Raw genomic sequence first — 70,166 nt, 5'->3', positions numbered from 1 at the left:
GCAGCAGCAGCAGCATCTGAGTGAGAGGCGGCCGTGAGGACCGGACCGAGCCCCGTCGGCGCTGGCCCGGACCCGGGAGGCGGCCCGGCCTCCCTCCTGTCGCCTCCCGGGCTCCGACCCGGCTCAGCCCGGGGACCCGAAAAGCGCCCCGTGGAGGAGGCGGGGGCGGAGCCCGGCGCGGGGTGGGGGGAGAGGAGGAGAGAGAGCCTGTCCCCACCCTCCTCCTGCCTCCCTCGGCCCCCCCACCCTCCCGGGACTCCACCTCTCACCACCTCCTCTCCCCCGGCCCCCGCGGCTCGCCGGAGCCCGGCTTCCCCACGCTCCCCGGATCGGCCGCCTCGCCGCTCCCGGTTCCTTCCCCGTCGCTCCTCTTCTCCCGCGGCCCCCCGACCCCCGGCTCGGCCCTCCCCGCGCGCCCCTCTCCAAGCACTGCCTCCCCCGGGCCCTGGCTCTTACCTCGGCGCGCCGGCCCAGCTCCCCGGCTCTCCCGGGCCTCAAGGCCCCAGGCCCCGCCGCTCTCGCTCCCCGCTCCCCCCTCTTCTCTCTTCCACCTTCCCCCTCCTCCCGACCCTCCTCCCCGCGAATCCGGGCTCCTCGCCGGCCAGGGTCTCTCCCTCCTCTTTCACCTCCCCCAAACCCCACCCCCGTCTCTCCTTCCCCGGGGCAGCGGCGGCCGCGGGAGCGGGGAGCCGGGAGGGAAGGAGGCGGCGCCGGGGACCGGGGAAAGCTCCCGGGCGGAGGGAAGAAGGAGGGTGCGGGAGGAGACAGGGCGGGGGGAAACCGGGGAGAGGGCACCTCCCACAACCCGAGCCCCGGGAGCCGCCCGGATCCCGGCCCCGCCCTGGACCGCCCACAGCGCCGGGGGGCGGGCGGCAGGGGAGCGGGGCTCCGAGGTAGGGGAGAGGGACGCCGGTGCACAAGCACAAACGCGCGGGGACCCGCGGGCTAGACCACTGGAAGCTGAGGTGGGGGCGAGGGTGCCCGAGCCAAAGGCCGAGGAGCTGGCGCTGAGACAGGGAATCTGGGATGCAGGTGGAGAAAGACGGCTGCACAAAGAGAAGGCAGCCCTGGTTCGGGGTGAGACGAGAGAGGCAGAGGCCGAGGGCCAGGAAGAGAACGAGACGGGTGGGAGAGAAAGGAGAAGCCAGGGTCAGACAGGGGATGGGCGGGGAGGGGAGGGGGTGAAGGCCGGGAGCCGCCTCATCGCGACAGGAGTTGGGTGGAGAAGACAGCTGGAGACCAGAGTGGCTCCGTGGGTCCAGCAGCAATGCTACTCGCCTGCTTCGGGGAGGGAACGCGGAGAGAGGATTGGAAGCAAAAGATGGGGAGGGTAGCATCAAGGAGAGAAATTGAAGTAGGAGGGGAAAAAAGAAAGAAAGAAAGAAAAAGACCAGGAAATAAAGAGCCTCCAAGTGGGCAGAAGCTAGCATTATCTCTACTCCAGCAGGGCCTAGCAATCAATATTTCTTGACTAAGGAAGAACTGGGAGCTCTAGAGACAGTGGGGGAAATGCAGGCCTTTTGACAGTTCCGGAGGCTCCAGGCTGTTGTCTGGTGGTGGAAGGTGTGTGCCTGTGTGTGTGTGTGTGTGTGTGCGTGCACGCGCGTGTGTGTATATTGTTCATGGGAATGAGTTTGGGCTGCCAGAGGAGAGAGAGGGCTCCTTCTGGAGGATGGGGTAAAACAAAAAGCTTCTTTCTGGCTTGTCCTGGGAAGGAGGTGGGGAAAAGCCAAATGCTGTGAGACTGATTAGAACTGAGGTTCTCAACCTTCAACCCTTGAAACATTTTGTCATGACTCCTTTACTGTGCTGAATTGAAGCTCATAGAGGAAATAACCTACCTACACACAGAACTTTAAAAAAAAATCAACATGCTTCCCTGTCTGTGACATAAGAAAAAAAGTAATTTGTAGTAAAAGAACATAAACAGTATTTTAACGAGTATTGAAGTCATGATGAAGTAGGCAGATGCTTGCACTTATCCATAGAATTACGGGGCTGAAACTGCTACAGATGCGGGATGATACAGGTGCTGAGTTGGTGACTCAACTACCTCCAGCACGTCGCCGTCAATGAGGTGACTTAATGAAATGTTGAACAACTCTTGGTAGCAAAGTCAGTCTTCCCTGAATTCACGCAGAACCGTAATTGCATTCCTAGAAAGTTCATTGTATATTAAAACCACTTTTAAAATTGTATTAAATTCTAGGCTCCGATAATTAAACACAAGTTTTCACCTACATGAATGTCCTAGGGGACATTTGAGAATCTGGAGGAGGGACCGTTCTTCATTGTTCAGGCTATGCTTTGAAGAGTATCTTATTCGCCTACCCTACCCATAGGGCCCACAGTTCCCCCCTCATCACTGTAATTACAAAAAGAAAGCCCACGAATCTTCAAACTGTTCCCTAGGGAGTGGCTGAGAACCACTGAGCTAGAAAATGGGCAGAAGAGAAGAAGAGAGTGGGGCAGGATTTCTAAACACTCAAAATGATAGCAACCCCTCCTCTGAGTGACCTGCTGTTCTTTCAGCAGGGCAGAATCAAAAATGTGGCTGTCAAGTTATTGGCAGCAGAAAAAACATCATATGGATGAGAATTTTCCCAGACTGCTTTAGAAAGAAGAGTTTCCTGTCTCTGTGCCCTGTCTATGGGCTAGGTCAGCTCTCTGGTCTCAGTGCTCTTTCATGGTCCTGGCAAGGTTGAGTGCCCAGAGGACACCCTTCCCCATCCCAGCAGGGCCTTTCTGTAGGGGAGTATCTGAGTAGGCATTCTCTCAGGATCCCACAATTTCCTCACCTAGTTTTTGTTTTTTTTGGTTTTGGTTTTGGTTTGTTTGTTTTGTTTTTTGCCACACGCAAGACTTGTGGGATCGTTGTTCCCTGACCAGGAATTGAACCCGGGGCCCTAGATGGTGAGAGTGCGAGGGAATTCCCTTGTCATTCATTCTGGAAACTTGTCTCTGGCTTCCCTGAAGTCCTGAGTCCTTTACTATGCTGAATTGAGGAGGATGGAAGGATGGAATCACCCCCTGGAAAAGAGGAGTCTATGATTCTATGAACTTGAAAATTATCTTGGTAATATTAATCACCACATTGCTGATGCTAACCCAGGAAAGGAAACAACTTTAATGTCCAAATCACAGAGTGTTTATTGATTCAATAAATTAGAATGTTGTCTGTTCAAGGGAATAGTTATAAAAACATGTTCAAAAGATTATCTAATGACATTTACATGGGAAAACATGAGAGTTTGGGAAAAAAAACAGAATACAAAATGTGTACAACTGTGATATAATATGTGTTTAAAAGCTGAAAGAAAATACATCAGAATGTTAGCAGTGATTACCTCTGGGGCCATGAATTATTAGATAACCTTTTTTGGTCATATTTGTTCAATTTTTGTTCAAATGTTTTACAAGGGTTACCTTTATAATACCTTCTCTTTTAAAAGTTGGGTTTTGTTTTCTTTTAACCTTCCAAAGCACATTGAAACAGTCTAGCCAATATCTGTTATTCAGTGGGCAGAGGCATTTGAGGGTGTGGAGAGAGGCTCCAATTATATTCACTACACAAACCACTCACCTTTTTCCACCAGTAGCTGCAACTTCCTCCTTTCACACTTTTTATCTTCCAATGTAGCTTCCCAGCTTCCCGGTCCATATTCCTCAGGGACATTTATTGAGGTCCTTCCCCAATCACGGCTTGAGTACCCCAACCCCACCCTCCCCACAGCGAATCCACTTCCTCCTTCCACACCAGGCACAGAAGCCCTCTCCTCCGGAAAAGTCCCTGGACGTGATTCCATCCTTCTGCCATCACTCCTGTATTCTTTGTGCCTTTGGAGAAACCACCTCTTTTCTCGGTTTTTGACTGTTTTTCATAGAGATGGTGGTGTTCCCACTTGAATTACCTGAGAATGACCAATCTCCTTGTTCATTTTATTTCCCATACTTCCACTTCCTTTCCTGTCTTCTGCCTTGTCTTCTGCCCAACCCTGAGAGCAAAGAGCCCAGAACTTAACACCTTGTAAGCTCTGGAAACATATTAACCAAAGTAGCTTAATTTATTGATGATCTGCTAGAAGCTAGGTGCTTTCGGGGTGAGGAGATGGTATCTAAGTTAATTCTCTCACAACCATGCAGAGTAGATGTTAGTGCTTTAATTTTGGAGCCAAGTAAACTGTGATTTAGAGAAATTAAGAAGCAAATCAAAGGACATCCAGCTACAAAATCAACAGAGCCAATATTTGAATTCAAGTCTTTTACTCCATTTCCAAATTCTTTCCAAGGCATTCAGAGACTTAGTCTCAAGGCACATCTCTCACCCAAGTCCCACCTCAGGGCATTCTTTATCAAAGGTCAAACTACATTTCAGTTCTGTTTTCCCATCTAAAGCAGCAGTGGTGACTGTGTGAAGGGAGGATATTCGTGCCCTCTTACATTAGGATGAAAGACTTACCTTCAGGGGGTGTTTTCTGTCGTACACAGCTCTTGCTGTTTAGAACATGTATGGGATGAAGACTGAAAATTCAAACATGAAGTTATTTACATGCTGGACTTCACTCAGGCATATACAGAGGAACCCAGTCTGGGATTCACAAAACTTCAATAAAATAAAAAAGCCACACTGTGAATGCCTGGTCGAGCACTTATCTCCCCTACCCACAAGGTGCTCTGGGGTCGTGGGGAGCACTCTCTCACAGGATCTCAGGGTCAATAACCAGATTACAAAGTTGACACCATGAGTTACCTCTGCAAATAATTTCTCCATAAATAAGCCCTTCTATAATAATGAATGAACACAACGTAATGAAATGCTCGGTCAACCTAAGCAACAAAAAAGGAAAATGGTAAGTTTGTCCCCCTTCTAAGGGGTATATGAGGTCAGGTTAACAGATTTAGAAAATATTCCATTCTCACAAACAGAGTTAGTGTGTATTTCTACTCCTGGAACTATGAGACAATTGGATTTTTAAGGATTTTAAAATAAACAAGTATTATGTTTAATTAAATATATATAATTAAGTATATACCAGGTATGAGTACCTGTACATAATTATTCATACCATTTCGAAAAGTACGTGCATCTTAATGCATGTATGAAATTGGTTGGTGGGGTTTTTGTTCATTTTGCTGCAACAGATTTGTCTCTTCTGATATGTCCAATTCATGCACCCTATAATGATTCTCACTTATGCTAAACACGCTAGCACACTAGCCAAATAATACTCAGAGGAAAAAGACACATCACCCAGATTTTTCTATTAGAAGCTACAAAATGTTGGAAACTCTGATTATTTGATATGTATATGCAGGTCTCAAGCCCATAATAAACACAATTATGTTTCTGCAGTAAAATTCATGACTATTAACATTAGGTCGAGTAAACAAAGACTATAAATAGCGTCACCTCTGGCTTTGCCACAAAATGGTTGCAAGTCAGGCCAGGTTTTGCCACCCAAATGAGTTAGAAACAAAATTTTTTGTTTTCAGAACGTTGCGGACTTTGGAATTACAGAAAAGCATGTGTGGAACCGACTGTATAAACATGAGAGACTTTTTACAAATAGATGTTTTTAGGAGTCAAATGAACACATCTGAGGCAACAGACTAGAAATGTCTTTTTATTATTTTTAAAATTTTTATTGAAGTATAGTTGATTTACAATGTATTAGTTTCCAGTGATTCAGTTATACGTGTGTGTGTATACATACAGGCTAGAAATTCTATTTATGGAAATACCATAAAAACACCATTGAGGGTCTCCATAAAGGCACTATATGGAAACCATGACCCTATTACAGTGGGGCAGGTGGGTCCTTCCCTGGTCCAGAGAAACATATGTACCATTCAAATCCTAGCAGAAGGCAATGCCTAGAACAGCTGTGAAGCAGGCTCTGCTTTTAGCAACCTAGGGTAAACAAACACCTGCTGAGTTTTAACTCTTCCCTATTCTTCCAAGCCATCACTCTGAAACTCTGAAAACCAACATGACTTATCCACACCTTCAGATGCTTTCAGTATTCATTGCACTTAGATCAGCACAGAAATATAATACCTTATTGGTGCATAATTTACAAAGAACTCACATCTCTCTTAATCCTTTCAACTGCTTCAGTGTGGTAATATCTCCATTTGTCACATGAGAAAACTGCTGCTCAGAAAGTTTAAATGACCTGCCCAAGGTCACACAGCCAATAAGTAGCAGAGCTGGGCCAAAAACCCAGGTCTCAGGTCCTCCCTCCTCACTCACAGCGCTCCAGCCATGCTGGCCTGATTACATTTTTTAAGCTGCTCAAATACAGTGCTTTCAACTCAGGAGACACCAGGCTCCTCTGCCTGGTGATGCCCTCCTCCTCCTCCACCTCCCCACCCCATACCATCTTCACTTCATTAACAGCTTAAATATCACCTCCTCAAGGAAGCCTTCCCTGAATTCCTCAGACTAACCTAAACCCCCACCCCACGCTGCTAGGTGCTCTCTTGGCACACTGTATTCATCATTCAAAGCACTTATCTCATTGGTAATTAACTTAATTGTGGAATCATTTACTTAACATCTGCCTTCCTGACCAGATCTTAAGCTCCATGAGGGCAGGGACACTGATTATGGTGCCCATTTTTTCCCTCCTACGAGAGCTGCACAGTGCCTGCTATTTGGTTAGAAGTTTGATAAAAGATCAATCCATAAAAACATCTTCTGGCTCAAAGATCAGTATTCACTCCACTGTACAGAATTATCACACCATTTTCCAAGCCTATTACCCTCTTGGTGGTCTTTGTTGTTTGTCAAAGACCTTCTAGTTATTGGTGAAATGGGTACTTTATTCCACAGGCCATAATGGTGATACACCCTCCACGCGTTTAGGTCTTTCCACTCTGTGAGTTACAGGGTCATAATAATAGCATTTATTATAAACAGTTTGGGGTTGTGTACTTTACTTGGATTGTCTCACTTGCTCCTCATAACATTCTCTGACATAGATATCTTTATTTCCATTTTGTAAATGGGGAAAATGAAATGCAAATAAATGTAATAATTTGCCCAACATATCACACATAATAAGCCAAGATGTGAACATTTATCTGACTTTAAAGACCCTGTTCATCCTGATGACCAGCTGTGGGAAGCATCCCCAAGGCACCTAGGGGTCTGTCTCCCTGAGAGTTATCTGCATATCAGCATTGCTATTGTGGATAAAACCAACGGGGCAATCATTATGTGGGTAAGATTTCTGTTAGGAGTAGATTCACCCTGCCACAGAGCAGGGAACTCGGCGGGGACACAGGCAGGGTCCCTCTCCAAGAAGACTTCTCCAGTGTTTTTCTGTATGTTCCCTTTTAGCAATATCTCTACTTACTTGCCTTATTTGCAGGTGCTGTTGTTTTGCTGTCCACAATGCTGAGATGCCCAGTACCCTTCCCTTACTTCCCAGTACCCTTCCCTTACTGCCCAGTAGCCCTTACGGTTAGCAGACTGAAGCTCCCTCACCGGCATTAGGCCTGGCAGGACCTCTGCTCATCTCCCACCACTCACAAGTCCTCTAATGGCATTACGGGTATAATTTCTGGTGCATGCACAAGTTTACACCCACATGGCAGCTCTAATAGTGGCCCAAGTCAGACCACCATACTAGTACAGCAAGATGCTACCAGGAAGATGGTCCTGCTGCGCTTCCTGCTGCTCTTAAGGAAGTGCCCTTCCAAAGATCAGCCTTCTTGGTCTTATTCCAAGATTCTGCTGTGAATTAGGGACAAAGGTGGAGAATTTCCAACTGTATCTGGAGCAAACTTTCATTCTGTCTTGATAATTACAAGTAGGACAGAAGAAGGGGACAAATAAAAAGAAGAGGGAGACCAAGACCCAGTAGACCTTAGGAGAAGAACAGGTGACCCTCTTGTCCTTGGTTGCTGTCAAACAGCCAGCAGGCAAGACGGGGTGTCTTGTTTCATCTTCCTTCTGTACTCACTGTCCTAAATCCTAGAACCAATGCCCTTTGAAGTCTCCCTCCCTAAATCCAACCCAACTGAAGCTATTGTGGGGAACTTTTTAAATAGCAGGAATGTACCAAGCAAGTATCCCTGAATTTGCTAGCTTCTTACCAACATGTTACTAAAGGGATTGAGGGTAACAATGTAGCTTCTAACTCAAGGGGCCCATGATGGAAGAGAACAAAGTACACTGGAGGTTAAAGTGGGAAGAGCAGGATGGTGGTCAGGAAGGAGGATGAAATGGCTCCAAATAGAAGAACGACTAGCATGGGCTGAGCACCTACAACCATTTTTCTCGATTCTAACTCCTGAGTAAATGTGAGTTCATTGATGCATTAATATTTCAGTAAGTATAAGCTCTGTACAACTTTGTCAAACGACTATGGTATGTCGTCCACTAAGTACTCTCACTGGGGCAGATCCCGACTGAACTCCACCCAGTGTCTTCCCAGCGCTTGCTTTGTGTCCAACTTCAGAGCAATAACTTAACCTGACCACTAGATGGCACTAGTTACAAAGCAACCTTAGATTCCCTCCAGAAACGGTATTTTTCCCAACTAAGGAGACTTTCCAGGTTTGTTTGTTTTGTAACTTTTAAAAAAATCATTATTATAAAGGCCATATGCTCACTGTGAAACTATATCAAACAGTGTATGAAATAAAAAGGAAATGCCTCAATTCTGGCAGTTTCCTAGCCTTGATTTGAATACAATAGTGTGTAGCGCTGATTAACCCCAGTTAGGCAGAAAGCTGTGCTGGGCTAATAGAAATCACCATAATATCTCAAGGCCACACCAGAAGTATAGCCATACCCAACACAAAACCACTGTACCCAGGACTATTCCCGCCCCCTCCAGACACACACGTCTCCACATTCAACTCCACTCTCACTAATTTTAAGGCCCCAGTCCCCTTTTATAGTTTACCATCTCCTTTCAAAATCCTTGTCCTTCTTTGAGGGAATAGCATCACCAGACTAACTGAGCTGGTTGAACTTCTGTGGTTTGTTAGTAAGTCAGTACCTGAATCAACGGTTTCAGGAAGCGTATTAAAAATCCTACAGTCAAATATATTAACATAATAGGTTTTTTTTCCTCCTCTATAACATTTTTTTCTGAGATAAAACTATACCTAACATGCCTCCTTTATCAGATGACTTGGCAACACCAACCATTTGGAATGCTGCTGAGAACCAAGGGTAAATGGGAATCAAATTGCTCCAGTTGGTCAAAATAGCTGTCTTAAAGCTCATTCAACAAGAAAGACTAAGTGTGAATCAACTTGATTGATTAAAAAATCTGGACATCGGTTTTCTCATCTGACACTTGAAGGATTCTTGAGCAGCTGGGTGCTGTGGCTCCAGAAGCCTCAACATCCCCTGAAATATACACAGAAATGGGATTGCTGCTGGTGGGTAAAACTAATGTCTTCCTTTCCTGGAGCAGCAGGGAAGATGACACAGAGAGGAAGACTTGGGTCCTGTGAGAGTCTTGGAAGCGGTGGAAGTGGCCGTGGGGAATAACATTAAGAGAAGGGAAAGGTGAGGGGGAAGGGAGAGGAGATGCTGGCTCCAGCTAAACCACCTTTGGCCCCTGAAAATCAACCAAAGTCATTTATCATTGGTCATCCCTATCCCTCAAAATAGCTCCCTCCAGGCTAGCAGACACCTGAAGTTCCTCATCACACAAAGCCCTTAATCCAGGATTCAAGGTCAAAAGTCAAAAATACTAACCTCTGGGGACTTCCCTGGCGGCATAGTGGTTAATACTCCGCGCTCCCAATGCAGGGGGCTGGGGTTCAATCCCTGGTCAGGGAACTAGATCCCACATGCATGCCACAACTAAGCGTTTGCATGCCAGAAATAAGGAGCCAGCATGTCTCAACAAAGACCCAGTGCAACCAAAAAAAAACTAACCCTTGAGTTAACAAGTTGGTGTGATCTAGATCAAGTAAGAGTGTAAATATTGACCTAGAGGGATTACAATGCAAGAAGGTGCCTGAAGGGGGAACCCACAGCCTGAAAGGGAGGAGACTACAAAGCGAGGAGAATACAAAGGCTGGAGATCAGAAGGTTAAGATTCCAGCTTGCCATTCATTCTTTCCACAAACTTATTCTATTATGTATCCCTCACTCTTCTAGCCAAGGAGGACACAGGGAAAACAAGATAAAGTCCTGTCCTCATGGCCTGACTTTCTATGCCCAGGCCCTGCACAAAAGGTGTTATTACAGTTTTTGAGAGCCAGACACAGACCTAAGTACTTTGCGTACCTTATATTCAATCCTTACGTCAACCCCATAATCCCCATTTTACAGTTAAAGACACGGAAGTTTCTTTACTTTCCAAGGTAACAAGTCCTCCCACAGGACAGTAAACTGGAGTCTGACATGTTTATCAATCAGCTTCATGGAGCTGAAATTTGCATCTGAGCATCCAGGTTTATATATATATATTATATATTATATATATATTATATATATATTATATATCCATATATTATATATATAATACATATACATATATATATGGAGACGCAGGGTCCGCCATATTCTGGAATAGGGATATAAGGAGAGCTGAAAGAGCTGTAAGATTTCCATACTACAGAATTCTCTCTATATATAGTTTTCTCTGCTGGGGGGCCGGGGGCTGGTGCTGTAGTTGCCAGGCTTTAAGATGATGGCCAAAATGACAGTCGCCCAGCTCCAAAATGGCTACCACTGTGTTTTCTTTCTATCGGAGCAATCGTGTAGTGACTGAAGGGCCATCACTGGTGGGTGCTCTCAGGAACTGGGACAGATGCCAAAATGGGGTCTTCACTCTCCTGAGCTATTCGCCCCGCAACATTTTAGGCCTCCATAATCCAGGCTGGACAAAAGCAGAGGAACGAAGCGGACAGGGGAGGAAGGCAGGTAACCAAGGGCGGTGGGTCTGAAGTGAAAGGGCAAGAAAAGCTTTGCCCTTTGGAACTGGATGTCACTGCACGGTCCGCAGGCGCCTTGCTTTTGCCTGAATAGGTGTAGTCACCGCCTTATTCTCCGCCCCCAAGGGCTCCTGGCAACCAATTCTCGGCGGGAAGTCGAGCACGTCAGCTGTTGCGAGGCAGACTGGGAGAGCCTCCTGGGCCTTCCCCTGCAAGATCCTTGGGGAATGTTGGCGGAGAGTGAAGACGTCGGGGAGATGGAAAGGAGGCAGGAGGAGCAGGAAAAAAAGACGAGAAAGGAAAATGTATATTCTCGTAGGGTCTTATAGCTAGGGAAAAACCTTAGAGTTACCTAGCCTAACTTCCCATTCTATGTTGGCTGGATGTCCAGGGATGGGAAGCTCGCTCCCTCAGTCTCCGCCAGGGTTAGACAATTCTGATGGAAAGAAGATTCTCCTTTGTATTGAACTGAAATCTACCTTCGAGGACTTGCACCTAATTGTTTTACCCCACGAGGACCTGCAGAACAGTTTAATGCCTCTTCCATAGGACAACTCATAACATTTTGCTCAAAATCAGCACAAATTCATTCCCATTTATTGGGGGGCGCGGGTAAGTAAGCTTAAGTGTTTGACTCACCTGATTCATAACAAGCTGAATGTTTTTCTTTTTGAAAAATGAAACATTTTCAGAATAATAACAAAAAAGACACCAAAATGGGGGAAAATGTTAATAGATAAAATGTAAACCTTTGGGCACAAGAACTTATTTGCTGGGTACCTGCATCAGCTTGATTCAGATCAGTGTTTTCATTTTTCCTGCAGACCCATGAAACACTGGGATAAACAGATGTAAATTAGACATTTTACAGTCTATCGGTCATTGAGTCTCCATGGAATTTGCAGACCAGTTTAAACACACATATACTATGAAAATAAGGCCACAAAAGTGGAAAGAAAATATCAATTTCCTCCTGAGATTTATACCACTAGAGGGAGTTCCAGAAGAAAAATCACTGCAAGTGAGAGCTAATAACAGCACTTACAAAATGTTTACTGTGTACCATTCACAGTTCCCATGGGTCATTCATGTAATTCTGTTCACAGCCCTAATGAGGTAGATGTCAGTATCCCCCATTTACAGAGGAGAAAGCTGAGAGGTATAGTGTGTCCACCTGTACAAAGTATACAACTTTGTGCTGGGTAATTTATCAACATTTATTAAAACTGCAATTGCACATGCACTTTGAACCAACAACTTCACCTGTGTAGAAGGCAGTGAACTTCATGGGCATTTGAGCAGGGCAGTCACACAGGGCCCATGTTTAGGAAGGGACACTATGTTTGGGCCATGATGCTCTGTGTCACTATCTTGAAATTCTTAATAATTTTCTTTCAACTTGTGTTTTGTAAGTGAAGTCTGATGGGGTAATAGAACATGTGCTGAGGGCTTGGAGCCGAGGTTCAAGCTTGATCTCACGTCTCAGCCTCCCCAGGACTGGTTTTTAGTTGCCTTCAACTCCCCCCAGGAACCATTGCCACTCTCTGTGCTGCCCTCTCCCAGCAGGAGCCTGGGCACAGGGGAGAGGTGGGGTCAGACATATACACCTGTCTTGCCAAGTTGAGAGGCAGGACCCCAGGCACATGGGAAGGCCTGCATTCACCCCCCTAAGTATCCCAGTGCCTGAAGGAATGTGATATTAAATAGCAAAAACAGAAACAAAGCCACCATGACAGGTCAAGAGTGAAACCACAAAGAAAGCAAGAACCTTCTTGGGAATTCCCTGGCTTTCCAGCGATACGGACTCCGGGCTTCCACTGCAGGGGGCTGGGGTTCGGGAAGCTAAGATCCCACAAGCCGCAGCACAGGGCGCCAAAAAAAATATTCTTTTTTCTTCATCTTACTGAAACTTTTACAATCAGAGCCTAATATAAAGCTTGACTCACATAGTTTCTGTTAAATATTTATTAATTTAAATTAATTGAATACATTTTTATTTAACCTAGTAAAATAGATATTTTAAAAATTGAAACAATCTAAATGTCCTGGGAAACTAGTTAAATAAGTATGATACATTCATGCCATAAAATATTGTGTAGCTGTGTAAAATAACAAGGATGTCCTTTAGGTACTAATATAGATTGTCTCCAAGATAAATTATTGTTACCATTTATGTTAAAAAGGGAGGGAGGGTAGGGCTTCCCTGGTGGCGCAATGGTTGAGAGTCCGCCTGCCGATGCAGGGGACATGGGTTCGTGCCCCTGTCCGGGAGGATCCCACATGCCGTGGAGCCGCTGGGCCCGTGAGCCATGGCCGCTGGGCTTGCGCGTCCGCACCCTGTGCTCAACGGGAGAGGCCACAGCAGTGAGAGGCCTGAGTACCGCAAAGAAAAAAGGGAGGGAGGGTAGATTAGTTCTCACATGCAGGAACTTTCTTGTGGGGCTCCCTCTAGTGGCACATATGCGGAAGGATTCAGAGAAAACAAGTTGGCTCCGGCCGGCTGGGCGATTTTCAAAGTATGTCATTTTATACCTTTTGGATTTGGAAACAGAAGCAAATGAACAATCAAATAAACAAATAAATAAGAACCCATTTTCAAAAGTTCAAGAGGGCTATATTATGTATTATTGTGGAATTATGCATTATTAAGTAAACACCACAAGAAGAAAAACACAAGAAGCAGAACAGGGCATGATATATATGTTACACATTCTCTGGAAAAACTTAGGCAGTACTGCTATTGGGTAACATCTAGGTAAGCTCCCATTTATTGAGTGCTTACTATTTCACATACGGATAGTGTGTTAATATACACATTAACATATTTATAGTATGTCACTTTGCATACATGACTGTGTACACGGCCTGTTATCAGACCTGGTGAGAGGTGTAGATCAAACGGAAATTACTGAGGAGAGTAAGAAACAGCCCAAGAATATTTGCAAGATCATATAACATACGCCACACAAAATTAAAGTAACTTTTAAGTGCTGAAGGAAATGACCAGCCTGACCAACAGCACAGGGTTGTTAGACACGTCCACACCATGCACCATGCCCAGCAAACCCCAGATGTTCCTATAGCCAGATTTCTGTAAATGGCAACTCCGCTGGCTTTGTTTTTGCTGGTGGCCCTGCCCCTTTCCCTTGTCCAGAGACCATGTCATCCAAGGGACTGCTCGCCCCAGCTCCAGAAATCCACCCCCTTTCCAAAGATGTGAGGCAGTCGAGGGCATGGAGGCAAGTGAGGTGAGCTCTTCAGAGGTAGGGGGTGTAATCGTTATAAGTGGTTTTGGTTGGCTAGCTCCTGACCCTCTCTCATCTTCTAACCCTCCACTCCACCCTGATCTCCTATCCAGCTTTTGACAACTGGACTAGTGCCAGACAATTTCAAGCACCCTACGACCCCCAAACCCTGTCCAGGAAAGCATCTTGCGCATAACTTTCTTACCTGAACCTGAATTTGAATATTGGAGGAAGAGCATCACAGGATATGTTAGGTTCTAGAAGGAGAGAATCCCCACAGGAGAGGAAGTCAGGGAAGCACAGAGACTCCTCTTCCCACCTCATTCATCCCTCCAGACCTTGACTTTCACCCTCTGGGCTTCAGAATAGCCAGCCTGCTTGTGCCCAAACTACAGCTGCCTTGCAGAAAAAAAGAATACACCACTCCCAGACTCAGCTGACTGGAGTCCATCCTTCTAGCCCCCCATGCTCATCTCAGACAAGAGCAGAAAATGTCTGTCCCTGTTCTGTTCCTAGCCCTTGAACGGTGCTGCCCAATATAATTTTTTGTGATGATGGATCTGGTCTATATTTGTGCTGTCCGATGCAGTAACCACTAGCTATATGTGCTACTGAGCATTTGAAACATGGCTAGTGCAATCAAGGAACTGACTTTTTAATTTTATTTAATTTAAATGGGCACTTGTGACTAGTGATTACAGTATTGGACAGCATGGCTTTAAATTGTCCATCCTGACTTTTTTTTTTTTGATGAGACATCCTTGTTTTAAGATTGGAAAACATATTTTTCAAACTTGGTGCTGATACTGGTCTCACTCTTTAGTGATTAGCTACGTCTGGGGATAAGGAGAAAGATCATATTCCCATCCCAGATCTCACTTTCCCCTGTGACACTGAGGAAACTGGAGAGTGATGCCCAGGCTGGGGGCTGTGTCCTGACTGCTGATCTGTCCTCAGTGCGTGCATTGATTGACAGCCGCTGACTTTGCGGATCTTGCTTTCTTCATGCTTGCCTCTTGGAGCACAGGTGGCCATCAACTCCTGACACCTGACTCGTGACTTTATATTTTTTTTAATGCATTACTTAAAATATATATATATATATGTATATATATATATATATATTTAGTTAGTTAGTTGCACCAGGTCCCAGTTGCGGCAGGCAGGCTCCTTAGTTGTGGCATGAGAACTCTTAGTTGCAGCATGTATATGGGATCTAGTTCCCTGACCAGGGATCGAACACAGGCCCCCTGCATTGGGAGCATGGAGTCTCATCCACTGTGCCACCAGGGAAGTCCCAACTCGTGACTCTTTGAAATGTATTCTTTGGGAGGGAGAAGTTAACTAAGTCCAAGCAACACATCTGAACATAAGGAAGGGTGTTTGGATTTGCGGTGGGAGAGAGGAAGGTCAGACATCAAGAGGAAAGAATGGCCTGGTAATGACAACTATGAGACCGTAGAAATAGGAAACCAAGTCTAAATGTTCCTTCCTTTTTAAAAATCCAACACAGATCCCTATCTTTTGGCTAATACCTGGAGGAGAGGGATTGAAGGGACCTTGCAGATTGCACTGACAAGCCTCAGCCTGAGGGCCGGTGAGTGATCTATCCCAACAGGTCAGATCCTAGAAGCCCCCTCAAAGGCTGGCCACCAGGAGAGAGTGGGGGAGGAAGCCCCAGTACCAGGCAGCCTCTGCTCCGTAGCTCTGAGGGGGTGGGGAAGGCAAACCCTGGTCATCCCCTGGCTCTGTAGCCCTTTTGTGTAAGTGCCTGGCAAGGGTAACGTGGGGCTGTGCCTGGGAGCACAGCTGCAACTCTGCTGGGGAGGAAGCAGGGCCAGGGCAGCTCTGCCCTCCCCGATCCTCCCCTGGGGCTTCTTCAGCCGTGGGGACAAGCACCCCGAGGGCCTCTGCCTGGCCTGACCCTGCTGCAGGGGCTCTCTTTCCCCACTGACAGTGGAGATGGCCAGTTTTTTGAGCTCCTCTCTGCCCAGCTGCCTCCCCTCCCTCCTCCTCCTCCTCCAGCTGTCTTCCATCTCTGCAGGTAAGATTTCTCTTTATTCCTGCCCTGGGGAGACCCTGAGAACAGAAAGGCTAGTTCCCTGGGCTCACCTCCTTCAACTCACCCTCAAGTTGCCATGCAAGTTACCTTTTTGAAACATAGATGTGCTGACATGGTTCCCCACAGATACCGCCAGTGCCTCCCTACAGCCTTCAGAAGGGGACCCAAATCCATCATGCGACCTTAACTCAGGGCTTTCTTTGAACTTGGTCTTACCTACCTTTCCAACTTTGCTTTCTCACCTATCAAACGGGAACTATCCTAATAACAGCCTCTTGGAGTTGCTGTCAGGGTTCAATTAGATAAGGTGTATATAATATGCTTAGTTGTGCCTGTCCCATGGTAAATCATGATAAATGTTTGTTGAGTTGTAGTGTCTCATCATGTTTGAGAGTTCTGTTTCACACTATCAGGCACTAATAAGTTTTTACAGAGGATCCCTGCTCTCCGAAGACAGATTCCCAATCTCAGGGAGCCGCCTAACAGAGAAGGCTCAGAACATATACTCCCTCGGGAAATGGTTGCAGGTCTAATGGAGAAACCAGCTTCATCCTCTAGTAGCTCCAAGTCTGACAAGGAGATATATCCCACAGAGGAAAAAAGACTGGGAACATGTACAGGGCAGGGTCCAGGAGCTGTAGAGAGGGCTGAAGATACATAGGAAAAGAAGAAGGAAGAAAGAAGGAAAGAAGATCCTCCACCTCTAGGGTGGAAGATCTCAGAGGAGAAGAATTTGGGACCAGGGTGTGAACAAATACAGAGGGCTGAGAAGTGATGGAGAGGTGGTGGTGGAGGAATGACCAAAGCAAAACCTCTAAGGGGAGAAGGAGGATCAAGTTGGCCAAGTCTGAACAGGTAGGCCCAAGGGACAGTTAAAGTGCAAGATGCTGGACCACATTCCAAGGTGGGACCTAAAGGCTGGGATGACCACATGCTAGAATGTTCTGTCCAGGGAACTCACGGTATCTCTATAACCAGAGACCTTTAAGAAAAATTGAGCTTCTCCCTGGCTCTAGAATTCTATTTAAAAATCAAGTGTCTTCTTCTTTCCCTGTTTTGAAGCAGCCCTTCCCATGAAGGGCTTGTTTGTCAAGGTTCGCTCTGATGCTCAGTTTCTTTTCTTTTGTGTCTTGGATAGGACAGTTCAGAGTAATGGGACCAGGGCAGCCCATCCGGGCGCTGGTGGGGGATGAAGCGGAATTGCCCTGTCGCATATCTCCAGGAAAGAACGCTACAGGCATGGAGGTGGGATGGTACCGACCCCCCTTCTCCAGGGTGGTTCATCTCTACCGAAATGGCAAGGACCAAGATGAAGAGCAGGCGCCTGAATACCGGGGCCGCACGGAGCTGCTGAAAGAGACTATTGGGGAGGGAAAGGTGACTCTTAGGATCCGGAATGTAAGGTTCTCGGATGAAGGAGGTTTCACCTGCTTCTTCCGAGATCATTCTTACCAAGAGGAGGCAGCAATAGAATTGAAAGTGGAAGGTGAGTAGTGTCTATAATAGTAGGTATTGTCTGTTGGGTGGCCAGGACCTCCCTTTGAGCCTTCAGTCATTCTCTCAATTGAGATGAGATCCTTCAACCCAAACAGTTCATTCCTGGGAATTAACTCCATAGAGATACGCACATCAGTATCTCTGGGAATTCATATGCTCACATTGTCTGTTACATCATTATTCTGTAATGATGTAAGGAAGCCAGAATCAGAGACCGTGCCCATGAGTAGGGAAGTGACTGAGTAAACACGGTTACCCATACAGTGAATATCATGCAGCCATTTAAGATTGTTTTAGGGCCATTCCAGACAGCTTGGAGGCATTTTACAAGGTATTGTTGAGTGATAAAAGCAAGCTACAGAATCTAGGGAACAAAACCAAAACCTTACGTTTTATATATCAGAGAAACATATAAAGATATCCATAAGAAAGTTAATATGGTTCACTTTGGGGGAGACAAGGGAGGATGGGGTGTAATCCAACTAAAAAAGACCATAATTTTATCCATATCATCATATTTATCCATTTATATAAAAGTGTATATATAACATGCACATTTGTGGGTATGTATAGAGAAATTTAAAATTTTTTTAAATAGAAAAAATGAAAAATGTAGGCAGCAAAATCCAAAATAATCAATTTGTGATTATTTTGTGCTACTAGAGGGGAATATGACTTACCTGAAAGTTAATCAAAGTATCCAAGTGGACCTTTTCCTTTCTTGTTTTGCTTTGGATTGTCTTTTCATTTATTTGTTATAAACAAGGGCCTTATTCCTAAGGAGTCAAACTGATCAAATCCTATTACAGTGAATTCCTCAGTTGATGTGTTTGTGGTGTTTTATTAGATGAGGAACATTATTAAACAATATATTCCTGGTAAACGTAGTTGCAAGGAATTAAACAAGTAGAACTAATGTCTGAATATAATCATAGAAAGAGATGTTACTTATAGATTTTACCTCCACTGCTTCCTTTCTCCAGAATTTCGTTTGTGGTATGTTTTATGTGAGGGATGACTTTGAAATTTATTTTTTTGTTTTATCCGCGAGGGGTTAAGACACCGACAAGGGGGGGAGATTTGAAAGTTAATTGCTATTTAATTGAGGAACAAAAAAATTCTGAGGCCTGGGCCTCAGGTCATTTCCCTTCCCTCCTCCCCACCTGCAGGGCAAACATCAGACAATTGATCACTTTTGTATCTCAAGGGCCACTGTTGCAGTACTGGGACCAGAGGATGGCATTGTATGCAGGATAACAAAGCCCTATTTCTAGAGATGGATCTCAGGGATGTGAAAACAGCTTTGTGTGTCACAGAATGTTCTTCATACAGCTGTTTTTTGGGGGGGGGGGGTTTACCTGCAAGGAAGTCTGATAGTGAGGATCTCTCCAGTTTTCCGATTTTCCTCATTCCTGTTCAGTAGCTTCCTGGCTCAATAACTGCCTCCCCCAGTACATCCCCACCCCACCCCAACAAGCAAACAAACAAACAAATGAACTGCCCGGGGAGAAAGTTTTCCTTTGGGTGGATTTCCACATTCCAACCCTCTTCTCCCTTCTCATAATCTGCATGCCTAAGAGTCTTTTAAAAAAGAAAGTTTTATGATGGACCACCCACCTAGCATGAGGATCCAGGAAGCTGAGACAAATTTAGGACTGAAATGCAGTAACTATGTGATTGCCAAGTTTCAGGTGTAATTACCTCCCCTCTTTCTCTAAAGAGTTTCTAATCTCCCCTTCCAACTTTGTATTTTTCTTGTCAGTTTTGTGATTTTATTACTAGTTGTCTCTAAACCTTTCTCTAAACTCTTCATTGTGAAACTTTAAAACATATACAGAAGTAGAGACATTATTATAATAAGCCTCCAAGTTCCCATCACCTGACTGCAACAGTTATGACCCAAGGACAGGCCACCTGTTTCACTGGACCCCACTCACCACCATCCTCCCCAAATGAATTCCTCCGGCAAATCCTAGGCAGCATTATCGTGTCATTGCTAAATCCTCAAAACTGTATGTCTCAAATAGAAAAACTCAAAAACACAAAAAACCAAAACAAAATCATAACCAAAATACTATTATTACATCTTTAAAATTTAACAAAAATCCTTAACAATACCCAGTCTGTGTTCACATTTTTATGATTGTTTTATAAATATATTTTTACAGTTGGTTTGCTTGAATCCAATCCAAACAAGATCCACAGGTTGGTATTCGCCCTGTAGAGTTTCCCATGGTCTAGATTTTGCTGATTTCATTCCCATGTTGTTTAATACAGTGTTCCATACCCTTTATTTTCTGTAAACTTATAGATTAGGATATGAACAATCAGATTCAGGTTTATTTTGTCAAGCATATTTCATAGGTGATGCTATATAGTTCGTTCATATCACTTTACATCAGAAGTCTCATAATGTCTCTTTTTCTCTTTTTGTGATCCTAACCCTTTGTTAAAATATAAAAGGTGTACAAAAAAAGGAACTAAAATATGTAATTGTTAAACCATGTTGCTCCAGGTAACTTCCAATGAGAACTTTGAAAGTAGAGCTGGCTGTGTTTTCTCCTGGGGAACACAGTAACAGACAAGAGCCTGAAACCGCAGCTTCAAGGATGGTATTTATACCTAAGAAACCAGTTTGATGTTGTTTGCTGTGATTTAATGCCTACCCTGATAGCAGTATCTTTATCTAGCCCCCTAACGCAGAGAACAAGATGAAAAGGGCCGGCCCTGCACATTGAGATTATACAGGGAAAGCTTTGGGGCACTGAGCCGACTCGAGAATGGGCAATAGATGGCACCAGAGAGCCAAAGGTCATCCCCTGTCTCTTTATCTTTCCCACTCCATGTCCACTCAGTTATTTGGCGGATCCTACTTTCTCAAAAGCTCCAGAAGAAAGGTTCTTAACTTTTCTTTGTGTCATGCACACTTTTGTCGGACTGGTAAAGTCGATGAACCCCTTCTCAGAAGGATATTTGAAATGCAAAGAACATACTTGTACTGAAATACAGTTATCAAAATATTAAAGTAAGATATGGGGTGGCCCTAATAATAGTGTCATTTCAAAATGAACATAAGTGATATTTTGAGATTTCTGTACCGTGATATGAAAATATTTGTGATTTTTAGGGATGACAGAGTCTCAGGTTCTGTTCATATGGTTGTGGAGTGTTGCCTACAAACAGAATTGAAAGAAACACTAAATTTCAGCTTAAAGTTTACTGAAAATATGTATTTTTTTTCCTATTTAAGTTCCCTTGACTTCCTACACCGCCACCACCGTCCTAGGCTCATGTGGTTTTTTTTGTTTGTTTGTTTGTTTTGTGGTACGCGGGCCTCTCCCTGTTGTGGCCTCTCTCGTTGCGGAGCACAGGCTCTGGACGCGCAGGCTCAGCGGCCATGGCTCACGGGCCCAGCTGCTCCGCGGCATGTGGGATCTTCCCGGACCAGGGCACGAACCTGTGTCCCCTGCATTGGCAGGCAGACTCTCAACCACTGCGCCACCAGGGAAGCCCCGTCACGTGTTTTACTTTCACCATTACCATGGCCTCTTAATTGACTGCCTTCGCCCCCCTCCTCCAGTCCTGCAGTCAGTAAATCAGATCTTGGCTCCTCAGCATGAAATGCTTCAGGGTACCCCGTGACCTTGAGGATCAGATCTAAGTCCCTTTCGTGGTTCTCAGAACTCTCCAAGACTGGCCCAGTATACAGCCTCGACTCCTGTCATTCTAAACCACTGGCCCTTCCCAGAAACAACCACTTACTTTTCCTTTAAACCTAAGCTTAGGTGTTAGTTCTGAGTCATCTTCCTTGGCCCTGACTCATGGAGCCGTTGGGCACCGTGCTGGGTGTTGATGACACAGTGCTGGGCCCCCGGTTCTGCCTTTCAGATCCCTTCTACTGGATCAACCCTGGAGTGCTGGCGCTCATCGCGGTTCTGCCTGTGCTCCTCCTGCAGATCACTGTGGGCCTTGTCTTTCTCTGCCTGCAGCGCAGACTCAGAGGTACAGGCTGGAGGGTGGCGGGCTGGGGACCCTTCCCTGAAGTGCCTGGTCTCTTGGAGCTTGGTCAGCTAACGTTTATTTTTGAGGGACTTCTGGGTTCAGAACTCCATAATGACAAGTTTTACATCCTACCGAATGTAAATATCATTTAGATAATAGGACCTTTCATTTCCCTATGAGGTAGGGCTGATATATAATAGCCCCATTTTAGAGAGGAAGCAACTGAGGCCTGGAGTGGTTCAGAGATTTACTCAAGCTGGCACAGCTTATAAGTGGCAGAGCTCAGGCCTAAACCCCTATCTTCTGGCCCCTGAAACATACACAGCAGCTCATGCAACTGGGGGAGTGTGAGCTTCAGAATCAGGCAAGTCTGTGCTACTAGGTTTAAATAAAGATACTGTAAGTAAAAGTCCCTACCACATAGTAGGTGTTGTTTCCTCCTTTTCCATCCAACACTGAGGACACGGGTTCAACTGTCTGAAGCTCCTCTCTAGTGCCCAAGAGCTTTCATTTTGAGACTTCTCCCAGCCACCAAGCATTCTCAAAGCCAAAGCCCGCAGGGCCTCCAATTCTCCTCCCCCTCCCATTCCTAAGAGGATAAAGCAGCAAGGAGGGCTTGGAGTATATGAGGGGGGATATTGGTGGGATCTTCTCTTCCCTTGACCTCGTCCCAGATACTCAAGTTACCTCTTCTCCCACATGAGAAAGATCTTCAGCCCACATGGCTGAGCAGAAAGAACCTGATCAGTGGAGTTGGCCAGCCTGGGTTTAGATCCAGTTCAGACAATGACATGAACTCTCCAAGCCTCAGTTGCCTAGTCCGAGTCAAGTAGAGATAACACCCTCCCTCCTACAAGTTATGGGAGGATTAAAGGACATAGTGTTATGTAAAGCACCTAGTACAGAGCCGGTCACAAAGCAGCTGCTCAACTAAATGTTTAGTTCCTTCCTTCCTCATTCAGATGGGAAGTAGCTTTAGATTTACAAAGTGACAACCCAGCGGGGTGGAGTGACATTGTGAACTGAGAACCAGCAAGAAAAGGAGCAGAGAGCAGTGGGGGCGGTAATAAAACCTTAGATTGGCATTGGTGAACATGGCTGTCTACTGAGCTTCTCCGCTTTCTTTAACCCAATATTTAACCCAGGCAATAGCCAGGGAATGAGCTGAACTCCTGCTTTCAAATCTGGTGCTCTTCTCACTCTAAGGATGTTCATGGGCTACTGAGAAACACGCTGCACAAAGGCCCAAGGCAATGGGTGTGGAGGGGCCCCATCTAGTGCCTGAGCTGGAACTAAAAATGTCGCCTTTTTCTATTTTAGGAAAAATTCCAGCAGAGATAGGTGAGTTCCAGGCACCTTCCCTCCCCATGCCTCCCTCCAGGTCATTTTCTCAGACCATCTCTGCCTCTGTCCCAATACCCTGTGCTCCCTTCGGGCGGCAACTTCACTATTTAAAACTCCTATAACCAGTCATAGAGTCTCATTCCTCTTCCCTGCCTTCAGCCAGAGCAGAAGTAAAATCCTACAGCTTCCTTTCCTCCATCGTGCGTCACTTACAATTTAAAGTGACTAAATAACAAAGGCTCAGAGGAGAAAAGATAGTTTTGAGTGCCATACTAATAATCCCTTTCCATTTATTCTTTCAGAGAATCTCCACCGGACTTTTGGTAAGTCCTGGGGTACCCAGCCCCCCAGATCAGCTTGGTGCTTCACTCGGCTCCTGTTACCTGGGGACGTAAGGACCCCTGGCTTCTGGTTGGTTTCCTCCCTCTCTTGTTCTTTCTTTGAATGTCATCATCTGCACCTAGGATGGGTTAGATAATAGCAAACACTTACATTACGCTTTCATGTACCTGGCACTGTAACAGCTTCCCAAATGTTAACATTCTAGGAATTACAAGTACTTTATGTACATTACTTCCTTTTTCAGGAATTACAAAGGGGAGGTAAACAGATCCTTTGCACATCAACTTGATGTCTAGTTGGGGAGGTGATACATATACATAAATTAACTGGAGAACAAAGTACATATACATTGACAACTCACACAGAGGAATGAGTTTTCACAGTACAGAATGAGTAACTACATGTGACTCCTCAGGGAAGGGAAGGCATCTTGGGGGAAGAGTGAAGACATCAAACCCCACTAGAATGTTGGCCTGGACTTCCTGGTGGTCCACTGGTTAACTCTGCACTTCCACTGCAGGGGATGAGGGTTCAATCCCTGGTGGGAGAACTAAGATCCCGAATGCCATGCAGCGAAGAAAAAAAAAAAATAGAATGTTGGCCCTAGGACATGGTCTCTGTCCTTTTTGTTCACTGCAGATTGTCCAGTGCCTAATGACAATGCCTACAACAGAAGGGCACCCAAATATATGTTGAATGGATGTTGCAGAAATTATAAGATGGTCCCTGCTCTGAGCAGCCTTCCTGAACGGCCTCTCTTCCTGAGGCTGGAGGTGCCCCGGCTCCACGCTAGCATTTAATCAGTGTGCAGAAAAAACAACACACACAGTCTGCAACTCAAAGGGGAGGAACAGGATCTTTGTTTTACAGGATTCAAATAACAAAGGTCTTAACTTTTTGTACTCTTTGGCAATCTGGTGAAGCCTCATGGACCCGTCCCTTCCCAGAATGTTTTGAACTGTACGCATAAAATATAACACATAGGATTACAAAGAAAACCATTGTTTTGAAACAGTTTTCGAAATATAAACAAATTTGTGATAAAGTAACAAATTTTTCTTTAACAAAAATATACATTAAGTAATAAGATGTAGCAGCAGGTCTAATAATTTGGTGATTTCAAAATACTGACAAACAGTATTCTGAGATTTCTGCAACAACTCTGAGGGGAATGTGGTTTCTATTGGTGATAAAGTCACAGGTACTGCTGGTAACTGGTTTGTTAGCTACATTTTTAGCGTAAGAAAATGCTAAATTCAGTTTGAAGTTAGTGCAAATAAAAATGTAATGCTTTTCTCATTCAAATTCATGAACTCCCTGGACTCTATCCACAAACTATTTTGGAACCCAGGTTAAGAACCTCCCCCCTCCACCACCCAAAAGAAACCCAATAATAAATGGAGAGGGGTGGGTGGGACACAAAGGGGAACACATGTTAATCCTGTTTGTTCTGTGGCAAACGATTCAGATCCCCACTTCCTGAGGGTGCCCTGCTGGAAGATAACCCTGTTTGTAATTGTGCCAGTTCTTGGACCCCTGGTGGCCTTGATCATCTGCTACAACTGGCTACACAGAAGACTAGCAGGTGCAGTGCTGGGGCAGCAAACAGGACCACTGGGCAGCAGGGGATCAAGCCAGCCCTGAGTGGGAAACATAAAGAGGGTGGATGGAACCAGGGCTCAAGATTCAGAGCTGGAATTTCCTTCCTGCTCTGTCCACATGGCCAACTCCAGGCTCCTCAGAGAATTCATGAAGAGAACCACTTACTGAGATCTGTGGGGTCCCTTAGTGGAAAGGGAGGGGGGGTGACTATGAATTCCACAGGGAGGATGTGGGAGGAGTTAGTCATCTTCCACTCATCACCTATTTCTCTTTGTTTTCAGGGCAATTTCTTGAAGAGCTAAGTAAGTTTTCTTCTCTTTCTTATAAGCTGAGAGCAAAAAAAAAAAAAAAAAAAAAAAACAACAAGGAAACAGCAAGGGGAAGAGGGGGCTATTGAGGGATCAAAATCCCAAAGGAAAGGAAGGGCTGGTGAGCCTGGCTGGAGGGAGGATTCCTCCTCCACCTTCGTGCTCCAAAGCAAGAACCCCACTCCAGCTGGCCTCCTTTCTCGATTGTTCCCTACAGCAGCTGTCCTGGGCCTCACCTCCAAGACTAGATGACTCCACAGGGCCTTTCTTCCCCCTGGTGTGACAGTTTCATGATAGAAACTGTTGACAGCTTTTTCAACTTATTTTCTCCTCCTTCTAGGAAACCCCTTCTGAATGATGTCACATCTTGGCAGGGTGGAGAAGAGCCTGGTTGGCCCAAAGATTGGTCCTCGGGGATGTCGCATCCATCAAGTTGCACACTCACTGGCCTCTTTGCTGTGGGGACATTCCAATCTGTACTTGCAGGAATGCTCTGAATTCCAAATAGGATCAACTTCTCTTCTGTCATCTACTTTGTCTCTCCCTTTCCCCAGCTCCTTCCTTCCTCTCCCCCTTTATGCTGCCCACATATTTCTACTCCTTGGTCTATCTTCCATCTGGAAGTCCTCTCTGGTTACAGCCAGGCAGCTGCTCTTCTCTCCATCAGAGGGCACCTGTGCTGCAGAGTAACACAGACAAGAGGGTCTCTGCCATGAACTGGAGACCAGGAACCTCCGCACTGCAAATTATAGCACACCAACTTTGCAAATGGTGGTCGTTTCCTTCCAAGATCTCAGCCCTGCTGGGAAGGAGCAGGAAAAGTCCAAAACATCCAAGACAGCACCAAGTGACCTGCAGAGTGAGGACATGGGGAGCCCTAACCAAAAGCAGGAGATGGTGAGAAACCCGCAGAACACTGGCCAGAGCTCCATCTTGCCCCGGGCAGCCTACCGAGGTGCCAGGGGAGCAAGGGATGAGAACTGGGCCACACACTTGCTTTAAAACGCCTCCTTTCTACATCTGGTCCAGATGGGTCCCTCAGATTCTCTCCCCCACTCATCCTTTTTCTCCCATCTTCATACCTATTGGAGTGTCCACTGTTTTCTTCAACAGCTACTACTTGATGGTCTATCAGACACAAAGAAACAAGCTGGGTGCTAATTAATAATACTACAAGTTTCCATGTGCCACCTCTTTTCCTTTCTGTATTTCCTTCATTATTCCTTCACCTCTCTCTTCCTCTACCCCAGTCTCCTTACCCTGGAGGTTAGCCCTCAGGAAAACCAAGCAGAGAAAGACCTCGGGTGGAAAGGCCATTTATTTACACTCCAACACCTTCACTGCCTTATCTGCTTTCTTTCCTCTGCTGCCTTCTCCCCTCCCTTCCTTCCCTCTCCTGAAGGTATGGATCCAGGAGAAAGATCCATCTCCTCCCCTGCCACAGTGGAGGCATCGGGAAAGAAGCCAAGCCACTGACCCAGGATCGCCCAGCATTTATGGGGACTGCCCAGGCAGAGCCCCTTGCCCCTGTAGCCCCCCCAGTGACCCAAAAGGTCCTCTTTCTCCCCAAAGCAGACGTCGCAGATAGGGCAACAGTAGAGCTTCTGCTTCCAGTGAGTCTGCTGGTGCCTGACCAGCCCAGAGAATAAAGTGAAGGACTTGCCGCAGTGGAAGCAGCGGTTGGACTGCTCTGTGAAGTGGGCCTTCTGGTGGCTGGAGAGACAGATTTTCTTGCTAAAAGTCAAGGGACAATGAGGGCAAGAGAAGACCTTGAGTCTTGAAGGCTTTCCTGGGTGAGAGCTGGACTTGGTATCCAGGCAGGCGGCTCTCGTGTTGGCTGCCTGGGTCCTGGTCACAGGCTCTGGGGTTGCAACGACTGGGCGCTGAGCCTTCCCAGTGACTACCTGGTTCTTGGTTGCAGGTGCCGGGCTCCTGTCTATAGATGGCTGGGTCTGAGCCTCGGGACCGGTGGTTTTAAATGAGGGTCCTTGGGTCCCAGCCACTGGTGCATTGTTTGCAGTTGCCAGCCCCTGGAATCCACCTGTGTTGTCTGGAATCTTCACGATATGCTTCTGGTTTCCAGCCCCCAGCTCCTGGCCTTGGTGTATCTTCTGGTGGCGTTTGAGCTCAGACTGGTCCCGAAAGCGCTTCCCACAGAAGGGACACGAATGGGGCCGGTAACCCAGATGGACACGGCGGTGACGGCTCAGTCCAGAAGCATCACAGTAGGTCTTGTCACAGAGCGAGCAGCAGAAGGGCCTCTCCCCAAGGTGCTTGCGCCGGTGGTAGCTGAGGTCCTTGGGGTTCAGGAAGGACTTCCCGCACTGGCCGCAGCTGTGAACAAACTGGTGGTTGTAGAGGCTGGAGCGCTTGCTGAAGCACTTGCCACAGGTATGGCAGGTAAAGGGTGGCCCAGCCCAGGATGCTGGGAACACTGGTGTCCTGTCCAGGGACCCAGCTGGAGCAGAGGATGGGCCTGCCCTTCTGCGAGCAAGGGAGACCTTCTTGTCATCGCTATTTCCCTCATCTCCCAAACTCTGACTCTGTTCTTGAAGTTCCTCTCTCTTGCCTCCTGTAGGGAATGAGGAAGAATAGTGAGATTCACCACGACAACCCCGACACAAGCTCTCTGTTCAGTCCAAGCTACTTCCCCTCTTTCTGCCCTCCCTCTCCCACCTGACATTCACGCTCACTCTTAGACCTCAGAGGCCAGAGATAAGAATAAACTTTTGGGTTTTCCAATTAAAAAGCAAATAAAAATTTAACTGGAATCTTCCAACAATATCAGAGATCAAAATTTTAACCACATTTCTTGAAATCCATTTCCTTTCATTTTCTTTTTTTTTAAATTGAAGTATAGTTGATTTACCATGTGTGTTAATTCCTCTCATTTTCAATTTTGCTCGTATTCCCAGACACCTCAGATACCCACAGGTGACCTCATAATATATCATGCAAATTGGGACACTTGAGTGACGGGAGGTGCTATTAACAATCAAGCTAGGATGAGAAGCATAAACCAGGACTGTCCTGGCAAACCAGGAATGTGGTCAGCTCAGACTTAAATTTCTCTCAAGTCCTTATTCTACTCTTAAGAACAAGTCTCCCCTGCTCCAACTCAGCATCAAGCTCATCTCCCTTCTCTTTCTTTTCTTTTGGAAAGGACTTTAAAAAAAAAAATTATTTACTTATTTATTTTGGCTGCGCCAGATCTTAGTTGCAGCATGTGGGATCTTTTAGTTGCGGCATGCGTGTGGGATCTAGTTCCCCAACCAGGGATCAAACCCGGGCCCCCTGCATTGGGAGCATGGAGTCTTACCCACTGGACCACCAGGGAAGTCCCGGAAAGGACTTTTTAATCAAGGTGGTATCACTGACATAAGCAACTGACATGGAATCTCTCCATCTCTAGAAACTGAAGATATTCATTTGTCCTGAATGGCTTAGATACTCATCTTCTTGAAGCCAGGGGACTTGAGCAGATGATGTCAAGGTTTCTTCCAGCTCCATGTCTGACCAGGCAGGAAGGATGCAGGCTCGGGGCGGGTATGCAGGCCCCGATCCTCTTAGTCATTTCCATCCTCCCAAGGCATGTCCTGGGTCCTTTTCACCCTCCTCTCTCCTTTGCAATTCTTACCTGAATGAAGGCCTTCTCCGTTTGGGGGACGGAGATCTGCTCTCCACTGTTTCTCTTCTTGTTCAAACTTGGCGATCAGGTCTGGATTAGACAGAAAGATTCTGACTGGGGAGTGGGAAGGAGAGGAAGAGTTGAGGTCCCAGGCTCGGCCCCTTCACACCTGATGGGGACGACAGGCTACCTTCTTCCGTTATCTTTGGTTTAAGAGCCATAATCTGGGACACTTAGGGGCAGGGAGGAGACACGCAAAAGGCCAGCTCTTAACAAAGTGCCTGGTACGTAATAGGAGTGACTCAGTAAATACTAGTTGGATGAATAGGCAGATTTGCATACTTTGAGAACATTATCATCATGTCACAAGCCTTATCTTTGCCTTCATGCAAGCTTTCATTTCTTCTTTCACCCTGAGCCTAGTAACCCAGATCTTGCATACCTGGAACGTATAGAACCAAGAATCAGTGAAGCTAATTGTGAGCTGATCTACCTGCCCAGGGAAACAAGATGTCCCAGAGGCCTGGGACAGAGGGCTTGTGAGGAACCCCAGCCTCTTACCCACAGACATCAGGTTTCTGAAGGTCTCTGACATAACGTCCTGGTAGAGGACCCTCTGACTGGCATCTAGACATTCCCACTCTTCCTGGTTGAAATTCACTGCCACATCCTCAGAGGTGACTGGCTTCTGGAAGAACAGGAGAGATTCAGAGAGTCTGTATATAGACAGACAGACATCCAGTCTCAAGATTCAGACAACTATGAGAAAAAGAAAAACATGGAAGGAAGGGAGAAATAGGAAAAGACAAGTACAAAGCCAGCAACTTTAATGTACAGGCAGGAAAGGAAGGATGGAGAGGAGGGAAGAACAATGTGGGGGGAGAAAGGAGGGGTATATGCTGAATATAAGTAGGAAGAATGCAAAGGAAAAAGGCTGCCACTCTGATGAATTTCAGCAAGTACTCCTTGAAGGATGCCAGGGTGGTGTGGAGTCTGAAAGAAAGTCCTTGAAACCCCTTCTCCTGGGTGCTGTTCAGCTTGGAACACTCTTGAGATTCCATTTGTTCTGTAGACAGGATAATGGATGAAAGAGCTCCTGGAGTCCAGGACCCAGTCCCTCCCTCTGTCTCTCGCTTGGTCTCCTCACCTTCACCCACGCCTTCCACCAGCATTCTCCCTTCACGGCTTCCTGCAGGGCCTCCTCATCCACCTGAGGAAGCAGCTTCTGTACAGGTTCAATTGGCTTCAGCAGGTCAAACACCTTCTCTTCCCTGATGTCTCTTTTTAGCTTTATCCGCTCCTGGTCTGGCCCCCAAGGCTGACTGGGCTCCTTCCTGGGGCTATCTACCTCCCAGTGACTGAGCAGATGGAGAGACTTTGAAAAGGCCCCAGGGTTTGATGTGGCCTCCAGTGGCAAAGTTATCTGCTCCAGGGGGCTGTCCTCCTTTTTTGTCCTGCTGTCCAAATTCTCCTCTTTCACAACTGAGAACATCTTTGATTCCCTCCAAGCCTAGGCCACAGAGTTCAGGAACCTGGTCACCCTTGGCTCAGCAGCCACTGTTCAGTAATGCCAGGTTGGGGCTCTGAAGGCGTCGTCTGCCTTCTGCTTCACCGTTTCTAGCCGCTGGCTGGTGCCCACCTCTAGGAACCTGAGGTGAGACAGAAATCATATCAGCAAGAGGGTGAGTGAGTGAGGAACAGCAGTTTCCTAATTTGGTCAGGGAACACCAAGAGTTACTGAACCCCTGCTTTGTACCTAAAACCCCTCAGCACTGCCCCATGAGGTAACGATTAATGACCCCATTTTAAGGAACCTAAAGTACAGAGATGCTAAGTAATGTGCTCAAGGATACTCCCGGTCCACAGCAGAGTTTGTGGTCAAAGCCTTGACTCTACCACTGAGGACATGATTTCCGCTGTCCCAAAGCCCTCTCTAGAGCAACAGTACGGTATTCTGGAAAGAAAGCATGTGCCTGAGGTAACCAGCCCTGGATCTGTCACAAACCACCTTGTACAAGTTTCTTCATTCTTATCTGGTTTCATTGGAATATGAGATTAAAGGAGACTCTCTAAGATCCCATCCAGGACCCAAAAATATACGATTCTGTGGATTTTTAATACATACAGATACTTGTAAAGAATGATAATGGAGGGACTTCCCTGGTGGTCCAGTGGTTAAGGGTCTTAGCTCTCACTGCAGGGGGCACGGGTTTGATCCCTAGTCCAGGAACTAAGATCCCACATGCCTCGAGACAGGGCCAAAAAAAAAAAAAAAAAAAAAAAAAAAAAAAGAATGATAATGGTAACAACCCAGCAGCAAATGCTTCTGCAGGGCTCCCAAAGAGCCTGGCGCTGGGCTGCCTGCCCAGCCTAGGAAGTTCCTGCTCTGCCCACACGTGGCTGAACTCCCACCTCCTCCTACTGACAGCCACTCACCCCGCTTCTCCTCCCTCCAGATGGAATGAAAAGAATGAAGACATAAAAACCTGTTGACTTTCTTCCTTTCACTTTTTTGAAAGGTGATAGAATTGAAAATGCCAGCAAGGAAAAGGAGTTAGTGGACAACAATGGAGTTAGTGGGATCGGCTAAAAAGAAAGCTGACAGGAAAGGTGCATTCCTGGGAGGTGAAGTTGAGTCCCTCCTTCCCTCCCTCCCTTCCTTTCTTTCAAGACCATCCACAATCATTGTGTGAGAGGGGCAGGTCTGGATTATTCTCCTACCCTCCAGCCAAACACAGTGAAAGTAACACTGCAAAACAGTCTCAGTAATAGTATCCTCAAGGTCCTGGCTTTCTCATTCTCCCGCAGGAAAGACCCACCCCTGTCAGTCGTTCTCAAAAAGCATTTGCTGCGGGTGGTAGCCTGAGGCCCTCGGTTCAGATTCTAAGCCGGTTCTCTGGTTTGGGAAGGGAGCATGACTATGGAGACTGAAATTTCTGGCAGCTGCTGCCTGCCTCTGGCACTTTTACCTCGACAGTACTTTCTACATCCACACGACCCAGGGCTCAAGCCGGCCGGGCCGCGATGGAAAGAGGCTGGATATAACTCAACAGACTTTCGGCGCAGACCAGTTTATCTGTTCCCGGCCTGTCCCTGCCCTTCCAGAATGTAAATCCCTCGAGGGAATGTGTCGCCATTTTCCAGTTCTCTGAGTCCACCCAATCTCTCTCTAACCCCAAACCCGTCCATGGTTTCCCATAGCAATTCTGAGAACGACTGAAATCCCCACCACACCTGTCAGGCTTCGTGGGGTCCGCCCTCGCCTCCCCCCACCCCGGTGTTCCAGCCACTATTGTTTTCTGCCCTTCGGCCAAGCAAAAAGACCCTCAGGCATTAGCCCTTCTCACCCGGTCTCCGGGTCTCTGCTCTGTCCCTCAAGGACCCTTTGCAGCTCCTGCCCAGCTCTGCCGGACCAGATCGCGAGCCCACAGGGCATGGCATACCTCCCGGCACTGCGCGCCCAGTCCCACACTCCGGTCTCGGGGCCTCCCGCGGGCAGGGACGGAGAGTTTCGCTCACCACTGCGTGGCACGCTCGTTAATACCCACTGGTTGGGGTTTCTGTGCCCTGAACTGGTCCCGTTGACTGGGACGGCACTGCCCAATGCCTGTCTGCCCAGAAACTTCGTTGCTGGGATCCCGACTTTTTCAGCACGTGCCAGGAGCCCGTCCTCTTCGCCGAGTCCCCCACGCGGCCGGAGTGGTCTGTGCCCTGGGCCATACCCTAACCCAGGTTTCCCCATGGGCCCCAGGGGTTGGAAGCTCCCGTCGCCTGCCGAGGTCAGGGGCGGAAGGCTGCGCCTTCACTAACTTCCACCACCGCGAGCTCAACTCCCCTCTGTCCTACTCACCCGCCGCTGCCGAGGACCGGGACTTTGGGACGTAGGGTTTCCGAGGGGCCAGCGGCGAGCCCGCTCCACTCCAGCGCACGTTTACCGGCTGCCCACGACCCCGTCCCGGCCCCACCAGGGCCCGGCACCGGCCTCACTCTCCTCGCCTGTTTCCGCAATGCCACCATGCACCCTGCCGAGGTAAGCCTATGGGCCCGCCAAGGTCAAGAGTTCACAGTCTAGGAAGCTTAAAAGGAAGAGGACTCGCCCCGCCCCACTAGCCCATTCCTCCTACCAATTGCAGCCGCTGGTCCCACCTAGCGCTCGGATCTCATTCCCAGTCTTAATTTAGTCTTGGGGGAAAAAAGGATTAAATTACCTCTGATTAAAACACATAATCACCAACCACCATCACCTAGAGCCCAAAGGAGAAAAATGAGACCTTTACATGCTCCCAGAAAGAGACCTGGAGGCACACAGCACCTTAAAAAAGCAAAGGCAGGACTGCCCTGGTGGCGCAGTGGTTAAGAATCCGCCTGCCAATGCAGGGCACAGGGGTTCCAGCTGTGGTCCAGGAAGATCCCACATGCCACGGAACAACTAAGCCTGGGCGCCACAACTACTGAGACTGCGCTCTAGAGCCTGCAAGCCACAACTATTGAGTCTGTGCTCTAGAGCCCACAAGCCACAACTACTGAGCCTGTGAGCCACAACTATTGAAGCCTGCGCGCCTAGAGCCCGTGCTCTGCAACAAGAGAAGGCACCGCAAGGAAGAGAAGCCCCTGCTTGCTGCAGCTAGAGAAAGCCTGTAAGCAGCAAGGAAGACCCAATGCAGCCATAAATAAATAAAACAAAATAAATTAATTTTAAAAAGAGAGAAGGAAAGAAAAGTGAAGGCAAACCGCTGTGACTTAAATGATGACAGCAGACAGAGGTAGGGGAGCAGAGAAGACATGTTCAGGTAAAGTTCTACTTACCTTGGCCACTTACCCAAACCCGGTTTGACCCTTCTCAGTAATGCCTTTTTTTTTTTTTAAATCAGCTCAACGGAAATCACATTTATTTCCTTTCCACTTAATTAGCATTTACCATATACCATTTTGTATCATGATGATTTTTTTTTTGCGGTATGCAGGCCTCTCACTGTTGTGGCCTCTCCCGTTGCGGAGCACAGGCTCTGGACGCGCAGGCTCAGCAGCCATGGCTCACGGGCCCAGCCGCTCCGCGGCATGTGGGATCTTCCCCGACCAGGGCACGAACCCACGTCCCCTGCATCGGCAGGCAGACTCTCAACCACTGCGCCACCAGGGAAGCCCCTATGATCATATTTTATATTTCACATTGGCTCGGGGCTTTGCAATTTACAAAAAAAACTTGTAAACATAGCCTCCATTAAATCCTCACAAACATCCTGTGAGGTAGGAATTTGTTATTCTGTCTTCACAGATGAGGAAACAGGCTCAGAGATGTTGAGCCTTGCCAAAGCCCACATCTAGTTGTACTGGGACAGGAAACCAGATCCCCTGCTTTAAAGTCTGTACGCTGGAGTCTTGGATCCATGGTTAGTACTGGATGGCTGGCAGATGCAGGTTTTAAATCTCTTAGTGTTCCCAAGGTACCTGACCCTGTGATCTGCCCTTGTGGACAGACATTCATGTGGGTGGGCTGAGGCTCCCACAGAGTCAGATGGAGACAGTAGGCTGGTGGAGATGGTGATGGAGGCAGCCTGTGCTCAGTGGCACCCCTTAGGGTTCTGGACCTGCCACCTTCCTAACATGGTTACTGGGTACACTCATCTTGAAAAGCAGCATCAGCTTGCTACTGGGCTCCTATCGAAACTAAACACCTGACCCATGGAGGCCTTCTGACACTCTAGCTTAATGCTCACATTTGGGGGTAGGTCAACTTGGACTCAACTTCTAACAAAGTGGGAAGGACCCAATAATCCTCATTTGGAAATGGTATATTTAATGATGTGGCCTGGCTTCAACATCTCTACTTTACATGGAAAAGTGGCACATATCCCTCTGGGAAAAACTTTATCCCCTACTCTGCCAACTGAAGTAAAGCTGCTGGTTCCATGGGGCTCTCAGTTCACAGAGATTCCCCTAAATGCCTGGCCCTGCTTCACTGTGGTTCGGCTAGGCTGAAACCCAACGCTGTCCCTGGCTGATGCAGCCATTCAATCTCATTGCCAGTGATGCAGAGCCAAAAATGGATGCTGTCGCTCCTCTTGGTGGGCAGAACACAAGGCCCTTTCATAGCTCTTGCCAATAACCTCTTTGATCAACCTTCCTATAATTTTACTGACTCTTGTGCTGTTGCCTACCTATGTGGTATGCCACTTGAAAAACTAGACTGGTGAGACATCTGTCTTTGGAGCTGCAAACTGTGGAAATAAACCATAACTGCTTATCTAACCATCTGGGTCACTCAGGTGAATGCCCACAAGAAGAGCCTGGTTGCTGATAGAATTGACTGGAATCAAGCTGCTGATGGAAACATGTTTTGTGAAGACAGTCCCCACTGCTCCCTGAGTCCATCATCATACCAGACAGGGCAAGACATTCACCATCATAGACTGGGCACAAAGTAAAGGACTCAGTTTCTGATTTGGACTTGCAATTACTGCCAAAAGTTGACTTGTCTTACAATGAGGGAGGCCACATAGCAAGGGGCATTGTCCTCATCTGCTCCTGGCAGATGGACTTCATTGGCTCTTTGACCCCCTCAAGGGCTATCAGTGGTGCTTCACCACTGTTGACACTGTAGGGTACAGTGCTGTTATTCTAGCCCAGCCTTCTCCATCCATACCATTGTGCCCCTTGAAACTAATCTGTGCCATGTATTTGGCCTCCCAGAAAACACAGCAATGGTTTGCCTTTTATTTGCCTATGCTAAATGGCCTTGCTGATCTGCTTACCATCCCCCTTGAAGGATAAAATGTACTCCTGTTCAACCTTACTGTAATTTGTAGTGCTACTCCAATGAAAGACTTCATAATTAGTTCTATTTAAAACAACACACCAACCTTGTACACCTTGTATCCTAAGGCTCAATTTTCAAGCCACTATGTCTTCCATGGTTAAAGATAATATCAGGCATGCTTTAATGAGTTCAAATTCTTATCTCATGTAACTGACTCAGTATGAGGCTTATAGTAATTATCTGCTTTGACTCCTGCCCCTGTGACCTGATAAGCTCTGTTTCTATTTTGGACTTTCTTAACCCTCAACTATTGGCTCAACTCAGCCTAAAACTCAGACTTGTCCCATCCCTAGTGGAACCCAATTCAATAGTTCTACTTCCTGGATTTGTCAGTGCTTCTACTCCTATTCTTGTGTTTTATCCTGAGTCTTATAAATTTGTTTATCTTATTCCTTTGGTACCCTAGTCCAGTTCCTTAAATGGGTTCCATTGGTTTCCTTGCCTGATCTCCAACTTCTAAGGACTGTTGCTCTTCCTTGGCCTCTTGTTCTCTGTGTCATGCATTCTTACACTTGAATTGTTGGTCCCTCTTGCTGCCAAATGCCTATCAGGTCTTCTGCCTGTTGTTGGCACCTTCTCCTTTTCGTTCCACCCTTAACTGTCCATTGGATTTAGCCACACGGAGCTCTTTGCTGATGACTCCGCAAAAAGGGATTTGGTGGATTGATGAGCACTGAAATTAGAATGCAGGGAGCTGGTATAAACTTTCTAAGGGACTTGGCTTTAAAGGAGTGCAAAGAAATAGCGTAGTAGCTTATTTATTCTTTTTTAAAATTTTTTTGGCTGCACCGCTCTGTTTGTGGGATTTTTCCCTGACCAGGGATTGAACCTGAGCCCTCGGCAGTGAGAGCACAGAGTCTTAACCACTGGACCACCAGGGAATTCCCACATAGTAGCTTATTTAGATGGGAGAGATTTGAGTACATTTATAGGTCAAAAGGATGGTCCAGCAGTGAATATCTTCATGGTAAACAATTACCAACAGTTATGTATTAGGTTACTTTTCAATCCCACTCAACTCAAAGGCTGTATCATTACCCTATTGATTTGAATTTCTAAGTCTTTTGCCTCTGCATCCTGAGGAACCACATCTTTGCAAGGTATAAAATCTAAAGCTGCAACATGATGATGGAAGACCAGAGAACAGATAGGACAAAAAAGTCTGCATGAGGCAAACCAGGTGGGTAGGAATGAGATTTTCGTATGTGTCCTGGTCAAATTCCAGAAGGAGCAAAGGGAGGGCCAGTTCTGAACCCAATTTAAGCAACTTCAGCCACCTCATTTCCACACAGAATTTGCCTACAGTGCTTTTTGAATCTCTTCATGGGATTAAGGAGCATCTCAAATATAAAGGAAACTAAACTTATACTAATGTAAGTGAGCAGTGATCTATTATACCTGCAAATATTGTCAAAGACAGAAAACGGATTGTGGGATTGAAGTCTAGAGCACAGGAGTTATATTTATCTAGTGCCATGCTGGACAATACAGCAGTCACTTGCCACATGTAGCAATTTAAAATTAATTCAAATTAAGTAAAATTAAAAATTCAGTTCCTCAGGTGCACCAGCCACATTTCAAATGCTCAGTAGCCACATGTGGGAAATGGCTACTTTATTGAAGAGCAAACCTATAGAACAGTTATATTATCGCATAAAGGTCTATGGGACAGTGCTGATCTAGCAATATCCTGGGTAAAGGGTGTCCTGCTAATACAAAGGGGTGGGCATAGGGTTATCACAACTTAAGTATAATATTCCTTAGGCCATCCAGCTTCCATTTCTCTGATTCTCTACTCACCAATTCTGAATCCCAAATTTCCCAACTTTTGGAGGACATCTATTTGAGAGAGGTGAGTTTGGTTACCTATGAGCGAATCCAAACATTGGGAAGGTCTTGCTTAAGCGGGTGACTGAAAGTGACAAAATATGGAGCTGGAAGAAACATGAGAGATTACTACACTCCATTCTCTGACCTCCTTCCTCCTCACCCTGATCACCTAGGCCAGGTTAGATGTCCCTCCTCTGTACATACATGTCCTTCCTCTGTACATACCTGTGCATACCTCTATCATAACCCTATTTTATTATCTGTTTTTAGAGTGATCTATGCCACTAGTTGTAAACTAGCCAAGGGCAGGGATATCTCTTTATTCATCTCAGTAACTAACAATGCCTGGTACATAGGAGGTTCTCAAACTTAAGTTTTTCATACAGAGAAACTGTATGGTACAAGTTAGACTTTTAAGGCCTGATTAGCAGTTCCCTGATAAAGGTATGAATGGAAAATAAAAGACCACATAGTGACCTATAGCAATCTCATCAAGATAACCTTTGAGGTGCGGGCAGATTAGAACAACTCCTTATTCATCATCTTTGCCCAACCCAGGTCTTTCCAACTGGGAAACCCAGCATTTATGAAACATCTAATATATGCTAATGCTTCACAAAAATGAAATTCTCCTATAAATGCTATGAACTATTATTTTCCCACTTTACAGATTAGGAATGAGCATCAAAAAGGATACGCAACTTGAGCAAACAAAAGGCAACTAAAAATAGCCAAGCTAGTTTTAAAGTCCAGAACTATCTGACACTTCTGTATCAGATATAAATGGGAAAATAGTCACTGAACCCTGTAGAAGATAATTAGCATTAAAAAAAAAAAAGGTTAATTTAAGAGACATGACTTTATCATGAAATCACTGAATCTTTTATTTTTCCTATTTGACTTCTCAAAAAGGGTGGCATAGTTAAGAATCTTCTTTGATATGGCTTGATAATTGTACTGTCTTCTCTATTCTGAGACTTTTCCATAAGAATATTCACTTTAATCCGACTGCTACTCCATGGCTGGAAAAGTGGATATGCAATAACAATTTCATACTCTTTTATCTCTTTCTTTACACTCTCATGCTTCTCACATATAGGAGGCTGGCTCTGGTCTTTTCTCAAGATTTCTTCCTTGAGTTTTTGCTGTACAAGTTCTCTCCCTCGAATCATGCATTCCTGGTGAGCTTTAATTTGCATCTGTTCCCTCTCATTTACCTGCTTTCTTCTCTGTGCGTTCTGGATCCCATGTACTTCTGGCACAATTTTGGGCAATTTTATTTCACTAGGATACGGTGGTAATTGCCTAAATGTTTTATTCTTAAACTCTCCGACCTGTCCTGCTCAACATATGTGCATTTCTACATGTTTCACTTCTCTCTCAGGTACCAAATAATATCATTTTTGTCCTTCTATGCTTTGGGTTGTTTTCCCCTCCAATCTCTTCTTGATTTCATTGCCTGTCTCTTGTTCTTTCATCATTTCCATTATTCTTTTATTCTAATAAGACTCCACTTTGGCAAGCCAGTAGTCAAGAGAAAGACCTTGCTCCCTACTGAGTGTTTCATACTCCTCTTGACATTTTTGAATTATCAGTTGTCTTGCTGCTGTTGTATGCACTCCGCCTAGATTCTGTCAAAGTGAGGTACAGAATTTTATAATATGACCATCTTTTTACTTTGAACATATTTAAAACAGGAGCTCACTATTGACACCAAGAAAGGACCATGGTCTTTCATTAATTTGGTGAGCTTGTGAGCTCCAAAAGTTGGAGTTCTCACCACCAAAATCAGTAACTAGTTTTTTAAAAACATAGGGTTGGGAGTTTTAAAAATAATACTTTGTTTTGCAAGTAAAGACTTAACTGGAAAACATTTGCCACTGTGGATACACTACTGGAAAGTGTCACTTGGACAGAAGGAGTTTAAACCTAACTTTCCTTCTCCTAGTCATTTCAAACTGTATGATGTTAAGATAATTTATTTACCAAGATTTTTTTCTCCAGTGGGGACTGTTGACCTGCAGCAATCCTAGGGTCTTTAGATACTTTAGCCCAGGACAATCTGTAAGACAAAAAAGCAAAGGTAGATTAGAATGTGGGAAATGTCAGAACAAATCTGCTCTCATACTGACTGAACCAAAAAACCCAATTGTTTTGGTCATGGCCAAGGGTATTTCCCTCAGAAAGAAAAAACCTGGTAATAGGCAGGACTACAGCAGGGCCATTTCCCAAAGGGAAACCACTACATTCCTATGGTAACGAATAATGAATGCTCTTTTAATAAGAACATATAAATAAGAGCACATACAGTCATCCCTCAGTATCCACGGACACCCCCCCCAAGGTCCCTTGGTTCCAGGACTCACCACCCCCACCCCAGATACCAAAATCCATGCCCTAGTCCCTTATATAAAATGGCACAGTATTTGCATACAACCTGGGCACGTTCTCCTGTACACCTTAAATTATCTCTCAATTACTTGTAATACCTACTACAATGTAAATATTATGTAAATAGTTGTAAATACAATGTAAATAGTCGTAAGTAAAATGTAAACACTATGTAAATAGTTGCCAGTAAGTGGCAAATTCAAGTTTTGCTTTTGGGAACTTTCGGGAATTTTTTTTTTTTTTCAAGTATTTCCACCCACAGTTAGTTGAATCTGCAGATGGGGAACCCTCAGATATAGAGGACCAACCATAATCCTTTCATATAAACTTAAAGCATACTTCTCCTGTGGACTCAACATGAACCATTCTGAATCTTGTACCAGGGATTGGGCAAGGGAAGAGACAGGCTCCTTGGTGAAGCTTTGCCCAAGCACATCTATGACAGATTGCTCAGTCCCACTGCCTCCTTTGTCTTCTGAGATAATTCTAGACTTCAGTGTTATTAGTTCATTCTCTTTGTGCAGTTTCTTGATCCGGGCCCTCTCTGCCTCTATCACCACATACAGCATCTCTGCCCTATAATCTTTCGTTCTGAAATTCTGTTCTTATTTGATCACCCACCCCTCTGCTTGCCTGCCTTATTCTGCCAATCATCCTTCACCCTAAATCCATTATGAAACCATTCCCTGTTGATCCGCTTGGGATGAGACTCTGTGGTTACTCTGGGTTTATTTATAGGACAGGCTTATGGCAACACAAGTGAAGACTACCAACTTTTTCTGTGTCATCCGTGGTCTAATCTGAGCTCACTGTGAGGTCGTATTTAAGCCACTGAGGATGCCTGGCATCTCATCTCTATGCCTTTATTTCCACCATTTATGGTTTAGAGCATGGGCTTTGAAGCCTTACAGGGCTATGCTTGAATCCTAATTCCACCACTTCCCAGTGTGTGACTCAGGGCAAGTAACTTAATCTCTCTCTAAATCAGTTTCCTCATCTACAAAATGGAGATATAAGACCAAAATTTGCCTCTTGGAGTTATAAAGAACAAATGAGAATTAGATTAAAGAGCCTGGCAAAATGCTTGATATACGGTAAGTTCTCAATAAATGGCAGTTGGGGCTTCCCTGGTGGCACAGTGGTTAAGAATCTGCCTGCCAATGCAGGGGACATGGGTTCGAGCCCTGGTCCGGGAAGATCCCACATGCCACGGAGCAACTAAGCCCATGTGCCACAACTACTGAGCCTGTGCTCTAGAGCCCATGAGCCACAAATACTGAGCCGACTGTCACAACTACTGAAGCCCGTGTGCCTAGAGCCTGTGCTCCACAACAAGGAGGCCACCACAATGAGAAGCCCGCGCACGGCAACAAAGAGTAGCCCTCTGCTCACCACAACTAGAGAAAGCCCACGTGCAGCAACAAAGACCCAATGCAGCCAAAAAAATAAAATAAAATAAAAATTTAAAAAAGTAAAAAATAAATGGTATCCATCCTCCACAGGTCAAGCCCTGACTATAAAGTCTTTCCAGTCTACTCTATGTAATAGTGATTTTTGCCAAGCTATGAATATGAACACAACATTTTTTTATTTCTACAACTCATTTGAAAATCAATCATGGTTTCCACTGTGCTGTCTGTATCCATATATCACCTTTAACATTTTGATGATGAAATTCAGACTCATAAAGAGTTGGAACTATAATTTTTCAATCTACAAATACAATGATCTATCTATCATATCAGAAAGGATCTGATAACAAATACTGGATCTCACTGACCTCTTGGGCATATTCTTATTTGCCTGACTACATATACCTATTTTGAGATTTTAAAACTATGACTGTCTTACTTTTATTTCTCTGTACATAGTATGTAGCACAGTACTTAACATTAGAGTCTGTAATCCCAAATTCTCAAAAGTAATGATTTGTTGATTGGTGATTATCCTCATCACATAATATCTGAGTATCTTTCTCTCTTACATTCCCCATGACACTGTATCTTTTTATTAAAACATTTACCAGTCCTCTTTGTAGTATACAGGCCTATTTGTTTTATATGCCTATCCTGGGCTCTCGCATTTTGTCCTATAAGTGTACTTTCATTGCATTCTAATTATTCATTTGTACTCCTTAAGGTCAGAGACCATAGTTTTCAGCTTTGCAGCCCCAACTTCAGCTCAAAGACTGACATAGGTGCTTAATAAATACGAACTGAACAGATTGTGAGCTTTTGTTGGGAAAGGGCCATGCCTTATAATGCTTAGTTCCTTTACTGCATTAGGACAGTATTCAACTCATGGTGGATCTTCACTGAATTTTGTCAAACTTTAAAGGGAAAGTTGGGGAGAAGAGACGGCTAATTTCAATTTCCATTTTCAAAGGAGAAAGACACACAGAGAAGAGAGAATAAAAACTTGCCTACCACCACGGGCTCAGCAACAGACCTCTCCTTGTAGGACAAATTATTATGAGGCTTGTCACTCTCCAGTAGCTTGCTCAGAGTTTTAATCCCCTCACTACTGTGAGTGTTTCCATTATTGCAGAGACAAGTAGGTCAAAGCCTCTCTCTAGGAGAAATCACAGCCTGTCTCTTTCAAAGGAGAAAATAGTGATGGCTCCAAAACTTTTATATGTAAGGAGCTTAGCACAACTATCGGTTGAGCGGGGTTGGATGGACTGGAAGCGAACTAGGAAACTCATCTACAAGCTGTCCCTTCAGGACAACAAGATTCTATACTTTAGGGACTTCCCTGGTGGTGCAGTGGTTAAGAATCCACCTGCCAATGCAGTGGATATGGATTGGATCCCTGGTCTGGGAAGATCCCACATGCCGCGGAGCAGCTACGCCTGAGCGCCACAACTACTGAAGCCGGCGCGCCTAGAGCCCGTGCTCTGCAACAAGAGAAGGCACCACAACTAAGAGTAGCCCCTGCTTGCTGCAACTAGAGAAAGCCCGCACACAGCAACGAAGACCCAACTCAGCCATAAATAAATAAATAAAATTATTTTTTAAAAAAGATTCTATACTTTATTTATTTATTTTTGGCTGCATTGGGTCTTCATTGCTGCACGTGAGCTTTCTCTAGTTGCGGCGAGCGGGGGGCTACTCTTTGTTGTGGTGCGTGGGCTTCTCACTGCGGTGGCTTCTCTTGTTGCGGAGCGTGGGCTTCTCACTGCGGTGGCTTCTCTTGTTGCGGAGCACGGGCTCTAAGCATGCAGGCTTCAGTAGTTGCGGCACGCGGGCTCAATAGTTGTGGCTCGCAGACTCCAGAGCGCAGGCTCAGTAGTTGTGGCACACAGGCTTAGTTGCTCCACGGCATGTGGGATCTTCCCCCACAAGGGCTCGAACCCGTGTCCCCTACATTGGCAGGCAGATTCTTAACCACTGCACCATCAGGGAAGCCCAGATTCTGTACTTTAGATGGTAGGTTACAGATGAATTAAAATAGCAAGATTTTAAAAATACTTGTCCTCATGTTTTATAAAAGATCAGGGAAATGTCAGCTGTCCACCTAAGGGATGACGATGATGAAGTAGAGTTGGTCCATGGGAGGCGGGGGACAAGGTGGAAGGGGGTCCGCAACTGAAAGCCAAACTCGACCAAGTCTTACTGAAACCCTACCCAAGGTTGCTCCCTTGACTAATGCTAACCTCCCTCATCTGGCAGGCATCTAAAGAGGAAGGAGTCCCAACCTCTTCTGCTCCGCCACCTCCAAGGTCCTGAGCCCCTTCCCAAGTGTCCTACTTCATCCCTGTTTCCTATCGTGCCTAAGGACTAGATGTTCCTCCTCCGCCTTCACCCCCTCCACTTCCTGCCCCGTAAGAAGTCGACTCACCCCTTCCAACGGCCCAGAACGGCCCCCACAGCACGCGAGCCAGGAGGGGCTCTGCAGAGAGCCCTTGCTTAGACCGCGAGGTCCAAAGAGCGCTAGAACTGTAACTCCCAGAATGTTTCGCTTTGTTTTTAACCACTGCCCGGCAGCTAACTCAGGAACGGAGGAAGTAGTAGTTCTCTCGTCCAAAGAAATTAGTATTCAGTAAGGTTAGTACGATTTTTCAGCAGAAACTCTCCCCGCGACTGCGTCCCTTTAAAATTCGAGACCAATAAAATAAACACCCCAGTACTGGGTCCTGAGGGGAAAAATAACCGGAGGCGCATCTTCAATCACCTGTTTCCTTAGCCGACGTCACAGAACCAGGCTGAAGGTGGCGCTAAAACTTTCCTTCAGAGAGGTTCCTCCCCATCTCCAGGCTCTCGGGACCATGTTTGCGATTAATTATGACGTCACAGCCAATCGTCGGGCGGGACGCATCGACGCTCTAGCCCGCCGTTCTCTCACTGCTCCGCTGCCGCGTAGAGCTGGTCCTCTATCCCGCGGAGCTGGCTGGCCCCTCCCTCCAGCCCCAGATAAGCCCCCAAGTCGAAGTACCCGACACGGGCTTGGAATTCCGGGTATTTGGGCTTCTTAGTCGCAGAGGCATAAGGCGTGCGTGGGAGAAGGGCTCGGGTTCTGTATGCTTAGGTCCAGGGACAGAATAGGAAGGACCCTTCAGTGGGGAGGGAGTTACTCTCTTTCTTTTATTAATACTCTCGTCCCCTTCCCAGCCCTCGACCACCCGTCCATCATGGACCTTGCCAGCACCTGCTCCAGCTTTCAGTCTGACCTGGATTTCTGTCCGGATTGCGGCTCGGTCCTGCCTCTTCCCGGAGCTCAGGATACGGTCGCGTGTACTCGCTGTGGCTTCTCCATCAACGTGCGAGGTGAGGGGCTCGTACGCAGCGGCCCCGGCAGAGGGCCCAGCGTGGAAGGGTCAGAGGCTTTAGGACCTCAGGATCGGTTGGATTGAAGAGGGGGACCCTAAAGCAGGGTATCAGGCACTTTTGGTCATGGGTCGAAACCTGAAGGGAAGAATATAAGGCCTCCTGGCCAAACCGAGAGGGAGTTGTGGGTGTCAGCCCTCTCCAAACCAAGTCTTACTGCCTTTGCAGACTTTGAGGCGAAGGTTGTGAAGACCTCAGTTGTGTTCCACAAACTGGGAACAGCCATGCCCGTGTCGATGGAGGAAGGACCTGAGTTCCAGGGACCCGTGGTAAGTGAGTGACACGGAGGACTGGCCCCGTTGGGAGGGTGGGAAAGAAATGGAGGGGGGATTGCACAGATCTGGAGTGTTTTGTACCCAATTCTAAGAGGGAAGAGGGGTCTTTAAAACAGTAGTGTCTGAGGAATGTGATAGCCTGATGTCTGTGATCAGTAGGGGGAATTATTAACCCACCTGTTGCTTCCCAGGTTGACAGGCGCTGCTCTCGATGTGGGCACGAGGGAATGGCATACCACACCAGACAGATGCGCTCCGCTGATGAAGGGCAGACCGTCTTCTACACCTGTACCAACTGCAAGTGCGTATCCTTTCCCTCCCCTCTGCCCTTTCTCAGTCTGTTTGCTACCTAAACAAATCCAACGATTTACTTTTTGTACTGAATAAACAGTTGTTTCCTTTGGTCCCATCCCTCATTTCTGTACAGTTCAAGTAATAGGGAGATTTGTGGTATTTTTTTAAATTACACTTTTCTTATCCTTTTTATACCCAGTGAATTAAAGTTTTAAGATATTTAAAAGGAAAGAAAAAATACAGAAGGCAAGTATTGCTTGGTGATCAGTGTGTTATGTTGGAATCTTCCACTGCATTCAACGTAGTTTTACTTTGGTGAGAATTATTCTTGAGTGATTTAAAGAACACGGAATAGTTTTAAGAACTCCTCTTTCTCTTTGGTGTTCTGCAGTTTCACTACAATATATCAAGATGTGGCTTTCTTTTATTTATTGTGTTTGGGATTTGTTGGGCTTTCTGAAAGTAAGGATTGATTTTTTTTTTTCCAGCAACCTTGGAAAATTATCAGCCATATCTCATTGAGTATTGCCTTTCCCCTATGTTCTCAATTCTCACATTCTGGAGCTCTAATTAATTAGTTGTTTATATTAGACCTTATCTTCTATCCTCCATTTCTCTCACCCTGTCTTTTATATTTTCCATCTCTTTTTATTCTGCCTCTGGGTAAATTCTTCTGGTCTTTCTTCCGGTTCACTAATTCTGTCTTCAGTTTATTTCAATTATTGTTACTTAAAAAAATTTTTTTTGAGTTTTACTTGATTATTTTTCAAATCCCCTCCTCATTTTTAATAATTTACACTTCTTTAATCATATTTTAAATTGTTCCTTTTATTCTTAAAATATACATTACATTTAAATATACTAAACATGATATTTATATTCTGTCTGTTAATTCTCATACCCACAGTTTTTGTGGGTCTGATGCTGCCATCTGTTATTTCTACTGACTCTCTCATGGTGCTTTTTTTCTTTTGTGATTTTTGATGATAAGCTCAGATTTTTTATTTTTTTTTTTATTTTTTTATTTATTTTTTTTTTTTTTAATAAATTTATTTATTTATTTATTTATTGTAGGCTGTGTTGGGTCTTCATTTCTGTGCGAGGGCTTTCTCTAGTTGTGGCAAGCGGGGGCCACTCGTCATCGCGCTGCGCGGGCCTCTCACTGTCGCGGCCTCTCGTTGCGGAACACAGGCTCCAGACGCGCAGGCTCAGTAGTTGTGGCTCACGGGCCCAGCTGCTCCGCGGCATGTGGGATCTTCCCAGACCAGGGCTCGAACCCGTGTCCCCTGCATTGGCAGGCAGATTCTTAACCACTGTGCCACCAGGGAAGCCCAGCTCAGATTTTTTAGAATTTGGACTACAGAATTCTTTGAGGCCTGGGGTGAAAGCTGTATTCTTAGCATTTGTGTTTCCTGTTCAGGTGCCTTGAGGTGCTACCAAGCTAGAATCACTTTAAATAAATTCTCAGCTTCATGTTTTTTGGAGCACATAGGTAGTATGAATTTGGACTGCAAATCCAATGTAAAGGCCAGCTTTTGGTTAGAAATTCTCAGGGGAGATTTTTTTTTTTTCTCCCTCTACCTAGTGAGACAGTCAAAGTCCTCTTCTGAAGAGTTGGATTTTTTTTTTTCTTGTTCACTTTTATACAAAGAGGTAGCCCTTTGGGGGTCTCAAACTTATTCAGAGTATCTCCTATCAGACATCGTAGGTTTGTCTCTAGTTCACCCATGTGGCTATCAAAACAGCAAGGGCACCATGGTAGCAGGGGCTTCAGTTTTAACTTACCTGTCTAGATTCCTAGTTTTATATCATTTCAGCCAGTGTGAAGGTTGCCTTTACTTTCTTGCCTTCTCACCAATGGATTAAAAATATTTATAGTTAGATGTGCCTTTTGCGAATATTTTTTTCCCAGTCTGACCTATTTGTTTTTTTAACTTTTTATTTTTTTAATGACCAGAAGTTTTTAATTTTTATGAGGTCTAGTTTATCCTTTTTTCGTTTATGGCTAGTGCTTTTTGTTTTCCTAAGAAATCTGGGCATACTTCATAATTTGCAAGATATATTTTTAATCCCAGCATTTTTAGTTGTCTTGAATTTGTGGAGGGTTGTTTAGGGGAGCTAGTCCTGCATGGTCATAAATGAAAGTCTTTCTTGATTTTTAATTGATTGTCTTATCTTACACTGCTAGAACCTCTTCCTTTGTTCAATATAACAAGTCCTTTCTTTCTCTATAGGTTCCAGGAGAAGGAAGACTCTTGATTTTTTTTCTGAGCGACTCAACAATCTCTCCTTCTCTTCCTTGGAAGGTGAAAGATATTGGGTTCTTAGATCCTTTGTCCGTCTCCTGATTGCAGTGTTTTGCTCCCAGAGGAAAAGCAGATCATCATGTGGGGATTACCATTGTCCCCAGAGTACTCCTACCCTAGTTGAGTTTCCTTTATTAAAGTTATAGTTTTCTATAAGAGCCAGACGTATGTACGTTATTTATAATCTGTCTTCTTCCAAAAGATATTTATGTTAGCTTAGAGAGATATATTTGTCCTTTCAACAAATATATCAGCTACAAAAAGAGAATATAAATTAGTACAACAAAAAGAAAAAGGGAAAAAAATAAATAAAACAAAAAACAAGGACAAAAAAATGGAGCCAGGAATGAGGTTAATATAAAAAGGTAATTATAAGTACTCCCTCATTATCTAAATCTATTTGGTTCCTGAGTTTAGGGAAACAAAGAGTGGGAGTTTGGATAGTGGGAGATTCAACAGAAAACTTAACCAGATTCAGTTGATATGTAAGTCTGGACAATAAAAAAATCTGACACTCAGAGATACAGGTGGACACTTTGGAAATTTTTTTATTGCTCTTGAGATAAATGTAATATATATATATATATTCTTTTTACATTGTAATAGATTCATATATAGAAAGGTAGAAAGAAAAAAGTAAAAATCAAAAGGAATCCCATTCCACAGAGATATTTGGTTTTTTTTTAATGGGATTTACTATACATGCTGAGTTGTATCTTGCTTTTTTCAGTTCAAACCAAAAACTTCAAAGGGAAGCAAATGCTTAGTCCAGGCACAATAAACATTTCAGTCTGGGAATGCTGATTCCTGCATTCCTTGGTTTAAATGGCGACCAAGAGGTGATGGTAACGATTATCTTGTACTGCCCTTTATATATTGTGAGCTCTCTAACATACACTATCTTGTTTGATCCCACAGCAACTTGGAGGGATGGGCAGGGCAGTTTTCTCCACTGTATTTTTTTTTTTTTTTTTGCGGTATGCGGGCCTCTCACTGTTGTGGCCTCTCCCATTGCAGAGCACAGGCTCCGGACGCGCAGGCCCAGCGGCCATGCTCACGGGCCCAGCCGCTCCATGGCGTGTGGGATCTTCCCGGACCGGGGCACGAACCCATGTCCCCTGCATCGGCAGGCGGACTCTCAACCACTGCGCCACCAGGGAAGCCCCTCCACTGTATGTTTTAACAGTTCTGGTAATTGACTTTCCTGCCTCACTCCTGAAATCTAAAACAAATCTGTTCATGTTTCTACCCTGCTTTAAGCCTTTCACCGACTGGATAAAGTGCAAGTTTCTTAGCAAAGCATACAGGGCGTCCTATATAACCACGCCCACCTGTCAATCACCATTTGGCACTCCCCTTACATCCCTTCAGTACGAAACTGCATTTCCTTCAGTGCGCACAACTACGACTTTTGTAAGCTGCTTTCTTTACCTAAAAAACCCATTTGTCTGCCTTCCTGTTCTCTTTTTGCCACTCTTGTGCTCCCTGAGAAACATACACATATTTTTATCTTATAAACTGGCCTGTATTGTAATTTATGACAATTTCTGTGCTTAATCTTACTCATCTCCACCCCAGAGCAAGGGTAGGCAGTATGTAACTAAATTCAGTTTCATAGATGAGACTTACATCTGTGTTAATATTCCAATGTCTTATATGTCTGTTAGTATTTATGCCAGTCTTCCCCATTAGACTGGGAGCTAAAACGCAGGGTCTGAGTGTTTTATGCGCCTCCATCTTCAAGTTACAGCACAGTGAAAGGAAACAATCCAAGTTGAAGACGCATTAAGTGCCCTGCTCGAACACCTACAGGCACAGGGCGAGGATTAAAACCCAGATTCTTGTTTTTTAAAATAAATTTGTTTATTTTTTAAATTTTATTTTTGGCTGCATACAGCATTTGTTTTTCTCTTTTTGGCTGCGTTTGGTCTTCGTTGCTGCGCTCGGGCTTTCTTTAGTTGCAGCGAGCGGGCGCTATTCTTCGTTGCAGTGCATGGGCTTCTCATTGAGGTGGCTTCTCTTGTTGAGGAGCACGGGCTCTAGGCATGCAGACTCAGTAGTTGTGGCGTGCAGGCTCAGTAGTTGTGGTGCACGGGCTTCGTTGCTCCGCGGCATGTGGGATCTTCGCGGACCGGGGCTCGAACCCATGTCTCCTGCGTTGGCAAGCGGATTCTTAAGCACTGCGCCACCAGGGAGGCTCAACCCAGATTCTTAATCAAGTGTGTTTCTAACTGCTCCCAGGTCTCAATTCTTTAATTTCCAGACGAAACAATAAGAAAACGAAGCTAGGCCGTGGTAGGATCATTACTATTGCCCCTTAGCTTTCTCCGCGCTCCCACACAGCCAAGGGATGGGGGTGGGCTGGACTCAGCTACTGCACATCTGAACCACGTGAGGTAACCAGTCTGCAGCGCCAAGTCCGACTCTACCCTCCTTGACCGCAGCTTCCAGCTCAATCTCTGTGGTGCATGCGCGTGCTGCCCTTGATCGCCCCGCCCCTGCTTCCACATCGTAGAGACGCCCCTTCCGCCAAAGTTGTGTAGCCTTCTTGCGGCGCCTGCGCACTGTCACATTACGGCGGAACTAATCCGGCGACCTTGAGCTTAGACGCATTTAGTGCCAGGAAGGGAAAAGGGGGACCACAGAATGCGTCACACCCGGAAGCGGAGATCCGGAAGTGGGGTTGGACAGGTTATCCCCAGGGGTGGGGCAGCGGAGGCCCAGGAGGAGGGGGAGAAAAGAAGGTGGAGGATCCTGGCTACTAATCTGAATCCGATACCGATTCTCTTAGACCTCAGAGACACAGAAAAGACAGAAGGGTGCCTCATCCCCCTTCCTCCCCTCCTCCCTCTCTTCAACCTTAGCCATGGCGGAGGCAGGGGCCGGGCTGAGTGAGACCGTCACTGAGACAACGGTTACCGTGACAACCGAGCCCGTGAGAAAGGCGGGGGGCGGTGCTGTTTAGGGGTTGGGGAGATACCGGGAGGGAAGGGATAGGGCTTTGGAGAGTTGCTGGAGGGGCTGGGCCTGGGGATATGGGAGGAAGTGGGGTTGGGAGAATCTCAAGGTATTGGGAGATTTTGGGTGTGTCAGAGTTGGTGCAGAAGGCTGGTCAAGAGACATGCAATAGAGTTAGGATATAGGTGATGCTTCTTGGAGTGGTGGTGTGTATAAGTAATGAAAGAACGGGAATTTGGAGATTAAGGAGCAAGGGATGTGCTGGGGGGAAATGAAGGGCTGTGTGAGAAAGCATGGTTGGAGGCCAGCTGCAGGGGAATTTGACTGGAAGCATACTTATCAGTAAATATTTGTTGAAGGGATGATTGTAAAAGGAAGCAGAGGGAATGAGGGAACAAGAAAAGGGAGATGAAGATAGTATTTTGAAAAATCAGAGGAGATATAAATAGAGAAAAATGTAGCATTTTTGCAAAAACAACTTAAGTTGCCTTCAAAGGGAGAAGGTTGTGTTGGGTTTAATAACCCTTGGACTAAGGGAGTTTAGAGTAATAGTTACTAGAGATGCCAGGATGCTGGGGAATAGGTGGATAACAAGTGGGGAGGGCTGGGCTTGAGGATGAGAGAGGTGAGAACAGAGTTCTTTCTTTAATGGGAAAAAGAATAGGGGGTCTGGAAAAAAGAAAGGGAGATCAAAGATTAGGCATTGGTGACTGAGAAAATCATTTCCATGTATTAATACCACCAAGGATGATTTGGGGAGGAAGACAGAGAAACAGCGAGGATTATATTTCCCTTTGAAGATTTGCTGGGACCTTTCCTAGGTTAGGAATTGTATCTTCTCTGTATACTAGTGGTTACCAAGAACAGGAAATAATACTTCATGATTCCTCAAGGGACTCCGTGAGGCCAAAAATCTGTTCTATTTTATCTTCTCCCAGCACTCAGCTCCTCTGGCACTATGTCTGATCCTGATTGAGTTGGGGAAGGGAAGAGAGGAGGCCCCCAGGAGGAAGTGGGAAAGGTTAATAGGAGGGGACTAGCTAGGTATGCCCATCCTTCTTAACGTTCCAGGAGAACCGGAGCCTAACCATCAAACTTCGGAAACGGAAGCCAGAGAAAAAGGTGGAATGGACAAGTGACACTGTGGACAACGAACACATGGGCCGCCGCTCATCAAAATGTGAGTAATTGTTGGCCCACAGTAACCCTGGAGTCCTGGCTCCCCTCAGCATGTCTTCTGCCTTCTCACATTCACTGACCTTCCCGAAGCCCCCAGATGCTCACAATCCTGTGGCTGTCCTGGTGGTTCTCCGGTACCAGGGAGAGAAGGTTAAAGTTAGAGGAACAGAGGTAGGGAGAGGCTTGAATTGGGATGTGCCAAGGCCTAAAGTCAAGAGATATCTGAGGTGGGAGAGGTGGAACTTTGGATTCCTGGCTGGAAAGGACGAGGGAGTTGGGTGTCTGAGTCCCAGGGTGTGGGCCTGGGGAAGTCGGTTCCTGGAAGGTAGAAGGAGAAAATGGTGAAAGTAGGGATTTTTACTGAGATCCAATGGGAATGGAACTGATGCTCCATCTTATCTCTTCCTCCTTTTTAACTGGGCTCCTCCCTCCAAATCCAGGCTGCTGTATTTATGAGAAACCTCGGGCCTTTGGCGAGAGCTCCACGGAGAGTGATGAGGAGGAAGAGGAGGGCTGTGGTCATACACACTGTGTACGGGGCCACCGCAAAGGACGGCGTCATGCAACCCCGGGACCAAGCCCCACCACCCCTCCCCAGCCTCCTGACCCCTCCCAGCCCCCTCCAGGGCCAATGCAGCACTAAATTCCTCTCTCCCCCACCATTCCTGTGTCTGTCTGGCCCTGAATGTATTCATGTGGCTACTCGGGGACTTAACCCATGGTTTGATCCCTTCTCCAGCCTCCTCCTCCCCTCTCCTCTGCCTCATAGAGGGAAGAGGGGGAGGAGGGTGGACAGAGATCCTGGAATTCTGACTTGCTGCTATTCCAGAACCCAGGCTTCTGGGTTCCCCCAGCCCTCATTTCTGCCTCCTCTCTTTAGGGATCCAGGCATCTTGGTCCCAGTCTTTTCCCTTTGTTCTCACTGCCAAACTACCTGTCCTGTGATCTAATTATCTTGGCCCCTTGCACTCTTTACTTGAGTTCCAAACAGTTAAATTGGGTTTCCAACAGCCCCAGCTTTCACTGCCAGGGTCCTAGTCAGATTCCAGGCAATCTTGTTCCAGCTATGCTTGTTAATCCTGGCTTAGAGCTTTTCCACTAATGTATTTATGTCATCCTAACTCTTAGTCCTTGCCTGTGGGATGTGAGGTCTTATGTGAGACCTCAGAGCTCTTAGCCCTTTCCCTCCTCTCCTGCCCACTCCCGTCATGCCCTTAAGAGGAGTTAGGAGAGAGAGAGGTCTTTGTCATTCTCACCTTGGGAGGATGGCAAATGGAAAAAGAAATAGTCATGTTCTCCCCTCACCCTTCTCGTGTGACCTAGGGTTTCTGACAAAGCTGGCTTCAAGACTGGTCACTTAGAGCCAACTGTCTCCTCAGGCTTTGGTCTTCCAGCTTAGGAGACAGATCCAACATGGTCCCAGGGGCCTGGGTCCCTGGGAGAGGAAGGAACAGGGAGGGAGCAAAGAGATGCACTCTCACCCCTTCCTTCCTAGGCTTTGATGTCTCTGCCAGCCCAGATGTCCTGGCCTTCCCCACCCCTTACTGGGATCTGGATATCATTTTCCAGGCCTCTTGCCATGCACAGTTGCAGAGATCAGTCAAATCCATACCACCACTGAGATCTCATTTATTGCCACAGATGCACAAAATAAATAACCCAACATCACAAAATGTGTTAAATACAGGCCTATTTATACATATGGGGAAAGAAGTGAGGCTATATACAAAGGTGAATTCGGGGTGTCTGGGCCATTCCCAGGTTGAGGGAAGGAGAGGTAGCACAATTGGTTGCTTGTTGTGAGTATGTGCAGGGGGGAGGTTTTAAGAAGGTTCTTAATGGGAAAAGGCTGTAAGCATAGAAAGCCGCCATGGTGGAGTAGAACTGGCCTGCTCCCATCTCCCCCAAAAAGAGGGCCCTAAGGCCCAGGCCAGAGTCAAGCCTCTTGTTTTGGGGGAGGAGGCTTTGGTTTCTCTTGAGGAGAAACCTCAGAATGGACGAGGCAGGGAAGCCCAAGCCTCAGACCTGTGGAGAGGGCACTGGGCCCTTCTTTGCCAGGAGGAGAGGCAGGGGTGGGAGGTAAATGTTTGACTGGCAGGGCCTCTGTGTATTAAACATGGGCCAATTATCAGTACTGATGGGGCAGGACCTGTTCCCCAATTCAGGCCTGGGAAAGATAGAAGGGGCAAGATCCCTTGGGAAGTACTGGGGTAACCTAGGGAGAGAAGCATCCCAAGATTTGGGGGGAGGGGGCGGGGAGCAGGAATGAATTAAGCTTCGGGCATGGATGTGGAAACTGGAGGCCAGGTGAGGTCCTAACTATCTGGAAGAAAACAGACAATGTAGGTGCGGGGGTTGCTTATCAATACACGGGCAATGGGCGTGGACATGATGCCTGGAATGAGTAAGGATTTCCGTGCCCAAGAGGAAGCAGCCTTATTTCGGACCAAGCCAGAATAAGTGTTGTGGGTGAGCTTCTCAGCCTTCCGCTGGCACGAGGCAGAGGGGGACGCGGGGGTCGCGGGTGCACAGCAGCGGGAAGACGCGCTCACCCAGGGGACCGGGCGCCTGGAAGGCGAAGAGCAAGTCCAGGGAACGGCCGTCGTAGAAGGCCACGCGGCCCCGCTCCCAGTCCAAGTCCACGCGGATGCGCCGCGGCTGGGGCCCGGCGCCGCCCAGCGGGGTGGGCTCCGGGGACGTGAGCGCCCACAGGCGGCCGCCGCGACCCTCCACGGCCCACACAGCCCCCGCGGGACATAGGCCTACTCTGCCCTTGCGTCGCACTGACTCCCCGGCCGCGCCCAGGGCATAGCGGCTCTCCCCGTCGTCGTCAGCCTCCCCGGAAGAGTCTCCGCGGGAGGCGGTGTCCGCGATCTCCACCTCCCAGCAGTGGCGGCCAGCCCCGAAGCCCTGCGCGCCCAGCACCGCCAGGAGCTGATCGAAGCGCGCCGGGCCGTCGCGGGGTGCGGGTGTCCCCGGTGGGGCCAGTCGGACGCTGCGGCGGTCCGCGGAGACCAGCAAGCGGCGGTGAGCGGTGCCAGGATCCAGGGTCAGGTCGGCTGCAGAGGAGAAAGCAGGGGGAGGACCGTGTGAGCAGGCTTTCCGAATCAGAGGAGGGATAGGATGGAGAGGATGCGCGGAGGGTACACAAGAGGCCCACAGCAGCTCAAAAGGCGGCTGTAGGACCAAAGAGGGTGAAGGCATATGAAGAGCAGGCTTGGGCAAGACCCAACCTGCGATGATGGGCCACTTCCTTCTGGAGAATTGGACTTGGAGAAGGACCCTGCTGGCCCAGGGCAGGGGGTACAGCACAGCGACTGAAGGAGGGGTTGCCCGAGTTTGCGGCCTTGGCGGCAGAGTGAGGCTCGTCTGACTTCTAGGGAGGGTGAGGACTGATACCTCAATCTGCAGCATCTGGGGCGGGGGGGTGGGTGGGGTGGGAGCTGGGTCAACAGGATGGAGAAGATGGAGCTCAAGAGGAAGGCTGATACCAGATACCAGCACCGCACGTGATAGAGGGGAGGGCCAGAGGGAGAAATCCAAAGTATCCTGAGAAACCAGCCCACCACCCGCAGGAACAGGTGGGAGTAGACAGGCCTATTCCTATAGGGAGCACAGGGCACAGGAGAGAGAAGGTGGTGATAGCCAAAGGGACCAGAAAGAACTAATCATTGGCCTTGTGTGTATGGGGTGCTTTGAGGAAAGATTTCTGGATTAGGGGTGCTAGAAGCAATCTGGGTTGGGTGGGATGGTGGGTGACCAAAAGGGCGGAGCACCTTCTCTAGGAAGTTTAAAGAAGGGCAGAGGGCAGCCTTGGAAGTGATGGAAGGAACTCCCCAGAAGCTGCAGAGAAGGCCCAGAGCCTCAGGGGCAAGGAGACGTGGGAATCCTGGGACACTTCTGGAAGGGAGTGATGAGAAGTGGTGGCAGCAGGGATTCCCCAGAAGCAGCTGACCCCCAGGGGTCTGTTGTGTGAGTGTATGAACAGGTAAGAGGAGAGAATAGCTGGAATATGAGGAATGAAGGATAGACCTTGTTATAGGTTGAATTGTGTTCCCCCCCCAGAAAGTTGTGAAGTCCCCCCAATACCTCAGAATTTGACTGTATTTGGAAATAGAATCTTTACAGAGGTAATCAAGTTAAAATGAGGTCATTAGGGTGGACCCCAATCCAATATATCCAGTGTCCTTATAAAAAGGGGAAATTTGGACCCAAAGACAAGTGTGTATAGAGAGAAGATGCTGTGAAGACAGAATGCCATCCACAGGCCAAGGAACGCCTGAGGCTATCAGAAGCTAGGAGAGTCCTGGAACACAGTCTCCCTCTCAGCCCCCAGAAGGAAACAACACTGTTGACACCTTGACTTCTACCTCTAGAATCATTTAACTTCTGCCTCTAGAACCATAAGACGATAAATTTCTATTGTTTAAGCTACTCGGTGTGCAATGCTTTCCTATGGCAGCCCTAGGAAACTAATACAGACATCAAAAAGGACTTGATCATATTTGAGAGAGAACGGGGAACAAACTGAAAACAGCCTCTCATTTAGTTCCCTCCCTTCTGCCCTCCTTACCTGTCAGCCTATGAAGCATCTTTTTGACCACTGGGTAATCTTCAGAGAGATCGTCCTCTGAGTTAGATGACTTGGGAGTTGCGGCATCAAACCTGGATAGATGAGGGAGAAGGGTCAGGAAACTGGTAGATACCCTCTGCCCTCTGATGTCCCCACCCCTACCCCACTCACATCTCTGGAGCAGAAAAGGGTGAGGCCACACACAGAAAATCTGTCTGTGAGTGGGGACAAAGATGTGGCTCCTGTAAGAAGGTGATGGATGTGGCAGCTGATAGTGGAAAAGAAAAAACAGTAAAAATGGAACTCACCTTCTCCATGTCTTCTTCGTATCCTGGGGTGGGCAGAAAAAAACATGGATGTGAGCTCTGGGCTTCATACTGTGGAGAGCTCTTCCCCCGCCTCCTCAGGTAGCTGGGTCTGATGTGGTGAGGTTCCTCTGTGCATCTCAGGCTGATCTCACCTCTTTATCCCCTGTGCTCCCTTTTCCTCTCATTCTCCCCCTTCCCCTTTCATGACCTTTCCTTCCTCTCAGTCACCACTTTCTCATCCTCCTAACTCCACCCCCACCATCCTCCTCCCTTTGCCATGCCACAAAGCCTCTCAGTTCCCCTTCCCCAGCCTCATCCAGGCCTTTTTCTTGCCCCCAGAGTCCTCACCATTCCCTGTTTCCTCCCAGCCCGCCCCCCTTCTCTTTCTCAGTGGCCCCCATCCTTATCCCCTTCCTGAGGGTGTATCCCAGATAAACATCCCCCGCCTCCTCCATCACACAGACCAAACACATACTTAGAGTCCTTAGGCTAAGAGTTCATTTATAAAAGCCGTATAATAAAGCTGCTTCCCCTCTTGCCATAAAAGCCCAGTGTCGTTTATAGGGCCCTTTGTTCTGTGTCTCTCTACCCTGACCAAGGAAGCAGCTGGACTTGGATGTGTCCCAGAAGGCCCAGCAGATCTGCAGGGTACCATGAGAGCCAGGAGAGGGCGCTGGATGCTCCCCATCCAAATACTAGGATTCCCTCTACCGGCTTAGCAGTCTAGTGGGAAAGACTGGGGCCGACCAGTAGGGTGGTGAAGGGGAGAGAGGAAAGGCAATTTGCCTAATTATGCCAATTACACCTAGACTAATTAGGTATATGTAGACTTCAAAGGGTGGAAACAAGACTCGAGGCCGGCTCGGCTGCTGGCGAGAAGCCAGTCGGGAATGCGGGGCGCCTGGAGGTCGGCAAGGGTTGGTTGACGGCCAAAGAGTCAGGGCCCAGGAGGGACGCGGGAGGCTAGGTGGGTGGGTGATCAGGGTGGGATGTGGAGAGGATCCAGAGGTCCCAACGTCTGTTTTCCCGGACCTTGCCTCCACCCGTGGCCGCCTCTGCCTGGGGCCCTGGGAGGAGCGGAGGACAACAATAACAACACAGCAAGGCCCAGGCCGGAGCCCGGGGACCTACCCCACGACGCTACAGGGGAGTTTGGATCTGCCTCCCTCCCTTCTTCCCAACTTTTGACAGCCGCCTCCTTCCCCGCCCGTCCACTCCAGCTTTTTCTCCATCCTCCCTCCTGCTTCTCCTCTGCTGGGCTAGTTCTGATCTCACTCACCAACCTCCCAGGCACCCAGCACCCTCCCCTCCGCCTGGCCTCCGCCTCCGGGGCGCCTAGCGGCGTCTTTCCCCAGCCTCCCAGTTCCCGCGCTCTTCGCCGGGCCTTAGGGGTCTCCTCCTGTTCTGTCTAGTGCCCCAACCCCTTCCCTCCAGCCCCTCTCACAAGACTCAGGCATCCGTCCAGCTTCGCTCTGGGCAAAGCGTCAACTGCTTCCCGGCATCTCTCACTTGACAGCTGCCGCCCCCTCGTCCTCTGCTTTTCTTTCCCCAGCTCCATCTTTTGCCTAAACTTCGAGAAGGGCCCCAGCTCGGGAGGTGCCATTCCCCGCTTCCCCAGGGAGCCCGCGGATGGCCCCTTCTGCCGACAGCTGCGGACTCGCGAAGCGCACCCCTGCCTCACCTCTCCGTGCGGGTCCAGGCAGCCCATGGTGGGGACGCGGCCCCCTCGGCGTTTCCCAGCTCGGGCCCCGGGGTCGGCCAGCTTCTCCCGCAGCCCGCGGCTGATTCGCACTTCCACCGCCAGCCGCACGTTAGACCTCAGGCTGCGGCGGGGGCACGGCCGGCCGCAGCACGGGCAGGCGGTGGGGGGCGCCTCGGGGCCGGGGGCCGGCGGGGTCCCCCAACGGCGGTCCAGGCACGCGCGGCAGAAGCTGTGCTCACACACCAGGAGCACCGGGTCCTCGAAGGGGCCCCCGCACAGCGGGCACGTCGCTAGCTGCTCCAGGCGCTGCACCAGCCCCCGGCCCAGCAGCTCGGATGCCTCCATGGGGAGCCAGCGTCCGGGCGCCGTCCCTTCCGCGACCATCGGGACCACCTTCGGGCTACGCAGGTGGCTGAGCGCCTCTGCTGCTGGTTGCGTCGCTGCCCCTCTCTCCGCCTCCCGCATTAACTTTCTGACGCTTTCTGGCGCTCTCCTGGGATCGCCTCTCTCTTCAACCAGCCTGTTTCCGCCAATCTCCCCACTACGTCAGGCTTTATAGGGAGGGAGGAGGCCCCTGCGGGAGGTAAACATCAGGGCTTGCGTAACACCCCATCTGGTTCTCCCGCTTCCCCGTGAGGTTTGGAGGAGGAGGGTGGAAGGGACATCTAGGTCTTGAGCCGAGGAGGTGGTCGCTAGGGGGCGCTCTGGGGGCAAGGTAGCAAGGTGTGGGGTGGGTAGCCCCCGTCACCCCCCGAATTGCCCGAATCTCGCCTCCGCCTTGGCCTGCGGTGTACAGGTGGGCAGGGCGCCCCGGCTCGCTTTTGGCATGTGTGCGCACATCGCCAGAGTATGTCATTCCAGGTGGCTGGCACACCTACATCTGGGGGCCTGGGGCCAGGAAGAAGGGATCCTGGTTTGTGCGGCTTTGGCAGGCCTCTGAGTGTTGGTGTGTGGCTGTCATTCCAGAGGCCTCTCTCCTCTCCATCTTTCTGCCTTACCTATTAAGGGCTTGAGGACGCTGAAGCTGTGGGGTAAGGGGTGGGGAGCAGGCACCCACACCCCCACCTCAAGGAGTCAGTGTAGGTCTCTCTCAGCTGTACCTCTGGCTGGCTCCCATGGCCTCCCTTGTTTCTTCCTATGTCTCTCTTTCTAGTTGTTTCTCTCTCTTTTCCCTGTGTATGTTTTTATTTCCACTTTTCTCTTTCTCTCCTTCTTTGGCATGTACCCAAAGGTTGTCTATTTTCACTCTTTTGGTCCACTGAGGCCCATAGACCTGGCACTGTCGAGGTCACACAGTAAGGGAATGACCTGAAGCGGAGCCATACCCAGATCTTCTGATTCATGGCCTTGCTGTGACTCCACCCTGCCGCTTTTTAATTTCAGATCCCTAAAACTCCCTTCTACTTTCTGATTTTTTTTTTTCCGGAGTTTTCCTCATGCCCTCTTCCCTCACCTCCATCTCTCTGTCTCTTTCCTCCTTCCCTCTCCTCTTCCCTCCTTTCCTTCCTTCCTCCTTGCTCCCTCTTCTTCCTAGTTCCTCCACCTCTCTCATGCTAGGCCTTTCTGTCTGGTACCCCTGTGGGGTTGTGAATAAGTAAACATTCAGATGTCTACAACTATGATCACACACACTGTTGTACAAACATGCGTGTGCATCCAGCAATGTTTAAATGCCTCAAAATGCACAAATAGGCAGATACTTTCATATAATGCAAAATCACAGATATGGGGCTTCCCTGGTGGCACAGTGGTTGAGAGTCCGCCTGCCGATGCAGGGGACACAGGTTCGTGCCCTGGTCCGGGAAGATCCCACATGCCGCAGAGCGGCTGGGCCCGTGAGCGATGGCCGCTGAGCCTGCACATCCAGAGCCTGTGCTCCGCAACGGGAGAGGCCACAGCAGTGAGAGGACAGCGTACCGAGAAAAAAAAAAAAAAAAAAATCACAGATATGCCCAAATAGTCTCATACACACTGAATATCACTGGGACGGACATCCAGGATTATTTAGGGACAGATAGACGTACTCAAAGAACAGATGCAAAGAGACACTCTGTCATTAGTTTTATTGTCAATAAGAACAGCAATACAACAATAGTAAGTCTTTATGAAGCAGCAGCATGTTATTAGGCAACTCCTCCAGGCATCCTTCTCTCCCCTACTTATCAGGGAGACACTCAAACATGACACCCTGATAAACAAAGTACACAAATAAACACACTCATCTTGGAACAAACCTCCCAGCTCCATGCTCATAAAACGCACAGCTATCCAAGAAAAAGACTTCAGATATGACCAAAGTCTATTTTGTAAAATGGACGTTCATGTAATGATAGGTAGAATAATGGTCCCCCAGAGATGTCTGTGTCCTAATTCCTGGAACCTGTGAACATGGTACCTTACATGGCAAAGGGGAATTAAGCTTGCAGATGGAATTAAGTTTGCTAATCAGTTGAGTTTAAAGTAGGGAGATTATTCTAGATTATCCAAGCGTCCTTAAAAGTGGAGGACAGGGACTTTCCTTGCAGTCCAGCAGTTAAGACTCCACGCTTCCACTGCAGGGTGGCACTGGTTGGATCCCTGGTCGGGGAACTAAGATCCCGCATGCTGCGTGGTGAGCCAAAAAAAAAAAAAGAAAAAAGTGGAGGACAGAAGCGGAAGAAGACAACCAGAAAGATAGAAGCTTATCTCTCAGCCTGACATTGCTGGCTTTGAGGACTGAGGATGGGGGGTCATGAGCAAAGAAAGTGGGTGGCCACTAGAAGCTGGAGAAGGCTAGGAGATGGATTACAGATGGAATCCAGCCCCGCCGACAGGGCTTGATTTTAGCCCTGTAAATCCTATTTTAGACTTCTGAACTACAGAACTATAAGATAATAAATGTGTGTTGTTTCTCAAATTTCAAACAAAAGTTTGTGATAATTTGTTACAGCAACAAATAGGAAACTAATACACATGCTTTCCCTTTCTCCCTCAGCCTCTGGCCCTTTGGGACTGTATGCACTTGTTTTTGCCCCTTCCAGTTTGTCACGTTTTTCGGATTTCTCTGCCTCTCTGGGCCTTCTTGTCTGTCCTCTCTGTCTCTGTCTCTCTCTCTCTCTTTTTTTTTTGTTTTTGGACTGCTTCATTTTCTTGGCTCTATCCCCACCCCAAGGCCTCTTGGACATTGGGTTCTTTCTGGATCTGGGCCTGGAATATCAGAGAAATGCCTCTGAGTCTCATCAGGAACCTTGTATTGTCACCAATCCAAGAGCCTTTCTATGACCTTCAAGTCCTACTCGATGGTTCACATCCTTAGTTGCACATTAAAGTCATTGGGGAAACTTTTAAACTCCTGATGCCCAGGAGACACCTCAGATCAATTAAACAGAATCTCTGGGGATGCGTCCCAGGAATCAAGAGTTTTAAAAGCTCTCCAGGTGATTCCAATGTTTAACCAGGGGGGACCCACTGTCTTACATGTTGAGGTTACAGGGGGACCTTCCCCTCCCCATTTTGCTCCTTATGCTTCACCTGCAGTGCCTTATATTTTCTGTTCCTTGAGCATAACAAGACTGACATTACTGCCAGGCCTTTGCACTCATGTTCCTTCTGTTTGGGCCCTTCTTCCTCTAGCAATATCCATGGCTGTCTCCACCTTCTCATTCAGGTCTCAACTCAAAGGTAACATATTCGGAGAGGACTTCTTTCACTACTGTATCTCAAGTCGTTTTCCTCCAAAGTGCTCACTGTCTCTTTACCCAGATATATTGATTCATGGTATTTATCACTATCTGAAATGATCTATTTATCTGGTTTGATCTGTTTCTATCCAATAGAAGGTAGCTATATAGGAACAGGAGCCTAGCCTGTTCACTGCTGTTTTCCCTGAACCTGGAACCGTGACTGGCACACAGACGGTCTCAATAAATATATAGCCAGTCACTGAACTGCCCATCATCAATAGGCAACGCGAAAGGGTCTTTTGACTGACTCTGCTTAGATCTTCTAAATGCCAGATACAGATATTCTTTTTTTTGTTTTTAAATTTTTGAGTTTTATTTTATTTATTTTTTATACAGCAGGTTCTTATTAGTTATCTATTTTATACATATTAGTGTGTACATGTCAATCCCAATCTCCCAGTTCACCCCCCCCACCTCTTTCCCCCCTTGGTGTCCATACAGACACAGATATTCTTATCCTTCTCAATCAACAGTCATTCTTCACTGGCAGATGCCAGGCCCAGTGCTGGGGGATGCTCATGTGAAGTGAGACATGGTGTTCAGTCTGGCTCAAGAAGCTCATGATCTAGCTGAAACTTGCATTCTATAACCAGATGATGAGGATTCCTGCTAAAAATGCTTTAGCTCAGCTTTTAAACAGTAGTTGCTGTGAGTTCACACTTAATGATTTTAGGACATGGCGTGCAGGGAAAAGGCATTTGGAAACAGACATTGCCAGGAAATGTCTCACTTCTCAAGACTGTCTCCCTCCCTCACCAGAATCTCCAACAACTCTGCACTTGATCCTCTAATTCCCCCTTGGGTTTATTCTATCTCCGGAGAGCTGGGTGGGTGGAGGTGATTTTTAGTGTGTGTTGGCTTGGCTTGGCTTGGCTTGGCTTGCTCTAGTTGACCATGACTGGATCCTGCCTCTCTGTTAGCACCACATCTTCTTAATATAGGTGTCTCCCACATAACTGTTCACACCTCTTTCCAGCTCTCTCCAGGATGTCTGCTTGTGGTGGTGTGGAATGTTGCAGCTAGACACCCATGCATGGCACTGGGGATGCTAGAGGTGGGAAGGCCTTACCTAATCGCCTCATTTCTTTTCCATCTCTTCCTTTTTTTCTCTCTTTTTGTTTATTCTTCAGTTTATCTCTCCCCCGTATCAGTAACATACGCATCTTTTTAAACAGCCTACAAGTCTTGGGACTTCCCTGGTGGTCCAGTGGGTAAGCCTCCGCGCTCCCAATGCAGGGGGCCTGGGTTCTATCCCTGGCCAGGAAACTAGATCCCGCGTGCCGCAACTAAGACCCGGTGCAGCCAAATGAATAAATATTTTAAAAAGTAATAATAAAGAGCCTACAAGTCTTTGGGAGCCTTGGCGAGGGAGAAGTAGATATGAAAACGTGTTTGGGAGACTGATGACAAGCCAGCCAAGGTCCCTGCCCTTAGGAAGTATGATAAGGCAGGTAAGATATATCCATCATCATCCAAAATCTGCCATTACTGAATCAGGGAGTCTGATGAGGCAAACAAGGTATATCTATCATCAACCAAGATATGTCATTACCAAATTATAAAGATGTGCTGAGGGAAGAAGAGTGAGTGGAAGATTCTGTTTACAGATCAGAGAATGAGTGAAAACGATTTCAGGAAGACTTCCTGGAGGAGGTGGCTTATAAATGAAGGATGGGTTGGGTTGAGCGGGAGACAAATGAAAAAACCTGAACAAAGAATGTGAAGCATCTTTGGGGAAAAAACTGGAAGTGGGAAAAGAGGCCCAGGGGTAAGAAGCACAAATGAAGGAGACCATTACTCTTTCTCAATTCCCACTTACTCTTCCCCTTCCCAAAGATTTTCTTTGAATTCGATTGCTTCCAGAAAGACTCTTTTTTTAAAAAGACTGCTGTTTACAATGTGCTTTAACAGAACTGAAAGTCCTAATAGAGCACGGCAGCTTTCCTATTCAAGGGCTCCAGGAACTCTGGGTAAAACACCCCCTGATGCTCAGGGCAGCTTCAGGAAGGGTGAACTTAAGGTAGAGATAGACGACGAGGATTTGACCAGATTAACCAAACAATCCTGATGCTCAAAAATGTGACCAAGGTTATATAGGACTGTCATCTTTATTGCCTGGTCTCTTGTTTAACCTTTTAACAGCTGTGGGGTTGACAGTCCAGCCATTTTACAGTGAGGACTCGGATTCCAGCAAGGTAAGGGATTTGCCTGGGCTCAAACAGCCGGTTAGAGGCAGAGCCAGGACTGAAATGCAGATCTGCTGCCTCCAGATTCTGTGCTCTTTCCCCTAAAAATTACTTTGTCTCTTCTGAGACTTTATTTTCCCTCCTGTAAGCCTCCTTTGTCCCTCTCCCTTTAAATCCCTGCTTAAGGCTAACAGTTTCTCCAAGATGTTGCCCCTCCTCGAGTTCATTCTGGATACTCATTAATTCTCCTTCCTTCTGACAACCCCCCATCAATGTCACTGACTTTACTTTATTTATCCTTTAAATTCCCCCTTAAACATTTGCTAATCATTCTTCTTTTCTCAGTGTTCCCTAAGCCTTCTTATTCCCCTATCCTTTAGCAGTGTTCCTTTAAGAGCCGTGCATTTATTCATCCATTCATTTAATCATTCAAGAGCTATTTACTAAGCACCTACTGTATGTCAAACACTGTTCTAGGAGTTAGGATACAGTGGTGAACAAGCTAGCCATGGTCCCTTTCCTCTGGCAATTTTATTTATTTATTTAGGCTTCGTTGGATCTTCATTGCTGCGTGCGGGCTTTCACTAGTTGCGGCGAGCGGGGGCAACTCTTCGTTGCGGTGTGTGGGCTTCTCATTGCGGTGGCTTCTCTTGTTGCAGAGCACGGGCTCTAGGTGTGCAGCCTTCAGTAGTTGTGGCACCTGGGCTCAGTAGTTATGGCTCCTGCTCTCTAGAGTGCAGGCTCTGTAGTTGTGGTGCATGGGCTCAGCTGCTCTGTGGCATGTGGCATCTTCCTGGACCAGGGATCGAACCCATGTGCCCTGCATTGGCAGGTGGATTCTTAACCACTGCGCCACCAGGGAAGTCCCCCTCTGGCAATTTAGATCCTATTGAGAAAGACTAACTAATAAGCAAGTAAACAAATAAATTAACAAGATAATTATAGATGTGATAAGTGCCTTGGAGAATATAAAGTGGGTAATATACAAGGAATTAACTGGAGGAGGGGCACACTGCTTTTAATAGGGTGTTAGAAAAAGCTTCTCTGAGGAGGTGACATTTGAGCTGAGCCCTGACTGATAAGAGGGAGCCAGCAGTAAAAAGAGTTGGGGGAGAGCTTTCTAGGCAATGGGAACAGCAGGTGCAAAGGCCCTGAAGTAGGAAAGATCTTGATGAAGATCACATGCTATGAGGTGTGATGAGAATGGTTTAAAATGAGATTGGAGAGGTACTAAGGCTGTGCAGGACCTTAGGGACCAGGATAAGAAGTTGAGTTTGTTTTTTTTTTTTTGTTTCCCTTGCTGTACGCGGGCCTCTCACTGTTGTGGCCTCTCCCATTGTGGAGCACAGGCTCCAGACGCGCAGGCTCAGCGGCCATGGCTCACGGGCCCAGCCGCTCCGCGGCATGTGGGATCTTCCCGGACCAGGGCACGAACCCGTGTCCCCTGCATCGGCAGGCAGACTCTCAACCACTGCGCCACCAGGGAAGCCCCAGAAGTTGAGTTTTGTTCTACAAAGTGCAATGCCACTGAAGGGCTGTAAGTGGGGAATTTACACAGTCCAATTTATGTATTTAAGGCATTCATTTTGTCCTAGTCGTCTTTTCTTTCCATTTCCTTTTTAACTCTCATCCTCTTTCACGTATTCAAGATGAGCATCTCATTTCCAGCCCATTTCCCCATCAGGGAGAATGAGTCTTCCAAACAGTGTGTTAACCTGTACAGTGCACCAAGTGTAGCTAATTTGACTCTGATTCCTGCCTCTATTACAGAGTTCAAAGAATCAGACATTTGTAGAATATTAGAGTTGAGAGGGGCTTTAACCCTTATATTGCAGATAAGAAAATTGAGGCCTAGAGGGGGTGTCCTAACTTGTCCAAGATAACTGATAAGTGGGGAAGCCTTTGTGGACCTCATCCTTCAAGAGCGCAAGAGCAAATTGCTTCCTGTTTCTTAGACACTTATTTCAATTAAAAAGGTATTAACTGACTAACTCAGTATATGTCCAGAGTTGGGGCCCAGCTTGACAAGGAATAGAAAGAGCAAATGACAAGGTCCGTTCACAGCCACACTGGGGTGTGATAGTGGGCGTAACAACAACTGCCCTCAGGCAGCTTAGAGTCTGAGGGTGAGAGATATTGAATAATCACACAGTGTATACAAACAGTGATATGAAGGAAGGTACAGGGTGATGAGAACTGTACCAGGAAGGCCTCAGTACAGGAAGCAGAAATCACTCTAGGTACTTTAATTTTTTTTTTTTTGCAGTATGCGGGCCTCTCACTGCTGTGGCCTCTCCCGTTGCGGAGCACAGGCTCCGGACGCGCAGGCTCAGTGGCCATGGCTCACGGGCCCAGCTGCTCCGCAGCATGTGGGATCTTCCCGGACCGGGGCACGAACCCATGTCCCCTGCATCGGCAGGCGGACTCTCAACCACTGCGCCACCAGGGAAGCCCCTCTAGGTACTTTAAGTAGCAAGAGATTTAACACAGGGAAGTAATTGACAAGAAAATCATTGAAAGGCCTGGAGAATTAAAAGTTATTAGGTCCTAACTGGACTCTTGGCTTCAAGGTCAATCACCATAAGTGAGAAATGCTGCAGCTACTGATAGCATAGCAGCCACTGCCCCAAGTGTCCTACTCCCATGCACCTCTGCACCTCTCATGTTTATTGGAGATTGTCCACCTGATCATCTGCTATAGGAGAATGGCTTCCACTTCACTTCTGCCTTTCAAATCTCATACAAACACATCTGGGACTTCCCCAGTGGTGCAGTGGTTAAGAATCCGCCTGCCAGTGCAGGGGGCATGGGTTCGATCCCTGGTCCAGGAAGATCCCACATGCTGCGGAGCAGCTAAGCCCATGCACCACAACTACTGAGCCTGCTCTCTAGAGCCCGTGAGCCACAACTACTGAGCCCACGTGCTGCAACTACTGAAGCCCATATGCCTAGAGCCCGTGCTCTGCAACAACAGAAGCCACCGCAATGAGAAGCCCGCGCACCACAACAAAGAGTAGCCCCCGCTGGCCGCAACTAGAGAAAGCCCGTGCACAACAATAAAAACCCAATGCAGCCAAAAAATAAATAATTAAAATTAGAAAAAGAAAAAAAAAACACATCTAATTGGCCGAACTTAATTCATGTCCAGAACCCTAGCTGCAAAAGTTTCTGAGAAACAGTTTTTTACTGTCCAACCAAATAGAATGGGAATAAAGTCAATCCACATATCTAGAGTTGCCAGGTAAAATACAAGCAAATTTGAATTTCAGGTAAATAATGAATTTTAAAAATATATAACTATCTTCCAAATATGTTTGGGGGCATACTTATACTAAAAAAAAAGATTCATTATTTATCTGAAATTCAGATTTCAAGTGGGTGTCTTGTATTTGTACCTGCTAAATCTGGCAACTTTATAAAGATCCAGCACAGAGACTGATAGCAGGGGGCTCTAATTTAGATGAGGGGCTGAGGAAGGCCTCTCTGAGGAGGTGACATTTAAGAGGAGACCTGAGAGATGAATAAGAGTTCATCAGGCACAGAGAGGACGGAAGGGCGTTCCAGGCAGAGGGAACAGCTTTGCAAAGACTCTAAGGCAAGAACAATTTGGGCTAATTTAAACAAAGCTGGGGGAATTCCCTGGCAGTCTAGTGGTTAGGTCTCAGTGCTTTCATCGTCAAGGGCATGGGTTCAATCCCTGGTTGGAGAGCTAAGATCCCACAAGCTGTGCAGCGTGGCCAAACAAACAAAAAACAAACAAAAACCCAAAGCTGGTGCATGGGGAGCTGGGTGGTAAAGATGGTATAAGGTGGATAAAAACTTAGGCAGAGACCAGATATGCAGGGTCTTAAGTTTTTTTGTTCGTTATTTATTTATTTATTTATTTATTTATGGCTGTGTTGGGTCTTCGTTGCTGTGCACGGGCTTTCTCTAGTTGAGGCCAGCGGGGGCTCCTCTTCTCTGCGGTGCACGGGGTTCTCATTGCGGTGGCTTCTCTTGTTGCAGAGCATGGGCTCTAGGTGCGCAGGCTTCAGTTGTTGTGGCTCGTGGGCTCTAGAGCGCAGGCTCAGTAGTTGTGGCGCATGGGATTAGCTGCTACACGGCATGTGGGATCTTCCTGGACCAGGGCTCTAACCCGTGTGCCCTGCATCGGCAGGCAGATTCTTAACCACTGTGCCACCAGGGAAGTCCCGGCTCTTAAGTTTTGAGTAGTGGATTAAGACAAGTGTGGAATGGGAGAGACCCAGAACCACTACATGCTAGTGGCATCCCCCAGAGTTGTGCAAGATGATCATCCTGAAGAGAGAAATTGATTCCAGTAATTTAGGCAAGAAATGATGATGGCTTAAGTTAGATGGGAGCCAGTGGATCTGGAAACAAGCAGGCCAATTTGAAATATAATTTGTAGACAGAACTGATGAAAGTGTTGGAGTGGTCATTGGAGGGTAAGGGAGAGGAAAATCAGGGGTGAATTCCTAGTTCCTGGAATGAGCAACTGGGTTGATGCAAGAGCTCTTAGGGAAATGGGGAAAGCTCTTAAGGAGATTTGGGTGTTGAGATGGGATCACAAGGGAGGAAGTAATGACAAAGTGATAAGATATCTTGTTTCAGTTGGCCAACAGTGCACAACAACTGCCTCTCTCTGCAGAATGTTTCTAAACATCCACTTACCTGCCTACTCCTTCTCCCTCCTTCTCTGCCTTCTCCTCCATCATTTTCTCTTTCTTATTCTCTCTCTCTTTCTTTTTTTCTTTGTAGTCATCCTATTTCCTGGACAGAATCAGAGAGTCAACCAGTGAGATAGGTGGAGTGTAGGAAGCTAGAAATGAAAAGGTTTCTCATGAATCTGTGGTCCACAGTTTCCCAGTGGACCTGGTAAACCATTTAGCCTCTCTTCCCTGGACCCAGGAAGGGGTGAGGATAGAAGGAGAGAGAAGAACTTGGACTGAAACAGCTAAGGAGACATCATTCTCTAGCAGATGGGAAATCGACTAGTCTAAATCCCTCATTTTGAACTGAGAAAACTGAGGCCTTTGCTCACTCTGACTAAACTAGGTAAGAACCTGCAGAGAATGAAGGAACACACACCCCACTTGGAAACAGTGGGGTTTTCAAGATTTGATTCTACTCTTGTTATTTTTGTGACTATAAAGTAGAAACAATTATGCTTACATCAAATAATTGTTTTAAAGATCAAAGGAAATAATTTATATTCATTTATTCAACAAATGTTTACTAAGTACCTACTATGTGCCAGATGCTGTTGGGAGGTGGGAACTCAGCAGAGAGCAAAGCAGACAGGAATCTGCCCCCATGGGAATTACATTCTAATGGGGAAAGTGGATAATTAACAAATAAATAAGTGACATGTATGGTAGGTATCATAAAACAACATGAAGCTTGGAAGTAAGATAGAGGTGCAGGATAGGGTGAGCAGGGTTATAATTTCAATAGGTAATACTTGAGCAAGGATTCGAAGCAGGTGAAAGAATTAGCCAATTGCTTATCTGGAGGGAGAGTAGTCCAGATTGAGGGAAAGTCAGGGGCAAAAGCTACTGATGTGTGAGACTTAGCATGAAGGCCATGTGGCTGGAGCAGACGGAGCAGTGGGGAGAGTAGTAGGTAGTTAGAGAGGTGATGGGCTGACGGTGTGTGGTCTTGAGGCCACTGTGAAGACTTTCTATGGTCCTGAGTGAAGTGAGTCTGGTAGGGAACGAAGATGATGAGAAGGGGCTGACTTGTGGATGTGAGTTGATGGAGAGCTGATAGGGTTGCTGCTGAGTTGGATGTGGGATGTGAGAGCAAAATAGGCGTCAGGAAGCTCCAAGAGATTTGGCTCAAGCATCTGGGAGAATGGA

At 46.9% G+C, this 70,166-nt stretch overlaps 6 protein-coding genes across 7 annotated transcripts; 3 read left to right on the top strand and 3 right to left on the bottom strand.

Moving 5' to 3' along the window:
- Positions 1-16,118: 16,118 nt before the first annotated feature.
- MOG (myelin oligodendrocyte glycoprotein) lies at positions 16,119-25,402 on the top strand (the record flags this gene model as incomplete). The annotated part of the gene is made up of 7 exons (XM_079713254.1): positions 16,119-16,200; positions 17,357-17,704; positions 21,604-21,717; positions 23,038-23,058; positions 23,364-23,384; positions 24,872-24,988; positions 25,287-25,402. 7 exons carry the CDS (start codon positions 16,119-16,121, stop codon positions 25,400-25,402), a joined length of 819 nt encoding a protein of 272 aa, XP_079569380.1.
- Positions 25,403-26,630: 1,228 nt separating this feature from the next.
- On the bottom strand, positions 26,631-30,205 carry ZFP57 (ZFP57 zinc finger protein; the record flags this gene model as incomplete). The annotated part of the gene is given in 5 exon segments (XM_079712675.1): positions 26,631-26,713; positions 26,716-27,885; positions 28,951-29,055; positions 29,503-29,629; positions 30,089-30,205. Coding segments are annotated over 4 exon segments (1,392 nt in total). The 5' UTR covers positions 29,537-29,629; positions 30,089-30,205.
- A 297-nt stretch (positions 30,206-30,502) lies between these two features.
- Positions 30,503-44,142, bottom strand: LOC307058984 (uncharacterized protein ZNRD1-AS1; the record flags this gene model as incomplete). The annotated part of the gene is made up of 4 exons (XM_079712674.1): positions 30,503-30,590; positions 32,877-32,977; positions 38,464-38,843; positions 44,109-44,142. The coding sequence occupies 4 exons, from the start codon at positions 44,140-44,142 to the stop codon at positions 30,503-30,505; spliced, it is 603 nt and encodes a 200-aa protein (XP_079568800.1).
- A 184-nt stretch (positions 44,143-44,326) lies between these two features.
- Positions 44,327-47,838, top strand: POLR1H (RNA polymerase I subunit H; the record flags this gene model as incomplete). 2 transcript variants are annotated; one of them, XM_079713262.1, is made up of 5 exons in its annotated part: positions 44,327-44,436; positions 44,590-44,745; positions 44,974-45,074; positions 45,272-45,381; positions 47,609-47,838. In XM_079713262.1, exons 2-5 carry the CDS (start codon positions 44,610-44,612, stop codon positions 47,631-47,633), a joined length of 372 nt encoding a protein of 123 aa, XP_079569388.1. In that variant the 5' UTR covers positions 44,327-44,436; positions 44,590-44,609. The 2 variants fall into 2 exon arrangements, with proteins under 2 accessions (XP_079569388.1, XP_079569387.1); XM_079713261.1 differs by lacking the exon at positions 47,609-47,838 and having other exon boundaries at positions 45,272-45,433.
- Positions 47,839-50,506: 2,668 nt separating this feature from the next.
- Positions 50,507-52,479, top strand: PPP1R11 (protein phosphatase 1 regulatory inhibitor subunit 11). Its single transcript, XM_079713266.1, has 3 exons — positions 50,507-50,615; positions 51,710-51,818; positions 52,258-52,479. Exons 1-3 carry the CDS (start codon positions 50,547-50,549, stop codon positions 52,458-52,460), a joined length of 381 nt encoding a protein of 126 aa, XP_079569392.1. The 5' UTR covers positions 50,507-50,546; the 3' UTR covers positions 52,461-52,479.
- Positions 52,480-54,295: 1,816 nt separating this feature from the next.
- On the bottom strand, positions 54,296-58,865 carry RNF39 (ring finger protein 39; the record flags this gene model as incomplete). The annotated part of the gene is made up of 4 exons (XM_079713232.1): positions 54,296-54,876; positions 56,391-56,482; positions 56,699-56,721; positions 58,380-58,865. 4 exons carry the CDS (start codon positions 58,863-58,865, stop codon positions 54,296-54,298), a joined length of 1,182 nt encoding a protein of 393 aa, XP_079569358.1.
- Positions 58,866-70,166: the final 11,301 nt, after the last annotated feature.

This window comes from Hyperoodon ampullatus (assembly GCF_949752795.1).
Source record: "Hyperoodon ampullatus genome assembly, chromosome: 10".
In the NCBI taxonomy this organism is placed as follows: domain Eukaryota; kingdom Metazoa; phylum Chordata; class Mammalia; order Artiodactyla; family Ziphiidae; genus Hyperoodon; species Hyperoodon ampullatus.
Note: the sequence above shows the minus strand (reverse complement) of the source record. Positions and strands in the feature narration are given on the sequence as shown.

Coding starts and splice junctions, on each gene's coding strand:
- PPP1R11 (XM_079713266.1), top strand. CDS start 50,547: ATGGCGGAGGCAGGGGCCGGGCTGAGTGAGACCGTCACTGAGACAACG. Junction 50,616..51,709: donor TTACCGTGACAACCGAGCCC/GTGAGAAAGGCG, acceptor TTAACGTTCCAG/GAGAACCGGAGCCTAACCAT. Junction 51,819..52,257: donor GGGCCGCCGCTCATCAAAAT/GTGAGTAATTGT, acceptor CTCCAAATCCAG/GCTGCTGTATTTATGAGAAA.